Source organism: Leopardus geoffroyi, chromosome A1 (genome assembly GCF_018350155.1).
Source record: "Leopardus geoffroyi isolate Oge1 chromosome A1, O.geoffroyi_Oge1_pat1.0, whole genome shotgun sequence".
Classification (NCBI taxonomy): domain Eukaryota; kingdom Metazoa; phylum Chordata; class Mammalia; order Carnivora; family Felidae; genus Leopardus; species Leopardus geoffroyi.
Genome location: NC_059326.1, coordinates 88,952,737 through 89,024,825, shown reverse-complemented (window position 1 = coordinate 89,024,825; position 72,089 = coordinate 88,952,737). Strand labels below are relative to the sequence as shown.

The following is a 72,089-nucleotide window of genomic DNA, read 5'->3' as shown; positions in this document are numbered from 1 at the left end:
TCCATATTTGTGACCCTGTGTTGGCCCTTTCCATTCCACTTTACTTACTTTCTGTGGTCACCTTCCAAATACAATACTTGCCTAGATTCCTAGTCCCAGGTATGCCAACATAAGACAAATGGTTATGGTTAACATGTGAAGGATTATTTTCTCTTCTACTGATCTTAATAACCTAGTAGATATTAAAAGAATTGGGGCAGAAAAGTAGAAAGATGAGAAAAACTAAAAATGAAGAAAAAAATAATTTTGAAAAGACGGAGGCCTTTTTCACAGCCAAAGGAGAGAAAAGCACAGAGAGATGCATTATATTACATGAATCTGAACACTTTCTTGGGATATACAAGTGATAACAAGGTTGAGAAGGAAAGAGAAAATTGGTGAATGCTGCAAAACTCATCCTTAATAGAATGTTGTCAATTTCCCCAAAGTACATTGAAAGGCCACAGATGTCTAGTCCTACTGCAGATGAGCCTGGAATTCCTCCCCATCTTCTTTGTTTTAGATTTCACCTATGAGTCGATCCATCAGATGAACTTGATGTTAAACGAGGCAACCTCTTCTGAGCTGGAGCATCATCCACTGGAAGTAGGAATGAACATCAAATAAGCAACACAACCCTATCCTAATGTGAGACCTCAGAGCAGAGCAAGGTAGTTGAGAAGCCATTATAGCACATCAGGGAGATCCATCTTAAGCATGAGTTCTGAGCTCTTTCCTTTGATTCCTCTCTCAGCTGACATAGATGAGAATTGTGAGATAGCCATGGGAACCCCTCTAACATAGCCTTAATTGAGATAATAGGCAGTGTCATCTCATCCTCTTCTCAATGCTTCTCAAGATTTTTCAGGGAGAAATAACCACCTGGTAGATATTCCTCAATAATGCAGATTCCAGGTTCCTACTTCCAGGGATAAGTCATCACATTGCTGTGATACAACATACAAACCAACAATAGCTGGATCATGGCACAAAAATAGAACTGTGACCCACAAACTATAGCAATTTGTCCAGGAATCAACCCCCTTATCTATAATAAACAGCCTAGGAAGTCAGCCTGCCATAAGTCCAACTTGGAAGAAATCGGACTTTTAACTTTAGTAAAATCTAGGAAGATAAACGGTAATTTCTGTAACAATAGTACTCAAATTAATATTTTTGGTTAATAACTTCCAGCTTCCCTAATTCTCCACTTCCAACTTAAGACAAACCAGAGAAATCCCAACATGTCCCTAACCACCCTGCTTTTAGTTAACCTATCTCCTTCTTTCCTATGCCAACAATTCCCAGTTGGAGCAAACCTGAAGCTTCTCTTTTTTTCCACTCTAAAGTTTAACCACTCCTCGACCTTTGAGTCTCTGCCAAAATACAAGTGGAAGTGGCTGACTGCCTTGATATGAAAGCTCTGAATAAATAGCCTTTTCTTTTCTCATTTGGCTGGTCTTCATTTATGTCCACAGTGCTCAGTAAGTATTTGTTGAATGACCAATCAAATAAAATAGAACATCAACTGAGTACAAGTTTTGCAGAATAACTGACCAGGCTCCTGTCATGCATGACAAAACTCCCAGATTGTAGGTTTAGGTATTCACTCTGACCCTCAGTGATGATCATGTTCTCTTCCAGCACCCATGGTGAGGTAAGGGTGAAGACCTCTGAGAGAAGTGTGAGTGAATATGTCAGGGGATGTCCCGTAGATGCCTTCTTCCTTTGTTTAGATGCAATCTGGGGTGTTTTTCAGAGTTATGACTATGGGGAATGAACTTTTTCCTGAAGTCAATTCATTAATTTTGGCTTCTTCCTTAGTGTGGAGATTCTGTCTATTCCCTGAGGTCATTATGAGCTGGATTAGGTGTCCTGAAACATCTGATATGCAACTAGAGATATAAACCTGGGACATGAGCTCATTGTCGGTTTTATGAGAAACAGAAGAACATCTTGGATGTTTAGTTCCATAAGTTTTTATTTTGGGGCCTTGGAGTTTGGAGGAAAGTGTGTGTAAAGCCTTTCCCAAGCCACCATTTGGTCACACATTGCCCTAAGGATTAGATATTTGCATGGTTCTTGGGTATGGCACATCTCAGCTGAGATTCACAAGGTGGAGCAGAAGGTGAACTGTGGTGAACTGAATGGGGTTGGGAGGTGCTGAAGGGTGTGAGGGAAGACCTGACAGATGAGATACTAAAAGTGACCAAGAAGTGGGAGAAGTTTTTCTGACTTCAGTCTTCAGCCTAGAGACTTACACTGGACACAGATACCTCCTTGATGTCAGGTGACAAAAGTTGTTGGCATCAGAGACCAGATAGATGGTAATCTAGTTTAACTGGGCAAAATTGTGTCCTTGTTTATCCATTCTCTAGTCTCTGGACTGAGCTCCACAGTCAGCAGGCAGACCTGTTGACCCTTACCACACATGTTTCCATGCCACTCTGGTGACTGTGGCTGTGTTCCATTCATGCCTGTGCTGATCTTGGAATCTACATCCCTGAGCTGTGTTCTGGCTCCGTTTACTGGAATGTCTCTGTAACTTGCTATGTCTTATGACTTTCCTATCTACGGCCATGATCTGACTCTAGACAGCTTTCTCACACTTCCAAAATAAAGCCAGAGTTATGCACACAGATGGCCCTATTCCAGTGCATGTAAACCTATTTCCTCATCATAATCACCTGGAGGGCTTTTAAAAATCCACATATAAGGGACCTTTTTCATACTCAGTGACCCAGAGACCCAGGGGTGGTATCAAGGCATCTTTACTTAATAAATAAATTTTAAAAAAGGATATCCCCTGGAGTTCCACCACTTCTGGAGTGAGCACTGGCTGTTCCTTCCTTAGTAAATTCAGTGAGAGTGTCTTAGAATGTTCAGTGGTTCTAATTAGCTTAGTACCTAACCTAGGTTTGGCACTATGTGAAGTGACTGGTGTACAACCGGGAGATAGGCATATTCCAGTCTCTTCTCTCCTTTCCAAGGAAGAGAGTGGTGGGTATGTCCAGAGAGGCATCATGAGATTCTCATGATACATTTGACATCAATATTTAGCTCTGTTTCAGTACCTGTATTGGATAAACACAATAAGTAAACCACATAAATAAATAAGGAAACAAACAAATAAAATGAAAATCTTCATCCAACATAGAAAACATTTTTATTTTTGAACAAGCATTAAACCAGAATGTGATGCCCATTACTGAGGTAATCTGCTGAGAGAATGCAAAACGGAAGAAATATCACCCTTTTATAGACAGGCAGTAACAACCCATTACAAATATGCTTTTGAGATAAACAAGAACTGGTCTTCAAGTAAGAGGATTTGACAGTACCATTTGTGACACGTAGCTCATCTTAGATTCACCTGGTAAAGGGGGTTGCAATCTGTGTTAGTTAATTGGCTTTATCCAAAGGAAAAATAAACTTCTCACACTTTATGACAAGAGGTGGTTTTGCCACTTAGAGCATGGTGCCTGCTGAATTAGGGTCCTACTCTCCCACAGAGCCTGGGAGATAGGGGCACTACCTTCCTTGATGATTACATTTCAAAGAGATGGATCCTAGGTCCTTGAGAAAGACATTCCTGGATCAGAAAGCTGGCAAGAAGCTTACTTAATTTTTAAAAGTTTTAAATAAAAGGCAGAAACAAGGAGGTTATAATGAGAAGTTTTCTAAAGTAAATGCTCTAAGAGGGGGTAATCACTTCTTTTATTTTTTTTATAAATGTTTATTTATTTGTTTCTTTTAATGGGGAGATGGGGCATAATAAGAATCCTAAGCAGGCTCTTCAGTGTCAGCGCAGAGCCCCCAACGCGAGGCTCAATCCCACAAACAGTAGATCATGACTTGAGCCAAAATCAAGAGTTGGGAGCATAACTGACTGAGCCACCCAGGTGATCCTAATTTTTAGTTTGCATTTATCCTTACACCTGTCATCCCTTTTCTCTCCTCGTTTCTCTTTCTTGTCTCCCAATACCTCACTTCCCCTCTTAAACCTATGTCTTAAATCTACAGCTATTTACCTGTCATTTAAGCCCCTTATCTCTATCCCTTGCATTCACTGGCTCCCTTCCTCTGGGGTTCTGCTCCTTGTGTTTTGAGAGAAGTAAGGATCAAATCTTGGTAGATAAGGATCTGAGGGAAGCTGAAGAAAAAATGGATTTTCACTGCAGGAGGAAAGGGTGGGGCCATGTCAGAGGGTCAGGCTCTGTCTTTTAGGAGAAACAGGAGAAATATGGTTATTTGGAGATGCCAGATTAGTAGTTTCATTTGTTTGCTCCTTTGTTTGTTCTCAGGATCTCAGCCATAGAGCTCTGGAGCCGCACCTCCCTATCAGACTTCATCGTTTTGGGACTGTTCAGTTACTCAACATATGATTTCCTCTTTTTTTTTTTCCCTTATCCTTCTGGCCTTTGTTGCTGCCCTGGTTGGCAACATCTTTCTCCTGCTCATCCAGGCTAATAGGCACCTGCACACTCCAATGTACTTTTTCCTCACCCAACTCTCCATCATGGATCTGATCATGATGAACACAGTGGTGCCCAAGATGGCAGCTAATCTCTTGGGCCATAAGTTCATCTCTTGGGGTGGCTGTTCTACTCAGGTCTTCCTAGTGGTCATGGTAGGAGGAGCAGAGTGCTTCCTTTTGGCAATCATGGCCTATGACCGGTATGTGGCAGTCTGCCACCCCATGCAGTATCCTGTGCTTATGAACTGGCAGGTTTGCTCCCTCCTGGCCCTGGCATCCTGGATGGGTGGGGTGGCTGACAGTGTTATGGATGTGGGCATGGTCTTAAGTTTCCCCTGCTGTCACTCTCTGGAGGTGTATCAGTTCTTCTGTGAGGTCCCTGCCTTGCTGCACCTCTCATGTGCTGACATCTCGCTCTTTGAGGATCTCATCTATGCTTGCTGTGTGGTCATGCTGCTGCTGCCGCCCCTTGGTGTCATTGTGGTTTCCTATGCCCAGGTCCTTGAAGCTCTCATTAGGATTCCCTCCACTGAGGGTAAACAGAAGGCTCTGACCACTTGTTCCTCCCACCTGGCTGTGGTGGGTCTGTACTATGGAGGAGCCATGTTCAGCTACATGCAGTGGGCCTCCACTAAAACACCAGTGAGAGACCAAGCCACCTCCATCTTCTACACCATCCTCACTCCAATGCTCAACCCACTCATTTACAGTCTGAGGAACAGGGACTGTTTTAAACAGGGACTGTTTTACTTTTAAAAGTAAAAACTCTGATTTGAATTTTGGCATGACGAATCACCCATGGTCTCTTGCCCTTTAAGGAATACCTGGCTCCCTGTTTGTGGTTCGCAGGGCCTCCCAGTCTGGCCTCCAAGCCACCTCCAGTCACGTATCGTACCCCAGCCCTGCTGCAGTTTTCAGGTTTTCAAAGTATTTCTTGCTTTTGTTGCATGAACTGTGCCTTTTCCCACTCTGTGGTGCTTTCTTCTGGGGATTGAGCTAACTCCTCATCTTTCAGGCCTCTTTCCTCCCAGAGACCTTCCTTGTCCCCACCTTATCCCCTGCTCAGGCAGGGACCCCATCATACACCCACTTCACTCCACAGTTTCTCAGTTCCCAGCCCTCACGCTCCTGCTACATGTAAGTGGTCGATGCCTTTACTCCTTGCTACGCCATAAAATACAGCCCCTGGTGCAAGGCATGACACCTTCTAGGCTTTAAGCACATTGGCCATATCCACAATGGATGACTTTACCAAGCACCTGATGCCAGGTGAAGCTTCTTGTTCTCTGAAAAAGGGACCACAATGGTCCCAGTCCCAGTCCACCTGAGCTTCTGCTCTGTCTGAGGTCTGTGCAGTTCAGCACCACTCCATGTCTGCCCTGCCTGACTTTTACAGAGGTCTTTTGCTACCACGTGGGTCTCTACTGTTTCTTTCTTTCTTTTTTTTTTTTTTAATTTATATCCAAGTTAGTTAGCATATAGTGAAACAATGACTTCAGGGGCAGATTCCTTAATGCCCCTTACCAATTTAGCCCATCCCCCCCACAACCCCTCCAGTAACCCTCTGTTTGTTCTCCATATTTAAGAACCTCTTATGTTTTGTCCCCCTCCCTGTTTTTTCTATTATTTTTGCTTCCCTTCCCTTGTGTTCATCTGTTTTGTCTCTCAAAGTCTTCATATGAGTGAAATCATAAGATATTTGTCTTTCTCTGACTGACTAATTTCGCTTAGCATAATACCCTCTAGTTCCATCCATGTAGTTGCAAATGGCAAGATTTCATTCTTTTTGATTGCCGAGTAATACTCCATTGTATATGTATATACAATATGTATATGTGATATATATATATATATATATATATATATATATATGTATATATGTCACATCTTATTTATCCATTCATCCATTGATGGACATTTGGGATCTTTCAATACTTTGGCTATTGTTGATAGCACTGCTATAAACATTGGGGTGCTCTTTTGTTTTTTTTTTTTTTCTATGTGGAGTTTTATTTATTTTTTTTTTAATAATATATGAAATTTATTGTCAAATTGGTTTCCATAAAACACCCAGTGCTCATCCCAAAAGGTGCCCTCCTCAATACCCATCACCCACCCTCTCCTCCCTCCCACCCCCCATCAACCCTCAGTTTGTTCTCAGTTTTTAACAGTCTCTTATGCTTTGGCTCTCTCCCACTCTAACCTCTTTTTTTTTTTTTTTCTTTTTTCCTCCCCCTCCCCCATGGGTTCCTGTTAAGTTTCTCAGGATCCACATAAGAGTGAAACCATATGGTATCTGTCTTTCTCTGTATGGCTTATTTCACTTAGCATCACACTCTCCAGTTCCATCCACGTTGCTACAAAAGGCCATATTTCATTTTTTCTCATTGCCACGTAGTATTCCATTGTGTATATAAACCACAATTTCTTTATCCATTCATCAGTTGATGGACATTTAGGCTGTTTCCATAATTTGGCTATTGTTGAGAGTGCTGCTATGAACATTGGGGTACAAGTGCCCCTATGCATCAGTACTCCTGTATCCCTTGGGTAAATTCCTAGCAGTGCTATTGCTGGGTCATAGGGTAGGTCTATTTTTAATTTTCTGAGGAACCTCCACACTGCTTTCCAGAGCAGCTGCACCAATTTGCATTCCCACCAACAGTGCAGGAGGGTTCCCGTTTCTCCACATCCTCTCCAGCATCTAGAGTCTCCTGATTTGTTCATTTTGGCCACTCTGACTGGCGTGAGGTGATACCTGAGTGTGGTTTTGATTTGTATTTCCCTGATAAGGAGCGACGCTGAACATCTTTTCATGTGCCTGTTGGCCATCCGGATGTCTTCTTTAGAGAAGTGTCTATTCATGTTTTCTGCCCATTTCTTCACTGGGTTATTTGTTTTTCGGGTGTGGAGTTTGGTGAGCTCTTTATAGATTCTGGATACTAGCCCTTTGTCCGATATGTCATTTGCAAATATCTTTTCCCATTCCGTTGGTTGCCTTTTAGTTTTGTTGGTTGTTTCCTTTGCTGTGCAGAAGCTTTTTATCTTCATAAGGTCCCAATAATTCACTTTTGCTTTTAGTTCCCTTGCCTTTGGGGATGTGTCAAGTAAGAGATTGCTACGGCTGAGGTCAGAGAGGTCTTTTCCTGCTTTCTCCTCTAAGGTTTTGATGGTTTCCTGTCTCACATTCAGGTCCTTTATCCATTTTGAGTTTATTTTTGTGAATGGTGTGAGAAAGTGGTCTAGTTTCAACCTTCTGCATGTTGCTGTCCAGTTCTCCCAGCACCATTTGTTAAAGAGGCTGTCTTTTTTCCATTGGATGTTCTTTCCTGCTTTGTCAAAGATGAGTTGACCATACGTTTGTGGGTCTAGTTCTGGGGTTTCTATTCTATTCCATTGGTCTATGTGTCTGTTTTTGCGCCAATACCATGCTGTCTTGATGATGACAGCTTTGTAGTAGAGGCTAAAGTCTGGGATTGTGATGCCTCCTGCTTTGGTCTTCTTCTTCAAAATTCCTTTGGCTATTCGGGGCCTTTTGTGGTTCCATATGAATTTTAGGATTGCTTGTTCTAGCTTCGAGAAGAATGCTGGTGCAATTTTGATTTGGATTGCATTGAATGTGTAGATAGCTTTGGGTAGTATTGACATTTTGACAATATTTATTTTTCCAATCCATGAGCAGGGAATGTCTTTCCATTTCTTTAATTCTTCTTCAATTACCTTCATAAGCTTTCTATAGTTTTCAGCATACAGATCCTTTACATCTTTGGTTAGATTTATTCCTAGGTATTTTATGCTTCTTGGTGCAATTGTGAATGGGATCAGTTTCTTTATTTGTCTTTCTGTTGCTTCATTGTTAGTGTATAAGAATGCAACTGATTTCTGTACATTGATTTTGTATCCTGCGACTTTGCTGAATTCATGTATCAATTCTAGCAGACTTTTGGTGGAGTCTATCGGATTTTCCATGTATAATATAATGTCATCTGCAAAAAGTGAAAGCTTGACTTCATCCTTGCCAATTTTGATGCCTTTGATTTCCTTTTGTTGTCTGATTGCTGATGCTAGGACTTCCAGCACTATGTTAAACAACAGCGGTGAGAGTGGGCATCCCTGTCGTGTTCCTGATCTCAGGGAAAAAGCTCTCAGTTTTTCCCCGTTGAGGATGATGTTAGCTGTGGGCTTTTCACAAAAGGCTTTTATGGTCTTTAAGTATGTTCCTTCTATCCCGACTTTCTCAAGGGTTTTTATTAAGAAAGGGTGCTGGATTTTGTCAAAGGCCTTTTCTGCATCGATTGACAGGATCATATGGTTCTTCTCTTTTTTTTGTTAATGTGATGTATCACGTTGATTGATTTGCGAATGTTGAACCAGCCCTGCATCCCAGGAATGAATCCCACTTGATCATGGTGAATAATTCTTTTTATATGCCGTTGAATTCGATTTGCTAGTATCTTATTGAGAATTTTTGCATCCATATTCATCAGAGATATTGGCCTGTAGTTCTCTTTTTTTAACTGGGTCTCTGTGTGGTTTAGGAATCAAAGTAATACTGGCTTCATAGAATGAGTCTGGAAGTTTTCCTTCCCTTTTTATTTCTTGGAATAGCTTGAGAAGGATAGGTATTATCTCTGCTTTAAACGTCTGGTAGAACTCCCCTGGGAAGCCATCTGGTCCTGGACTCTTATTTGTTGGAAGATTTTTGATAACCGATTCAATTTCTTCGCTGGTTACGGGTCTGTTCAAGCTTTCTATTTCCTCCTGATTGAGTTTTGGAAGAGTGTGGGTGTTCAGGAATTTGTCCATTTCTTCCAGGTTGTCCAGTTTGTTGGCATATAATTTTTCATATATTCCCTGATAATTGTTTGTATCTCTGAGGGATTGGTTGTAATAATTCCATTTTCATTCATGATTTTATCTATTTGGGTCATCTCCCTTTTCTTTTGGAGAAGCCTGGCTAGAGGTTTGTCAATTTTGTTTATTTTTTCAAAAAACCAACTCTTGGTTTCCTTGATCTGCTCTACAGTTTTTTTAGACTCTATATTGTTTATTTCTGCTCTGATCTTTATTATTTCTCTTCTTCTGCTGGGTTTAGGCTGCCTTTGCTGTTCTGCTTCTATTTCCTTTAGGTGTGCTGTTAGATTTTGTATTTGGGATTTTTCTTGTTTCTTGAGATAGGCCTGGATTGCAATGTATTTTCCTCTCAGGACTGCCTTCGCTGCGTCCCAAAGCGTTTGGATTGTTGTATTTTCATTTTCGTTTGTTTCCATATATTTTTTAATTTCTTCTCTAATTGCCTGGTTGACCCACTCATTCGTTAGTAGGGTGTTCTTTAACCTCCATGCTTTTGGAGATTTTCCAGACTTTTTTCTGTGGTTGATTTCAAGCTTCATAGCATTGTGGTCTGAAAGTATGCATGGTATAATTTCAATTCTGGTAAACTTATGAAGGGCTGTTTTGTGACCCAGTATATGATCTATCTTGGAGAATGTTCCATGTGCACTCGAGAAGAAAGTATATTCTGTTGCTTTGGGATGCAGAGTTCTAAATATATCTGTCAAGTCCATCTGATCCAATGTCTCATTCAGGGCCCTTGTTTCTGTATTGATCGTGTGTCTAGATGATCTATCCATTTCTGTAAGTGGGGTGTTAAAGTCCCCTGCAATTACCACATTCTTATCAATAAGGTTGCTTATGTTTATGAGTAGTTGTTTTATATATTTGGGGGCTCCGGTATTCGGCGCATAGACATTTATGATTGTTAGCTCTTCCTGATGGATAGACCCTGTAATTATTATATAATGTCCTTCTTCATCTCTTGTTACAGCCTTTAATTTAAAGTCTAGTTTGTCTGATATAAGTATGGCTACTCCAGCTTTCTTTTGGCTTCCAGTAGCATGATAAATAGTTCTCCATCCCCTCACTCTCAATCTAAAGGTGTTCTCAGGTCTAAAATGAGTCTCTTGTAGACAGCAAATAGATGGGTCTTGTTTTTTTATCCATTCTGATACCCTATGTCTTTTGGTTGGCGCATTTAATCCATTTACATTCAGTGTTATTATAGAAAGATACGGGTTTAGAGTCATTGTGATGTCTGTATGTTTTATGCTTGTAGTGATGTCTCTGGTATTTTGTCTCACAGGGTCCCCTTTAGGATCTCTTGTAGGGCTGGTTTAGTGGTGACAAATTCCTTCAGTTTTTCTTTGTTTGGGAAGACCTTTATCTCTCCTTCTATTCTAAATGACAGACTTGCTGGATAAAGGATTCTCGGCTGCATATTCTTTCTGTCTAGCACACTGAAAATCTCGTGCCAATTCTTTCTGGCCTGCCAAGTTTCAAAAGAGAGATCAGTCACGAGTCTTATAGGTCTCCCTTTATATGTGAGGGCACGTTTACTCCTTGCTGCTTTCAGAATTTTATCTTTATCCTTGTATTTTGCCAGTTTCACTATGATATGTCGTGCAGAAGATCGATTCAAGTTCCGTCTGAAGGGAGTTCTCTGTGCCTCTTGGATTTCAATGCCTTTTTCTTTCCCCAGTTCAGGGAAGTTCTCAGCTATTATTTCTTCAAGTACCCCTTCAGCACCTTTCCCTCTCTCTTCCTCCTCTGGGATACCAATTATGCGTATATTATTTCTTTTTAGTGTATCACTTAGTTCTCTAATTTTCCCCTCATACTCCTGGATTTTTTTATCTCTCTTTCTCTCAGCTTCCTCTTTTTCCATAACTTTATCTTCTAGTTCACCTATTCTCTCCTCTGCCTCTTCAATCCGAGCTGTGGTGGTTTCCATTTTGTTTTGCATTTCATTTAAAGCGTTTTTCAGCTCCTCGTGACTGTTCCTTAGTCCCTTGATCTCTGTAGCAAGGGATTCTCTGCTGTCCTGTATACTGTTTTCGAGCCCGGCGATTAATTTTATGACTATTATTCTAAATTCACTTTCTGTTATATTATTTAAATCCTTTTTGATCAGCTCATTAGTGTTGTTATTTCCTGGAGATTCTTCTGAGGGGAATTCTTCCACTTGGTCATTTTGGATAGTCCCTGGCGTGGTGAGGACCTGCAGGGCACTTCCCCTGTGCTGTGGTGTATAAATGGAGTTGGTGGGCGGAGTCGCAGTCAGACCTGATGTCTGCCCCAGGCCTACCGCTGGGGCCACAGTCAGACTGGTGTGTGCCTTCTCTTCCCCTATCCTAGGGGCGGGATTCACTGTGGGGTGGCGTGGCCCGTCTGGGCTACTTGCACACTGCCAGGCTTGTGATGCTGGGGATCTGGCGTATTAGCTGGGGTGGGTAGGCAAGGTGCACAGGGGCAGGAGGGGCAGGCTTAGCTCGCTTCTCCTTCGATGATCCACTTCAGGAGGGGCCCTGTGACAGCGGGAGGGAGTCAGATCCGCTGCGGGAGGTTTGGCTCCGCAGAAGCACAGAGTTGGGTGTTTGCGCGGAGCGAGCAAGTTCCCTGGCAGGAACTGGTTCTCTTTGGGATTTTGGCTGGGGGATGGGCGGGGGAGATGGCGCTAGCGAGCGCCTTTGTTCCCCACCAAACTGAGCTCTGTCGTCCGGGGGCTCAGCAGCTCTCCCTCCCTTTGTCCTCCAGCCTTCCCGCTTTCCGAGCAGAGCTGTTAACTTATAACCTCCCAGACGCTAAGTCGCGCTTGCTGTCGGAACACAGTCCATCAGGCCCCTCCGCTTTTGCCCGCCAGACTCGGGGGCTCTGCTTGGCCGGCGAGCCGCCCCTCCGCTCCGGCTCCCTCCTGCCAGTCCGTGGAGTGCGCACCGCCTTGCCGCCCTTCCTACCCTCTTCCGTGGGCCTCTCGTCTGTGCTTGGCTCCGGCGACTCAGTTCTGCTGATCCTCTGGCGATTTTCTGGGTTATTTAGGCAGGTGTAGGTGGAATCTAATTGATCAGCAGGACGCGCGGTGAGCCCAGCGTCCTCCTACGCCGCCATCTTCTGGGGTGCTCTTTTGAAACAGCACACCTATATCCCTTGGATAAGTACCTGTTAGTGCAACTGTTGGGTCATAGGGTAGTTCTATCTTTAATTTTTTGAGAAACCTCCACACTGCTTTCCAGAGTGGTGGCACCAGGTTGCATTCCCACCAGCAGTGCAAAAGAGATCCTCTTTCTCTGCATCCTTGCCAACATCTGTTGTTGCCTGAGTTGTTAATTTTAGCCATTCTGACAGATGTGAGGTGATATCTCATTGAGCTTTTAATTTGTCTTTCCCTGATGATGAGTGATATTGAGCATTTTTTCATGTGTCTATTAGCCATCTGGATGTCTTCTTTGGAGAAGTGTGTTTCCATGTCTTTTGCCCATTTCTTCACTGGATTATTGGTTTTTTGGGCGTTGAGTTTGATAAGTTCTTTATAGATTTTGGATACTAACCCTTTATCTGATATGTCCTTTGCAGATATCTTCTCCCATTCTGTCGGTTGCCTTTTAGTCTTGCTAATTATTTCCTTTGCTGTGCAGAAGCTTTTCATTTTGAATAGGTCCCAATAGTTCATTTTTGCTTTTGTTGCCCTTGCCTTTGGAGACATGTTGAGTAAAAAATTTCTGTGGCTGAGGTCAAAGGGGGTTTTGCCTGCTTTCCTGTCTAGGATTTTGATGGCTTTCTGTCTTATGTTTGGGTCTGCCATCCATTTTGAGTTTATTTTTGTGTATGGTGTAAGAAAGTGGCCCAGGTTCATTCTTCTGCAGGTCGCTGTCCAGTTTTCCCAGCGCCAGTTGCTGAAGAGACTGTCTTTATTCCGCTGGAAATTCTTTCCTGCTTTGTCAAATATTAGTTGGCCATACGTTTGTGGGTCCATTTCTCGGTTCTCTGTTCTGTTCCATTGATCTGAGTGTCTGTTTTTGTACCAGCACCATACTGTCTCAATGATTACAGCTTTGTAATACATCTTGAAGTCCAGGATTGTGATGTCTCCAGCTTTGGTTTTCTATTTCAGGATTTCTTTGGGTATTTGGGGTCTTTTGTGGTTCCATAAAAATTGTAGGATTGTTTGTTCTAGCTCTGTGAAGAATGCTGGTGTTATCTTGATAGGGATTACATTGAATATGTAAATTGCTATGGGTAGTATTGAAATTTTAACAATATTTATTCTTCCAATCCAGGAGCATGGAATATTTTCCTCTTTTTTGTGTGTCTTCAATTTCTTTCAGAAGTTTAATATAGTTTTCAGTGTATTGATTTTTCACCTCTTTGGTTGGGTTTATACCTAGGTATTTTATGGTTTATGGTGCAATTGTAAATAGGATCAATTCCCTGGTTTCTCTTTCTGTTGCTTCATTATTGGTGTATAGGAATTCACCCCATTTCTGTGAACTGATTTTATATTGTTATTTTGCTGAATCCATGGATAAGTTCCAGAAGGTTTTTGGTGGAATTTTTGGGTTTTCCATATAGAGTATCATGTCGCCTGCAAAGAGTATCTTACTGATTGTCTGACTGCTAAGGCTAAGACTTCCAATACTATGTTGAATAACAGTGGTGAGAGTGGACATTCCTGTCTTGTTCCTGACCCTAGGGGGAAAGCTCTCGGTTTTCTCTCCATTGAGGATATTAGTGGCGGTTCTTTCACTTATGGCTTTTATGATCTCGAGGTATGATCCTTGTATCCCTACTTTCTTGAGGGTTTTTATCAAGAAAGTATGCGTATTTTGTCAAATGCTTTCTCTGCAGCTATTGAGAGGATCATGTCGTTCTTGTCCTTCTTTTATTGATATGATGTATCACATTGCTTGTTTTACAGATATTGAACTGGCCCTGCAACCAGATATAATTCCCACTTGGTGGTGGTGAAGAATTCTTTTAATGTACTGTTGGATCCGGTTGGCAAGTGTCTTGAGTATTTTTGCATCCATGTCCATTAGGGAATTTGGTCTGTAGTTCTCCTTTTTAGTGGGGTCTTTGGTTTTGCAATCAAGTTAATGCTGGCTTCATACAATGAGTTTGCAACTTTTCTTCCATTTCTATTTTTTTGGAACAACTTCAAAAGAATAGGTGCTAACTCTTCCTTAGATGTTTGGTAGAATGTCTCTGGAAAGCCATATGACCCTGGACTCTGGTTTTTTTGGGAGATTATTGTTTACTACTTGATTTCTTTTTTTTTAAATATGAAATTTATTGTCAAATTGGTTTCCATACAACACCCAGTGCTCAGCCCAACAGGTGCCTCCTCAATACCCATCACCCACCCAACAATTTGTTCTCAGTTCTTAAGAGTCTCTTATGTTTTGGCTCCCGCCCTCTCTAACCTTTTTTTTTCTTCCTCTCCCCCATGGCCTTCTGTTAAGTTTCTCAGGATCCACATAAGAGTGTAAACAGATCCACAGAAGAGTGAAAAGTCTGTATGACTTATTTCAATTAGCATAACAGTCTCCAGTTCCATCCACGTTGCTACAAAAGGCCATATTTCATTCTTTCTCATTGCCAAGTAGTATTCCATTGTGTATATAAACCACAATTTCTTTATCCATTCATCACTTGATGGACATTTAGACTCTTTCCATAATTTGGCTATTGTTGGAAGTGCTGCTATAAACATTGGGGTACAAGTGACCCTGTGCCTCAGCACTCCTGTATCCTGTGGGTAAATTCCTAGCAGTGCTACTGCTGGGTCATAGGGTAGGTCTATTTTTAATTTTGGAGGAACCTCCACACTGTTTTCCAGAGTGGCTGCACCAGTTTGCATTCCCACCAACAGTGCAAGAGGGTTCCTGTTTCTCCACATCCTCTCCAGCATCTATAGTCTCCTGATTTGTTCATTTTAGCCACCCTGATTGACGAGAGGTGGTATCTGAGTGTGGTTTTGATTTGTATTTCCCTGATGAGGAGCGACGTTGAGCATCTTTTCATGTGCCTGTTGTTGGCCAGCTGGATGTCTTCTTTGGAAAAGTGTCTATTCATGTTTTCTTCCCATTTCTTCACTGGATTTTTTGTTTTTCCTGTGTGGAGTTTCGTGAGTTCTTTTTTTTTTTTTAATTTTTAAAAAAAATATTTTTTCAATGTTTATTTATTTTTGGGACAGAGAGAGACAGAGCATGAACGGGGGAGGGGCAGAGAGAGAGGGAGACACAGAATCGGAAACAGGCTCCAGGCTCTGAGCCATCAGCCCAGAGCCTGACGCGGGGCTCGAACTCACGGACCGCGAGATCGTGACCTGGCTGAAGTCAGACGCCCAACCGACTGCGCCACCCAGGCGCCTCTCGTGAGTTCTTTATAGATTTTGGATACTAGCCCATTGTCCAATATGTCATTTGCAAATATCTTTTCCCATTCCGTTGGTTGCCTTTTAGTTTTGTTTATTGTTTCCTTTGCTGTGAAGAAGCTTTTTATCTTCATGAGGTCCCAATAGTTCATTTTTGCTTTTAATTCCCTTGCCTTTTGGGATGTGTCAAGTTAAGAAATTGCTGCGGTGAGGTCAGAGAGGTCTTTTCCTGTATTCTCCTCTAGGGTTTTGATGGTTTCCTGTCTCACATTCAGGTCCTTCATCCATTTTGAGTTTATTTTTGTGTATGGTGTAAGAAAGTGGTCTAGTTTCATCCTTCTGCATGTTGCTGTCCAGTTCTCCCAGCACCATTTGTTAAAGAGACTGTCTTTTTTCCATTGGATATTCTTTCCTGCTTTGTCAAAGAGTAGTTGGCCATACTTTTGTGGGTCTAGTTCTGGGGTTTCTATTCTATTCCATTGGTCTATGTGTCTGTTTTTGAGCCAATACCATTCTGTCTAGATGATTACAGCTTTGCAGTGGAGGCTAAAGTCTGGGATTGTGATGCCTCCCGCTTTGGTCTTCTTCTTCAAAATTACTCTGACTATTCGGGGTCTTTTGTGGTTCCAGATAAATTTTAGGATTGCTTGTTCTAGCTTCGAGAAGAATGCTGGTGCAATTTTGATTTGGATTGCATTGAATGTGTAGATAGCTTTGGGTGGCATTGACATTTTAACAATATTTATTCTTCCAATCCATGAGCACAGAATGTTTTTCCATTTCTTTGCATCTTCTTCAATTTCCTTCATAAGCTTTCTATAGTTTTCAGCATACAGATCTTTTACATCTTTGGTTAGGTTTATTACTAGGTATTTTATGCTTCTTGGTGCAATTGTGAATGGGATCAGTTTCTTTATTTGTCTTTCTTTTGCTTCATTATTAGTGTATAAGAATGCAACTGATTTCTGTACATTAATTTTGTATCCTGCAACTTTGCTGAATTCATGTATCAGTTCTAGCAGACTTTTGGTGGAGTCTGTTGGGTTTTCCATGTAGAGTATCATGTCATCTGCGAAAAGTGAAACTTTGGCTTCATCTTTGTCAAATTTGATGCCTTTGATTTCCTTTTGTTGTCTGATTGCTGACGTTAAAACTTCCAACACTATGTTAAAAAACAGCGGTGAGAGTGGACATCCCTGCGGTGTTCCTGATCTCAGGGGGAAAGCTCTCAGTTTTACTCTATTGATGATGATAGTAGGTGTGGGCTTTTCATAAATGGCTTTTATGATGTTTAAGTATGTTCCTTCTATCTCAACTTTCTCGAGGGCTTTTATTAAGCAAGGATGCTGTATTTTGTCAAATACTTTTTCTGCAGAGATTGACAGGATCATATGGTTCTTTTCTTTCCTTTTATTAATGTGATGTATTACATTGACTGATTTGCAAATATTGAACAAGCCCTGCAGCCAAGGAGTGAATCCCACTTGATCATGGTGAATAACTCTCTTTATATGCTGTTGAATTCAATTTGCTAGTATCTTATTGAGAATTTTTGCATCCATATTCATCAGGGATATTGGCCTGTAGTTCTCTCTTTTTTTTTTGCTGGGTCTCTGTCTGGTTTAGGAATCAAAGTAATACTGGCTTCATAGAATGAGTCTGGCTTCCTTCTCTTTGTATTTTTTGGAACAGCTTGAGAAGGACAGGTATTATCTCTGCTTTAAATATCTGGTAGAATTCCCCTGGGAAGCCATCTCGTCCTGGACTCTTTCCTTGGGAGATTTTTGATGACTGATTCAACTTCTTCACTGGTTATGGGTCTGTTCAAGTTTCTATTTATTCCTGTTTGAGTTTGGGAAGTGCATGGGTGCTTAGAAATTTGTCCATTTCTTCCAGGTCCAGTTTGTTGGCATATAATTTTTTATAGTATTCCCTGATAATGGCTTGTATTTCTGAGGGATTGGTTGTAATAATTCTATTTTCATTCGTGATTTTATCTATTTGGGTCCTCTCTCTTTTCTTTTTGAGAAGCCTGACTAGAGGTTTATCAGTTTTGTTTATTTTTTCAAAAAACTAACTCTTGGTTTCATTGATCTGCTCTACAATTTTTTTTAGATTCTATATTGTTTATTTCTGCTCTGATCTTTATTATTTCTCTTCTTCTGCTGGGTTTGGGGTGTCTTTGCTGCTCTGCTTCTATTTCCTTTAGGTGTGCTGTTAGATTTTGTATTTGGGATTTTTCTTGTTTCTTGAGATAGGCCTGGATTGCAATGTATTTTCCTCTCAGGACTGCCTTCACTGCATCCCAAAGGGTTTGGATTATTGTATTTTCATTTTCATTTGTTTCCATGTATTTTAAAATTTCTTCTCTAATTGCCTGGATGACCCATTCATTCTTTAGTAGGGTGTTCTTTAACATCCATGCTTTTGGAGGTTTGCCAGACTTTTTCCTGTGGTTGATTTCAAGTTTCATAGCATTGTGGTCTGAAAGTATGCATGGTGTGATCCCAATTATTTTATACTTATGAAGGGCTCTTTTGTGACCCAGTATGTGATCTATCTTGGAGAATGTTCCATGTGCACTCGAGAAGAAAGTATATTCTGTTGCTTTGGGATGCAGAGTTCTAAATATATCTGTCAAGTCCATCTGATCCAATGTATTATTCAGGGCCCTTGTTTCTTTATTGACCGTGTGTCTAGAAGGTCCATCCATTGTTGTAAGTGGAGTGTTAAAGTCCCCTGCATTTACCACATTCTTATCAATAAGTTTGCTTATTTTTGTGATTAATTGTTTTATATATTTGGGGGCTCCGGTATTCGGCGCATAGACATTTATAATTGTTAGCTCCTCCTGATGGATAGACTCTGTAATTATTATATAATGCCCTTCTTCATCTCTTGTTACAGCCTTTAATTTAAAGTCTAGTTTGTCTGATATAAGTATGGCTAGCTACCCCAGCTTTCTTGTGACTTCCAGTAGCATGATAGATAGTTCTCCATCCTCTCACTTTCTTTTTTTTTTTATTTAAAAAAAATTTTTTTTCAACGTTTATTTATTTTTGGGACAGAGAGAGACAGAGCATGAATGGGGGAGGGGCAGAGAGAGAGGGAGACACAGAATCGGAAACAGGCTCCAGGCTGTGAGCCATCAGCCCAGAGCCTGACGCGGGGCTCGAACTCACAGACCGCGAGATCGTGACCTGGCTGAAGTCGGACGCTTAACCGACTGCGCCACCCAGGCGCCCCTATCCTCTCACTTTCAATCTGAAGGTGTCCTCAGGTCTAAAATGAGTCTCTTGTAGACAGAAAATAGATAGGTCTTGTTTTTTTATCCATTCTGATATCCTATGTCTTTAGGTTGGAGCATTAATCCATTTACATTCAGTGTTATTATAGAAAGATATGGGTTTAGAATCATTGTGATGGCTGTAGGTTTCATGCTTGTAGCGATGTCTCTGGTACTTTGTGGTCCTTGCAACATTTCACTCACAGAGTCCCCCTTCGGATCTCTTGTAGGGCTGGTTTAGTGGTGATGAATTCTTTCAGTTTTTGTTTGGGAAGACCTTTATCTCTCCTTCTATTCTGAATGACAGGCTTGCTGGATAAAGGATTGTTGGCTGCATATTTTTTCTGTTCATCGCATTGAAGATTTCCTGTCATTCCTTTCTGGCCTGCCAACTTTCAATAGATAGGTCTGTGACTACTCTTATGGGTCTACCTCTGTAAATTAGAGCATGTTTATCCCTAGCTGCTTTCAGAATTTTCTCTTTATCCTTGTATTTTGCCAGTTTCACTATGATATGTCATGCAGAAGATCAATTCAAGTTATGTCTGAAGGGAGTTCTCTGTGCCTCTTGGATTTCAATGTCTTTTTCCTTCCCCAGATCAGGGAAGTTCTCAGCTATGGTTTGTTCTGGTACACCTTCAGCCCCTTTCTCTCTCTTCTTCTTCTTCTGGAATTCCTATGATATGATTATTGTTCCCTTTGATTGCATCACTTAGTTCTCTAATTCTCCCCTCATACTCCTGGATTTTTTTATCTCTCTTTTTCTCAGCTTCCTCTTTTTGCATAATTTTATCTTCGAATTCACCCATTCTCTCCTCTGCATCTGTGCTGTGGTTGCCTCCATTTTATTTTGCACCTCATTTGTAGCATTTTTAGCTCCTCCTATTTCTTAGTCCCTTGATCTCTGTAGCAATAGATTCTCTGCTCTCCTCTATGCTTTTTTCAAGCCCAGTGATTAATTTTATGACTATTATTCTAAATTCTTGTTCCTTTATAATGCTTAAATCGTTTTTGATCAATATGTTAGTTGTCGCTACTTCCTGGAGTTTCTTTTGAGGAGAGTTCTTCTGTTTAATCATTTTTGGGTATTCCCTTGGGTGGCTCCAAACTGCAGGGCACTTCCCCCGTGTTGTCTGGAGTAAGTTGTGTTGGTGGGCAGGGCCGCAGTCAGACCTGATGTCTGCCGCCAGCCCACTGCTGGGGCCACAGTCAGACTGGTGTGTACCTTATCTTCCCCTCTCCCAGGGGCACGGCTCACTGGAGTGGTGTGGCCCCTGTCTGGGCTATTTGCACACTGCCGGGCTTGTGGTGCTGCTTCAGTGGGATCTGGCGTATTAGCCAGGGTGGATCCGCAAGGTGCAAAGGGGCGGGAGGGTAAGGCTTAGCTCGTTTTGCCATGGGTGGTCCCCTTTGAGAGGGGCCCTGCAGCACCATGAGGGAGGCAGACCCATCAGAGGGATGGATCCAGAGAAGCACACCACTGGGTGTTTGCATAGTGCACGCACATTTGGTGACGGGAACTAGTTCACTTTGTGGTTTCAGCTGGGGGTGGGAGAGGGAAATGGTGCTGGTCAGCACCTTTGTTCCCCTGCCAAGCTGAGCTCTGTCTCCCAGGGCTCAACAACTCTCCCTCCCGGTGTCCTCTTGCCCTCCCCGCTCTCCAAAAGCAAAGCTGTTGACTTTTAACATTCCAGATATTAAGTCCAGCTGGCTGTCAGAACTCACACAGTCTGGCCCCTGCTTTTGCAAGCCAGATTTCATGGGCTCTGCCTTGCCAGGTGGGCTGCCCCTCAACTGCCCTGGCTCCCTCCCGCCAGTCCGTGTAGCGCACATGGCTTCTCTGCCTTTCCTACCCTCTTCCATGGGCCTCTTGTCTTTGCTTTGCTCTGGAGAGTCCATTCTGCTGGTCTTCTGGCATTTTTCTGAGTTATTTAGGCAGATGTGGGTGGAATCTAAGCGATCAGCAAGACGTGGTGAGCCCAGCATCCTCCTACGCCATCATCTTCCCTTCCTCCATCTATTTTTTTATTTTTTTAAATTTACATCCAATTTAGTTAGCATATAGTCAAACAATGATTTCAAGAGTAGATTCCTTAATGCTCCTTACCCATTTAGTCCATCCCCCCTCCACACTCCCTCCAGTAACCCTCAGTTTTTTCTCCATATTTATTATTCTCTTCTGTTTTGTCCCCCTCCCTGTTTTTATATTATTTTTCCATTGATGGACAAATGGATAAAGAAGAAGTGGTATATATATACAATGGAGTATTACTCGGCAATCAAAAAGAATGAAATCTTGCCATTTGCAACTACATGGATGGAACTGGAGGGTATTATGCTAAGTGAAATTAGTCAGAGAAAGACAAAAATCATATGACTTCACTCATATGAGGACTTAAGAGACAAAACAGATGAACATATGGGAAAAGGAACAAAAATAATAGGCTATGTTTTTTTGTACCTGAGGTTCCCTCCCAAGGTTGCCAGCAGAGGGACTTAATTTAACTTAAATAACCCATTTTCTTGTATTGACCTTGTTTAGCTTAATACAGTTGGTCCCTTTTCTTTCTTCTTTGACATACTGAGAGCAACTTGTCCATCAGGAAAGTGACAGTTTAAAAATGTGGTCAGTACCTGATCCTACAATGAGGTTGTGAGCTCCCAGGTTAGTAGATGTCAGATGACAGATGGGCCCCCATCTGTGTGGGGTTCACCCTTCCAAAACCAACTTCAGGCCAAAAAAAACCTCTCATCAGTGCCCCCATGCTAACCAACTCCACTCACTACTTCTGTTTCCCAGTTCTAGGTCTCTCCCAAATCTCTTGCTGACCAACTCTTCGCCAAGATCACTTTCCAGGAGAGGTTTGGAGAACATATCAGGGAGGCAAGCAGCCATGACAGATACACACAACCCCACAATGGCATGGCTTTGGGCCTTGGTCTACAAAATCATCTCCAAATTGTTGCTGGGAGAGAGGAAGACAATGAGAGTTCCTCAGCCTGATGCCAATTGTGGCAGCCAGTACACAGGGGTCTGCTGGCTGGAGGAAGAGCCTCCCAAGTCTCCTCAGTGTGTGGAGGGGCCATGAATCTTGGTGTGTGTGGGAACAAGTTCCAAGCCAGGACTTTGGAAGCAGGCACAGTCACCAGACACAATGCTGCCTGGATCCAGTGTGGAGGAGCCAGTGGAAGAGCCTGGGAAGGAAGCACATGGAATGATGGGAATGGGGTGAAGGTCAGACCCAAGGTTGTGGATACAAAACCAAAGACCCCCATGCTGGAGTAAGGTAGGGAGAATGCCAGCATTGTTAAGTTTGCAATAATCCCTTTAAATTATTTTTGAAAAAAAACCTTTTTTTTAACACTTAAGAGCCAGATGGTTACATTTGGAATACTTTCTGTAACAGTCAGATTTTAGATGTTAGAAACTAGTACTGCAGCCAGAGAGGAGGCTTAATTCTGGAAAATATATCTTTTACAATAGTTTCAATATAAAAAGCATTTTTAAAAACAAATTTTGGCTCATGTGTGAACACATAATGATAAGCTTAGGCTTTCTACCTCTGATGTGGCCATAGTCTTCAAGGGGAAGAACAAGCATTGCTATCCTCTGAAACAGCATCTACTGGATCTTATGTTGCTGTGTGTGTATGAATGAACCTGCTTTTATGCTTGTATTTTTTGTGTTGAATACTTATTTTGAATTTTCATATTTATGCTTTGATTACTCATTATAGAATTGATTTGCATTGACCATAAACTAATTTAAAACGTGTGACATAAATATGTGGCTAAAAGAGGAGCTCATTTGTTTTGTGTGGGGGCAGAGAATGGGAAAGATACTGGAAAGGGGGAGTCACCAAAGCCTTAGGAGTGGAATGTTCATGGTGAGATGCAATTCCCTATCCTCCATGGAGAGGAGGGTGGGGGTACTTGCCACTCCCCTAGACCAACCCTACAAAAATTATATATAATTTTGTGGTGTGTACCACCCAATGTTTTGCATCTTACGTGATGGGATTGTTGGTCTGCCCAGAGAAAGAGAAAACTGAAGGGCGTGGTCCTTGGAGACAGCCTGCCCAACTCCTGCTTTAACACAGCACACACACAAGGTGTGTGTTTCCTCTGTCAAAAAAAAAAATATCTGGAAAGCTATCTAAATTGAGCCACTTTGATGCACTATCCATCCCAAGAATGTAGTCTCCAAGTGAGCGGACCCAATATCACAGGAGCATTGGTATATCCTGGCATGAACAAATGGAGCAGAGGTTAGGGGTTCAGCCCAAGCTGGGGCAACTGAGGAATGGGGAGGACCCAGGGGAGGTATGGCTGCACTGTTTCCTTCATCTCTCCTTCTTGCCTCATTATTGAGAGAACAGCAAAAGCTGTCAGAGGGAGGAAGAGAAGGTCTCTAGAAGCAGAACAGCCCCCTCCCACAGCAGGCACACAACCTGTCAGATGTCAGAGTTGGATAGGAGACCAGAGTTTGCAAACTGGACACATCACTTAATAAAGTTATATGAACATTGTGGGCTCTGCCATTGAGGAACAAGAAAGAAGGGCTCTATCTACAGAGGCAATCAAAGGCAGTGATTTGAAAATTATGACAGACACGAAAACATGTCATGTCACTACCTTGTAGTGTTAAGACTATCCAAGCAGATGGTTTTGACTTACAATTATATATTTTAAAAATATTTTCTTGGGGCGCCGGGGTGGCGCAGTCGGTTAAGCGTCCGACTTCAGCCAGGTCACGATCTCGCGGTCCGTGAGTTCGAGCCCCGCGTCAGGCTCTGGGCTGATGGCTCAGAGCCTGGAGCCTGTTTCCGATTCTGTGTCTCCCTCTCTCTCTGACCCTCCCCCGTTCATGTTCTGTCTCTCTCTGTCCCAAAAATAAATAAACGTTGAAAAAAAAATTAAAAAAAAATATTTTCTTGTAGGGGCACCTGGGTGGCTCAGTCAGTTAAGCATCTGACTTCGGCTCAGGTCATGATCTCACAGTTTGTGAGTTCGAGCCCCGTGTCAGCCTCTGTGCTGACAGCTCAGAGCCTGAAGCCTGCTTTGGATTCTGTCTCCTTCTCTCTCTGCCCCTCCCCACTTGTGCTCTCTCTGTCTCTCAAAAATAAATAAATAAATAAAATTTAAAAAATGTTTTCTTGAAATTGTTTCCATTTGCATGAAGCAGATGGAAAAAAAACATTGGCTTACTTTTTTAATTATAAAAGTAATAACACACACTCCCTGTAAAATTTATGGTGCAACAGTACCCATAGCATATACAGACCATTTTTTTTATCTGTTCTCCTAGTAGCAAGTATGTGGTATTCCACCCTTGCTTTCACTGCTGCAGTGAACATCCTCTTATATATTTAGGTGCTGGTATGAATATTTATGTAGATCAGATTCTTGAAATGGAACTTTTCAGTCAGAGGATGCTCACATTTAGAAATTGGTAAACATTAGGAAAATTGACCTCAAAACTTTCCAATTTATAAGCCCACCAAAATGTGTTGAAGTGCTCAATCCATGGGGATGTGTGTTTCCCCTGAAAGATTCCCATGGTGCCAATAATAACTTTATTCCCCTCCTCTGTTAAGGTTAAGGCCCTCTCTCAGCTCTGCCCGCACTTGTGAGTTAGCCAGGCCTGGGCTGCCTCAAGCAAGGGAAGCCTCACTTCACAGTTGTATTTTTACACAGCATTGGGATACACACAGAAGTTCTGTGTTCACTATTTCCCAGTTTTGAGGAATAGCTACATGAAAAATGTAAACAGTGGACAGAACTGAATATATCATGTCCTATTTTTAGAAACTTTCAAGAGGGTCATGGTGTTTGACTGGAAGGAGACTTGGGTTTCTACTCTGAATATTCCAGCCTCTCAGGTGGCCTCCAGCATGGGCTCTATGGTTCACAAAACATGTAGCTGACTGTCTAAGATCCCTTTCAACTTTAAAGCTAGGCTTCCCCATTACTGAAAATGCACTGGTAGAGCTATAAGTTATTTAAAAATAATTTAACTTGCCTTTTGTATCAGCTGTTTGTTTTTATTATTTAATGCATAAAAACAATATTAAAGTAATGGATAATCATTGTATACAGTCAAGGAACATACTTCTAATGTTATCTTACAACATTTGTGAGTAGGACACCAAAATATTTGCACACTAATACAAATGATTATACATAAACAATTTTTTCTGAATATCATACATAGTATATTAATAAGGCTATAACTTTTAGAAAGTTTTTACTTTAATTCTGGTTAGTTAACATACAGTGTTATATTAGTTTCAAGTGTACAATATAGTGATTCAACAATTCCATACATCACCCAGTGTTTATCATGACAAAAGCACTCCCTAATTCCCATCACCTATTTAATCTATGCCCTGACTGACCTCCCCTCTGGTAACCATCAGTTTGTTCTCTACAGTTAAGAGTCTATTTCTCTTTTTAAATTATGTTTATTTAATTTTTTGGAGGGGAAAAGGCATAAAGAGAGAGGTGGGCAGAGGATCCAGAGTGGGGTCTGTGCTGACAGCAGAAAGCCAGATGCAGGACTCAAACTCATGAGCCCTGAGATCATGACCTGAGCCAAAGTCAGACACTTCTTAATAAACTGAACTACCCAGGCACCCCAGGAGTCTATTTCTTGATTTGCTTCTCTCTCTCTATGTTTTTCCCTGTTTCCCCATTATTTCTCTTAGCATTTTTTTAAGTTTTTATTTTATTTTTAAGTTTATTTTTAACTTTTTATTTAAATCCAGTTAGGTAACATACAGTGTAACATTAGTTTCAGGTGTACAACTTAGTAATTCAAAACTTACCTACAACACTCTGTACTCATCACAAGTGCCTTCTTTAATCCTTATCATTTATTTTACCCATTCCCCCCACCTCCCCTCTGGTAACCATCAGTTTGTTTTCTATAATTAAGAGTCCGTTTCTTGGTTTGTCTCTCAATCTCTTTTTTACCATTGCTCCTTTGGTTTCTTAAATTCCACATATGAGTGAAATCATATGGTATTTGTCTTTCTCTGACTTATTTCACTTAGCATAATACTCTCTAGCACATCCATGTCATTGCAAATGGCCAGATTTCATTCTTTTTTATGGATGATTAATGTTCCATTATCTATATATCATCTATCTATTTGTCTATCATCTATCTATCTATCATCATCGTCTCACTCTCTCTCTCTTCCTTATCCATTCATCACTCAATGGGCCCTGGGCTGCTTCCATATCTTAGTTATTGTAATAACGCTGCTATAAACATCAGGGTGCATGTATCCCTTTGAATTAATGTTCTTGTAATCTTTGGATAAATACCCAGCAGTGTGACTGCTGGATCATAAGGTAGTTCTATTTTTAATTTTTTGAAGACCCTCCATACTGTTTTCCAGAGTAGCAGCACCAATTTGCATTCCGACCAACAGTGCAAAAGCATTCCCACATTGTCGCTGACACCTGTTGTTTCTTGCATTGATTTTAGCCATTCTGACAGGTGTGAGGTGATATCTCACTGCAGTTTTGATTGCATTTCCCTGATGATGAGTGATGTTGAACATCTTGTCATGCTTCTTGCTAGTCATCTGGATGTCTTCTTTGGAAAAGTGTCTATTCATTTCTTCTGAACAAGGCTATAATTTTATAATAACAGGTAGCCAAGCATTTTCATAAACTCAAAAATGAACTTATTTGATTTTTTAGAGAAACAGTCACATAGATGACCAAATGCTCTATGTAGAATCACATAAAATCAGTGGTATGCTGGAGCTGGTGGCTTGAGAGCCAGTTGTGGGCATTTCTTCCCAAATCCATCACTGATGTCACATCAATGGCTTGAAATCAGCCATAGTAGTATTTACACCATGGAAATGAACAAGTGCTACAGTTTTTTCTTCCCAGAAAGCCAGTTATTTAGCACTTATATGATACCACTGCATTCATTTATCATTCTCTCTATATATTACTCTATTGCATTAGTCATCCTCTGTGTTTAGTTTCCTTCAATCTGAAATAATTCTTTAGTCTTGCCTTGTTTTTAATGACCTTGACAGTTTTTAGGAGTATCAGCCAGCTTGTCTATTTCTTCATGATTTATGAATTTGGGGGGCAGGAATACCTCAAAAGTGATGCTGTTGTTTTCTTTTCACTGTTTTGCATCAGGAAACACATGGTATAAATTTATGTCATATCTGGTGATGTTAACTCTTGTCACTCTGTTATTGTGATGTCTGCCAGTCTCCTCCTCTGTAAAATTGATAAGTGTATTGTGCTTCTAAATTAATAAATAATTGCTATTTTGTGGGAAATACTTTGAAACTTCTGTTGTAGAGTTGAATTTTCTCTTCTCCCCTATTTGGGTATTCATTTATTTATGTATATCAGTGTAGATATACATATGCTTGGATTCCTATTTTTACTTATTTGTAAGTTCCATTAATTACTGTGATCAAATTTGGCTAGTAGAGTTCCTTTAAGCTGACTTTTATGTCAAATTGACATCTCCCCTTCATTCTTTTTTTTTTTTTAACAGAAGCTCTGTGAGAGATTCTTTCTACATCTGTTAATTCTCAATTGCCTTCAGCTCAAAATAATTTTCATTCCAAAGTGGCAGATATTGGGGTGGCATATTATAATCCCCTTCAGTGTTGTTCAAAATTTTGTTTTTTGGGCTGAAGGGTAGCCAAATATGCCACCCCAAAATATGCCCCCTTTGGCATGCAGATCATTCTGAGCTGCTTTTTTTTTTATCAGTAAACTTTATTTTTTTAATATGAAATTTATTGTCAAATTGGTTTCCATACAACACCCAATTTGACAATAAATCCTCTTCATTCTTTGAGTACTTCCTTAGTTTCTAGTAGAAGATCTTTTATTTATTTATTTATTTATTTATTTATTTTTTTATATTTTTAATGTCTATTTATTTTTGAAAGAGAGAGACAGAGAGTGAGCAGGGGAAGGACAGAGAGAGAGAAGGAGACATGGAATCCTTAGCAGGCTCCAGGCTCTGAGCTGTCAGCACAGAGCCTGACTTGGGGCTCGAACTCAAGAACCACAAGATCATGACCTAAGCCAAAGTCAGATGTTCAACTGACTGAGCCACCCAGGCACCCCCTAATACAAGATCTTTTAGACCCATTCTTGTATATTTTTTAAACACCAAGCTGTTAATTCTGACACTATTTGCCTAGAGATAGTGTCATATTCCAAAAGTTAAGGACTCAGTCCTATAAGACTGCCCCTCATTTCACACACCCTTGCAAGTCCAGGTTGTTACCTGTGCTTCTGACAGCTATAAATTGGAGGTTCCCACAACCTTCAGAGGTTTAGTAATTTGCTAGAGCACCTCACAGAGCTCAGGAAAACAGTTTATTTACTAGATTACTGGTTTATTATAACCCAGGAACAGCCAAATGGAAGAGATGCAAAAAGCAAGGAATGGGGTAAAGTGTGAGGCTTCCATGCTTTCTGGGTGCACCACTCTCTCTCCCTCTTCAAGAGTTCACCAACCTGGAAGCTCTTTGAACCTGGTCCTTTTGAGTTTTATGTAGGTTTCATTACATATATTCTGTTGATTAAGTCATTGGCAATACTGGTGATTGCACTTAATCTCCAGCCTCTCTTCACTGAGTGTGGAGGTGGAGGTTGGGAGATGGGTCTAAGTTTTAACCTTTTAATCACATACTTGGTTCCTCTGATAACCAGCCCCATCCTTAGGCGGCTTTCCAAAAGACATATCATTAACATAAATAAGGTATGGTTGAAAGGTGCTTGTTATGAATACCAAAAGCCACCCTAATAGCTCTTACCATTTAGGAAATTCTAAGGGTTTCAAGAGCTCTGTGTGAGAGTCTAGGTGGAAGAGCAAATATATACTTAATCATAATATCACACCTATTTTGTGTTTTCCCCTCCTCAGCCCTGGAGTCCACCATTTCTCAAAGGAACCTTCATTCCTTTTGTGGAAAACAGTACTAAAAGCTAAATCCTGGGTGCTAGGTGTGTTATTGTTTCTAAGCTGTCAAAACTGACAGAGCTAGGAACCATATGCATGCAGACACACATCTATCTACCTACCTACATACCTACCTACCTATACCTATCACATGTGTGTGTGCTCCACATATCTGTACATATAAAAAAACACGTGAGTTCATAGAGTTACCTTTCATTTTCTTCTTTCCTTTTTCTGCATTTTTGTATTTATTTTCTGACTGAGAAACCTCTCGGCACACTTAGGAAATTTTCTTATTTGTTCAATTCCTTGTTGATCAATTCTTGTCATTATTCATTATAATGTTCAAGCTGTCTCATAACTGGCTAGTGGAGCCTCTTCATCCTAGTTCCTATGTCCCCATCAGTTTCTGAGCACATTTGAATACACAATGTTCCAGATTCACCTGTACTTTCTCTGCTCCAACCCTGGAGTCAGCCATTTCTCCAAGTTCATTTCAGTGAGAAATGCCATTTAACACTGGGATCTAAGCCCTAAGTGAACTCATTGCTTATGAAATGTCATTGCTTCTAGACATTTTAGAACCAGAAAACATATACGAAAAGTATAAAAAATATACAAGCTAACCGATTCTTCTTATCCAGTCCAGTAAGATTTCCCTCCATCTTTCCTCCATTCCAGTTTCTTTCTGGTCTTCCACAGTGCATACTGTGGCTAATGACAGCATGAATTTATTGTTATTCATTTGCTTTTTCTTACCATCCACACAAACAAGCTTTGGAATTGCCTCTTTTTCTTAAAGAAAATCGTGTGTGTGTGTGTGTGTGTGTGTGTATTTATATGTATATATGTGTATACACACACATATAAGCAAAGGTTCCTCTTTTTGTTCCCTTTCTGCTGTGCTGAGTCTTTAGCCTTTGCTGACATTTTTGTGATGCTTCCTCCGTAGAAGCGGGAGAGCAAAAAGTATCCAGGAAGCCGCCAAAGACCCAGACCCGCAGGCAAAAAATTGCCTCACTATAGGCCCAGGGTGGGATCTGTGGGCTCATAGGGCTGTAACCAGGTGTCACGGTCATCCTCTTCCAGGTCTTGTGTCCCCCTAATAGGCAATGGACAGATGGTTAGGGGATCCGGGTGTTCACCACCGTCGTGAGCTCTGGGCCTGAAATACGCACAGAGCGTGCCTGAGAAGGTGTCGGTAAAGGTGAAGATGTGGGAGCCGTCGGACACGTTGAAGAAGGACAGTTTTCCTGCCTCCCAGTCCAGGAAGATGCCCACACGCCGGGGCGGCACGCGCAGGGTGAGCGGGATGCGGTGTGGGTCCAGGACGAAGTACTCACAGTGGTTCCACAGCCCCATCACCCAGTAACCGCTGGCCGGGCTTAGGCGCACCGGCCCCAAGCGGGGAACTGCAGCCAGACACACACCCAGGAACCAGCGGCTGCGCCGTCCCACATACACTTCCCAGTAGTGTCGGCCAGCTGAGAAGCGCTCACAGCTCAGCACGCACGTCTGCTCAGAGAACCGCTGCTGGTCCTCCGCCACAGAGCCGGACACTGCTGCGCAAGAGGACACGCTCTTGCCATCCTCGGAGACCTCCAGGCTGCGGTGCGCCGAGGCCGGATCAAGGGTTACATGCACTGTGCAGAGGCACGGGTTTAAGGTTTGTGGAGGACGGTTCTGGGCCCTGCCTGTCCCCTTCCCTGACAAGTAAACCGTAGTGCTCCTGGTGGTCATTCCCACCCTAAAACCATCCCTGTTTACTGAAGCAGCTTACAAGTCACTCCTGAGCACCTGAAAGCCGCAGGAGAAATCATATTTCTTTCCTAAAGTTTCCTGAATGCCATACTAGGTGCCACGGAGAGCAGAGATAGAAAACAAGATAGATTCGTGGAGATGGAGGCAGGCTCACTTCTCCCAACTCCTGGTCAAGGTGAAGAGGCTCCTGGCTGGTCCAATTCCTGGATGCCACCACTCTGTGTGACCTTGAGATCATCATGTGAACTCTGAGCCTCAGTTTTATAGCAATGTTAGGATTTTAAAATGGAAAGGGACCTCTGAGATCATCTGGTCCAGTGCCCTGCACTTCAACACCTCACCCCTCAAAGCACACCCATTTGATAGATGAGAACCTTAAGGATCTCTTCTTTCAGATAAGAGGTTCCTACAAACAGGCCCTAGCAGCCTTCCTGCCAGATGAAAACAAATCTGGTAAAACACAGAAAATGATGTGCTTTTAAAGAAGATATGCGCATGTGTGAGTATAATGTGCATGCACAAAAATGTGTATGTGTGAGTATAATCAGATGTGTACATGCAGGCATATGTGTCATGTTGTATATGTGCAAAGGTAGGATTATGCTGTATGTGTGTGTGTGCATGCAGGCTCCATACTTGGCTCTTGGACAGACCCTTCCTCTAATCTCAGATCTCTCCACCTCCCTTGTGTTTAAAATCCAGCCAACCCAATCACAAGTTACAGTCCCTTGACTTCAGTTACCTGCATATTGTTGGGCTGCTCTCCACTCTGAAACCAAGCAGAAAGGAAAACAGGTTTAGAGATCTGAGCCAGTAACTCTAGAACGTTGAGGGAGACTCAAGATGCATGAGGAATGACACAAACCCAATGATCTCCTTCCTACAGTGACAGGTAGAGTCCAGACTGGTCTGGGTTCACCATGGCATTTCTCTGGGAATTTAGAATTGGGTAGGTGGGTGGTGTCAGTGCTGGGTTATACTAAATCTGTATGCAGTCTAACCTTGTACTGAGAAAGACAGGAGAACAAAGGATGTAGGCAAAGAGAACCAATACAGGTGGCTGAGATGCCCTGAAAGTTGCACATGAAGTTTCAATCTGACCAGCAGGCTCAGTCCAAGGGGGCCTGGTTGAACATGGCTCCTGTCCTAACATGTCCTTTAGACATTCTGTCTTGCATCCTTTCTTAATATGAACCATTCTGAGTTGATTTCTGTTTTGTTTTATCTTATTTTGCTTTACAACAGATAAATCAACAAATCACAAAATAGCAAAAGTAATAGAAGTTTTCAGAGATTCATAAATTTATAGCAGGGCCTTTCAAACCTGTTTTTACATCAGAATAACTACTAGAAATTTATTTTTTTTAAGTTTATTTATTTTGAGAGAGCAAGCTAATGGGGGAGGAGCAGAGAGAGAGGGAGAGAGAGAATCCCAAGAAGGCTTGACACTGTCAGTGCAGAGCCTGATGTGGGGCTCGAACTCCCATGATGTGGAACATCATGACCTGAGCCAAAGTCAGACGTTTGACTGGGCCACTTAGGCACTTTTGGATTTTTTAAAAAGATTTTGTAAATTTATTCTAAAATTTAAAATGTACCTAAAAATGTCCGTTCACTTTTAAAAATGTCCATTCACTCCCAGAAAAGGAGAATAACTTGTACTTTTGGGTACAAAAGCCATAGCAGTGAAAACAATGAAGTAATAGGTGGTCAAAATATAGTCCTATCTACACATGGGAACCAAATATGAACTAAGAGCAATACCCACATCAATGGGGAAATCACAGATGATGTAGTAGATGGCAACCTTCAGATGGATTAAAGACATACACATAACACATATAAAGTGAACAGAAGAAAGTGGAAGAGAGTATCTTTGTGACCTAAGTGTGAGGAAGTTTTTCTTCAGTAGAATTTCAAAAACACCTGACATAAGGTAAAAATTTGATGAAGATATATCTGCATAAGAATATTAATCCCTCACTGGTATTAAACATTGTAAATTCCTTCTTTAATCTGTCACCTGCTATCAGCTATGTCCATGGTTTCCTACTGAAAAGAAATCATTAATTTTGATAAAATCTAATTCATCAAATTTTTATCTTATGACTTGAGTTTTTGAAACTTTGTTGGTGATATGTGTATGTATGTACACATGTCTCCTTGAATCAATAAAAGAAAGATAGTAACCTCATACTAAAAATAGCCAAAGGACATGAACTTGCAATATTCAAAAAAGGAAGCCCCAAAAGTCATCTAGCATATGAAGAGATGCCCAAACTTCTTAGTGTCCAGAGGAGGACAGACTGAAAGAACAATGAGCAATCACTCATCTCCATTGACAAGCTAACTTAGAAATCTGGCTCATATGGGATGTAGCATGTGGAACCTCCATGCACTGCCAATGGCAGGATGATGATACTGCCTTTGGGGGATCCCTCTATCCCACTTAGTGACATATCCCCTCCCCCATGGACCAGCAATTCCCTTCCTGGGTACACATCCCAGAGAAATATCCACATAAAGCCAGAAGGCAACACATTTGAAGCTATTCAGTCAGCAATCTGTGTGGTGGTATGGAGTTAGAGGCAGGCTGGATGTCTGTTCCAAGAAGGTGGCTGGCTAAAATGGAGTACTCCACAGCAAGGAGACACAGACCAGATGTGGTGGCAGGGATGGGTATTAAAACACAGTGATGAGTGAAAAAAGCAAGGAACAGCCCAAGACTGTAAATGTCATTTACAGAAACTAAAATGCTTGTGCACAAAGAAGAAATTCACCTTTTGCAAGAATACATACAAAATAAAGCTACACATTAGACTGCTTTTTGTAGGGAATGGAAGAAGGTATAGGGGAAAATATTTACTTATAGGTCAACATGCCCACTCTAGACCCACAAGTCACAGTCTTTGAGGGTCGGTACCAGGATCTAGATGATTCTGATGTGCAACCATAATTTTCACCAATGGCTTACAATATGCTTACACCTCAGGACGATATAAAAGTAAATATAAGAGCAAAACTAGAATATAACTTCTATTAAGTGACATACATTAATGCATGCCATGTGCCTGTGGAATAAACCAGAATGAAGCGTGGTTGGTTAGTCAGAGTGAGTGACTGGGATGTTGAGATGTAAAGTGGACAGTGGGAGGGAGACAGATTTCACTCACCAGCCTGGCCTTCAGCCCTTCTCCAGTCTGAAGCAGTCATGGAAAAATGGAATCAGAACATCAGGTCAGTGCTGCTTCCCTGCTCACACACTGCATTTTGCACCCACCCCTGCCCTTCTCCCCTTTCTCCTGACACCCACATTGCTATCAGCATTTTCTCCCACCACCCACATTGCTATCAGCATTCCATACTGGGCATCATAGTTGGTTGGGATATGAAAAGAACATACATGGAAAATCAGATGCTAAAAGATAGACAAGAAGAAATAATCCCAAAAGGGGTTACTTACCAAGCTCTGTCTGAAGCTTCCCTGTAAGCAAAACACACAGAGAAAACATCAGTCTTTGGGTAAGGGGAACTACCTTCTCAAGGTAGTTAGACCACTGGGAAGAGGTTTCTTAGTCTTAAACCACTGCTCACCACATCTCATCTTAGTCTCTGTACCACCAATCTACGGGATTCTTATGCTTCATCCTATTCTTTGCTCTAAGGCAAAAATCTGCACAAGGCTGGGAAAGAAAAACAGGTCCTGATACTAAGGGGCTTCTTTCCAGGGCTCATGTCTGGTTTGAGAGACTACTGCTCTTTTGCCCTGAAATCAGAAACTTTTCCTAGGGAGTAGGTCCTTCATAAGTCCAGGCATTGAACACAGCCTGTGTAAGCCTCAGGGTCACTTACTAGGTACACTATTTAAAAGACTGGGATGACATCACACTCAATTATTTCCCCTGGCCAGATATTAAGACCTTGATATTTTACCACTAGAAATGCATTCCTTTGACTTCTCCACCTTATGTCTCATTTTAAAAGTAAATCATTCTAGCAAGAAGCTTGGGAAGATGGCAGAGGTGGAGGACCCTGAGTTTACCCCATCCCATATTTTCAACTAGATATCATCTACATCCAAGTTAATAAACCGTACAGCAATCTGAAGACTAGCAGAACAAACTCCACAACTAAACACAGAGACGAAGCTGCATCTGAAAGGTTAGGAAGGTCAGAAAGGTAAGGGAGGCTGTCTGTAGGAGAGAAGGAGTGCACACATGGAAAGAGCAGAGAAATGGGCCCTCACACCAGGGTGTTCACACGTGGAAAAGTCAACCATATTTTAAATATTTTATTTATTTTTAATTTTTAAAATATTTTATTTTAAATTAAAATATTTTAAATATTTTAAAACCATAATATTTGGTTTTAAAAACCAGAGGGACTGAATTCCTTGAGTCTGTAAAACCAGTGGGACTTGGAGTCTGGAGTTTTAAAAGTCAGCTGACTCAGTTCTGGGAAAGCCCAAGCGTGAGTGATAGTTGGGTCACTGCCCTTAAGGAGACAGCAGCCCACACAGAGAGGCAACATAAAAATCACAGTTTACACAACACTGGAGACAAGCAGGAGATAGAGTTGTTCATACTGATTTCAGAGCATGTTAGGGGACTTCAAAAATGAGAGAGCTGGAAGATGCCATTTTCCTTCCCCAAACCCCAGCATAAACACAGAGCCACCTATGGGAGACAGGGCTGCACAGACACTTTCTATAAAACCCACTAGCAGTATGCCATGTCCACAAGTTCTCCTGGGGACTAGCACACACCAACCAACTTACTAGCTTTGATCCTGGGCTCAGGGAAAATTTTGTTAAGCTATGTCACCTCCAGTCATGCATCCCCAACCACTGTTGAGCACAAGTACCAGCCATGCCCAGCCATCCTCACTCTCTTGCCCAGGCTTTTGCCCCTAGAAACCCCATAACATAGCCACCAGCCCCTGGAGTGTTTCAGGGCATCTGGCATAGGATTAGTGATCCAGCACAAACTTTGCTAGCATTGTCACCCAGCTCCCAAGTTCCCCAGCAGTCATGCCCCCTTAGAGTTGACCTGCCTGGGTCCTACTAACATCACAGAGAGCAAGCACAGCCCACAACAGGCAGCTAATTAGAGAAGACAACTACACTGAAAGGAAAAGTGACTCAAGACACAACAGCAGGACATAAACAACACATATTGGATACTCTCATGAACTGCCAGGTGTGGTGAAGAGGGGACAATGTACTGCAGGACACTCCAGGACCCCTTCTTCATAAAGTCACTACTTCCAAATTCAGAAGACACAGTTGAATTTCTTAAATAGAAGGAGAGATAAAGAATCTCTCAGACACACAAAAACTAAAGGACTTATGACCACTAAACAGTTCTGCAAGAAATATTAAAAATGAATCTTTGAAGATGTGGTATATATAAAATGGAATATTACTCAGGCATAAAAAGAGTGAAATCATTTGCAATGACATGGATGGAGGTGGAGGGTATACCATATGATTTCACTCCTGTGTGGAATTTAAGAAACAAAACAAAGAAGGAAAGGGAAAAAAAATAAGAGAGATAAAGGCAAACCAAGAAACAGATCTTAATTATAGAGAATAAACTGAAGGCTACCAAGGGGAAATGGATGGAGAAGGGGTTAAATAGGTGATGGGGAATAGGGAATGTACTTAATACGATGACCACCAGGTGTTGTATGGAAGTGTTGAATCTGTTGAATCACTATATTCTTCAGCTGAAACTAATATTACAACGTATGTTTACTAACTGAACCTAAACAAACACAAAAACAAAAAGACATAAGATGACAGAATGGTTAAAAAGGAAGACCCATCTAGGGGCATCTAGGTGGCTCAGTCGGTTAAGCATCTGACTTCAGCTCAGGTCATGATCTCATGGTTCATGGGTTCAAGCCCCATGTTGGGCTCTGTGCTGACATCTCAGCATCCATGTTCATTAGGGAATTTGGTCTGTAGTTCTCCTTTTTAGTGGGGTCTTTGGTTTTGCAATCAAGTTAATGCTGGCTTCATACAATGAGTTTGCAACTTTTCCTTTTATTTCTATTTTGCTATTTATGCTTTGCTGTGCAGAAGCTTTTTATTTTGATGAGTTCCCAGTAGTTCATTTTTGCTTTTGTTTCCCTTGCCTCCATAGACGTGCTGAGTGAGAAGTTGCTGCAGTCAAGATCAAAGAGGTTTTTGCCTGCTTTCTCTTCAAGGATTTTGATGGCTTCCTGTCTTACATTTAGGTCTTTCATCCATTTTGAGTTTATTTTTGTAATACACATTCTTTTCAAGTCCGCACAGGATATTCTCCAGAATAGATCACATATTAGCCCACAACACAACCCTCAACAAATTCAAGATTGAAATCATACCGTGCAACTTTTATGACCATAATGCTATGAAACTAGAAAACAACCACAAGAAAAAAATATGGAAAGACTACAAATACATGGGGGTTAAACAGCATGATACTAAACAATGAATTTCTGGTCAACCAGAAATCAAAGAAGAAATTTAAAAAGTACATGGAAACTGATGAAAATGAAACCACAATGGGCCAAAACTTCTTGGATACTACAAAACTGGTTCTAAGAGGGAAGTTGAGAGCAATACAGACCTACCTCATGAAGCAAGAAAAAGCTCAAACAGCCTAACCCTGTACCAAAGAGGTTAGAGAAAGAACAACAAACAAAACCTAAAATCAAAAGAAGGAAAGAAATAATAAAGATTAGAAAATAATTAGGTGATATAGAAACTACAAAAACCATAGAGCAGATTAATAAAACCAGAAGCTGGTTCTTTGAAAAAAATCCATAAAATTTATAGCTCTTTATCCAGACTTATCAAGAAAAAAAGAGAAAGGACTCAAATAAATAAAATCACAATTGAGAGAAGAGAAAGAACAACCAACACCACAGAAATACAGTCATAAGAGAATATAATGAAAAATTGGACAAACAACAAATTGGACAACGTAGAAGAAATGGATAAATTTCTAGAAATATATAAACTACCAAAACTGAAACTGAAGGAAATAGAAAATTTGAACAGACTAATAACCAGCAAAGAAATTGAATCAGTAATCAAAAAAACTCCCAACAAATAGAAGTCCAGAACCAGATGGCTTCACAGGAGAATTCTACCAAACATGTAAAGAAGGGTTGATTTGGCCATACTTTTGTGTGTCCAATTCTGGGTTCTCTATTCCATTCCATTGGTCTATGTGTCTCTTTTTGTGCCAATACCATACTGTCTTGATGATTACAGCTTTGTAGTACAGGCTAAAATCTGGAATTGTGATGCTTCCAGCTTTGGTTTTCTTTTTCCACATTATTTTGGCTATTCAGGGTCTTTTGTGGTTCCATACAAATTTTAGGATTGCTTGTTCTAGCTCTGAGAAGAATGCTGGTGCTATTTTGATTGGGATTGCACTGAACGTGTAGATTGCATTGGGTAGTATGGACATTTTAACAATATTTGTTTTTCCTGTTCATGAGCATGGAATGCTTTTCCTTTTCTTTGTGTCTTCTTCAATTTCTTTCATAAGTTTTCTATAGTTTCCAGGATACAGATCTTTTACATCTTTGGCTAGGTTTATTCCTAGGTATTTTATGGTTCTTGATGCATTTGTAAATGTAATTGGTTCCTTGATATCTCTTTCTTTTTTTAATGTTTATTTATTTTTGAGAAAGAGAGAGACAGAGAGCAAGCAGGGGAGGGACAGAGAGAGAGAGAGAGATACGGAATCTGAATCAGGCTCCAGACTCTGAGTCATCAGCACATGCCTGATGTGGGGATAGAGCCCACAAACCATGAGATCATGACCTGAGCTGAAGTCGAACACTTAACTGACTGGGCCACCCAGTTGCCCCCCCCCCCCCCGCTTGATATCTGTTTCTGTCACTCCATTACTGGTGTACAGAAATGCAACTGATTTCTGTACACTGATTTTACATCTTCAGACTTTGTTGAATTCATGTATCAGTTCTAGCAGTTTTTGTGTACAGTCTTTCAGGTTTTCCTGAAATGTAGAGTATCATGTAACCTGTGAAGAGTGAAAGTTTGTCTTCTTCTTTGCCAATTTTGATATTTTTTATTTCATTTTATTGCCTGATTGCTTAGTCTAAGACTTCCAACACTATGCTAAACAAAAGTTATGCCAGTGGACATCCCTGTCATGTTCCTGATCTTAGGGGAAAGCTCTCAGTTTTTCCCCATTGAGGATGATATTAGCTGTGGGCCTTTCATATATGGCTTTTATGATGTTAAGGTATGTTCCTTCTATCACAACTTTCTTGAAGGTTTTCATTAAGAAAGGATACTGTATTTTGTCAAATGCTTTTTCTGCATCTATTGATAAGATCATATGGTTCATATCCTTCTATTAATGTGATGTATCACATTGATTGATTTGCAGATATTGAACCAGCCCTGCAGCCTAGTAATGAATCTCACCTGATCATGTGCTATCAACAACAGTCAAATTATGGAAAGAGACCAAATGTCCATCAACTGATGAATGGATAATGAAGATGTGGTATATACATACATACAACGGAGTTCTACTTGGCAATAAAAAATAATGAAATCTTACCTTTTGCAACAACATAGATGGAACTGGAGGGTATTATGCTAAGTGAAATAAGTCAGTCAGAGAAAGACAGATATCATATGTTTTCACTCATATGTGGAATTTGAGAAACTTAACAGAAAACCATGGGGGAAGGGAAGGAAAAAAATAGCCACAAACTGAGACAGGGCCAAACCATAAGAGACTCTTAAATATAGAGAATAAACTGAGGGTTGATGGAAGAGGGTAGGGTGGAGGGTAAAATGGGTGATAGGTATTGAGAAAGGCGCTTGTTGGGATGAGCACTAGGTGTTGTATGTAGGTGATGAATCATGGGAATCTATTTCTGAAGCCAAGAGCACACTGTATATTCCGTATTGTGGCTAACTTGACAATAAATTATATTTTTAAAAAGGTAAAAAAAAAAAAGAAGAGTTAATACCTATTCTTTTCAAACTGTTCAAAAAAAAATAAAAGAAAACTTCCAAATTCATTCCATGAGGGCGGTATTACCTTGATGCCAAAACCAGATAAAGACACCAAGGAAAAAAAGAGAGAGAGACAGAGACAGACGGAGAACTACAGGCCAATATCTCTGATGAACATAGATGCAAAAATCCTCAACAAAATCCTAGCAAACCAAATCCAATAGTACTTTTAAAAAATCATTCACCGAAATGATGTGGGAAGATGGCGGCGTAGGAGGACTCTGGGCTCACCGCGCGTCCTGCTGATCACTTAGATTCCACCTACACCTGCCTAAATAACCCAGAAAACCGCCAGAGGATTAGCAGAACAAAGTCTCCGCAGCCAAGCGCAGACGAGAGGCCCACGGAAGAGGGTAGGAAGGGCGGCGAGGCGGTGCACGCTCCACGGACCGGCGGGAGGGAGCCGGGGTGGAGGGGCAGCTCGCCGGCCAAGCAGAGCCCCCGAGTCTGGCTGGCAAAAGCGGAGGGGCCTGACGGACTGTGTTCCGACAGCAAGCGCGACTTAGCGTCTGGGAGGTCATAAGTTAACAGCTCTGCTCAGAAAGCCGGAAGGCTGGAGGACAAAGGGAGAGAGCTGCTGAGCCCCCAGACGACAGAGCTCAGTTTGGTGGGGAACAAAGGCGCTCGCCAGCGCCATCTCCCCCGCCCATCCCCCAGCCAAAATCCCAAAGGGAACCAGTTCCTGCCAGGGAACTTGCTCACTCCTCGCAAACACCCAATTCTGTGCTTCTGCGGAGCCAAACCTCCAGCAGCGGATCTGACTCCCTCCCGCTGCCACAGGGCCCCTCCTGAAGTGGATCACCTAAGGAGAAGTGAGCTGAGCCTGCCCCTCCTGCCCCCGTGCACCTTGCCTACCCACCCCAGCTAATACGCCAGATCCCCAGCATCACAAGCCTGGCAGTGTGCAAGTAGTCCAGATGGGCCACACCACCCCACAGTGAATCCCGCCCCTAGAAGAGGGGAAGAGAAGACACACACCAGTCTGACTGTGGCCCCAGCGGTGGGCTGGGGGCAGACATCATGTCGGACTGCAGCCCCGCCCACCAACTCCAGTTATACACCACAGCACAGGGGAAGTGCCCTGCAGGTCCTCACCACTCTAGGGACTATTCAAAATGACCAAACGGAAGAATTCCCCTCAGAAGAATCTCCAGGAAATAACAACAGCTAATGAACTGATCAAAAAGGATTTAAATAATATAACAGAAAGTGAATTTAGAATAATAGTCATAAAATTAATCACTGGGCTTGAAAACAGTATAGAGGACAGCAGAGAATCTCTTGCTACAGAGATCAAGGGACTAAGGAACAGTCACGAGGAGCTGAAAAGTGCTTTAAACGAAATGCAAAACAAAATGGAAATGACGACAGCTCGGATTGAAGAGGCAGAGGAGAGAATAGGTGAACTAGAAGATAAAGTTATGGAAAAAGAGGAAGCTGAGAGAAAGAGAGATAAAAAAAAAAATCCAGGAGTATGAGGGGAAAATTAGAGAACTAAGAGATACACTAAAAAGAAATAATATACGCATAATTGGTATCCCAGAGGAGGAAGAGAGAGGGAAAGGTGCTGAAGGGGTACTTGAAGAAATAATAGCTGAGAACTTCCCTGAACTGGGGAAGGAAAAAGGCATTGAAATCCAAGAGGCACAGAGAACTCCCTTCAGACGTAACTTGAATCGATCTTCTGCATGACATATCATAGTGAAACTGGCAAAATACAAGGATAAAGAGAAAATTCTGAAAGCAGCAAGGGATAAACGTGCCCTCACATATAAAGGGAGACCTATAAGACTCGTGACTGATCTCTCTTTTGAAACTTGACAGGCCAGAAAGAATTGGCACGATATCTTCAGTGTGCTAAACAGAAAAAATATGCAGCCGAGAATCCTTTATACAGCAAGTCTGTCATTTAGAATAGAAGGAGCAATAAAGGTCTTCCCAAACAAACAAAAACTGAAGGAATTTGTCACCACTAAACCAGCCCTACAAGAGATCCTAAGGGGGACCCTGTGAGACAAAGTACCAGAGACATCACTACAAGCATGAAACATACAGACATCACAATGACTCTAAACCCATATCTTTCTATAATAACACTGAATGTAAATGGATTAAATGCGCCAACCAAAAGACATAGGGTATCAGAATGGATAAAAAAACAAGACCCATCTATTTGCTGTCTACAAGAGATTCATTTTAGACCTGAGGACACCTTTAGATTGAGAGTGAGGAGATGGAGAACTATTTATCATGCTACTGGAAGCCAAAAGAAAGCTGGAGTAGCCATACTTATATCAGACAAACTAGACTTTAAATTAAAGGCTGTAACAAGAGATGAAGAAGGGCATTATATAATCATTACAGGGTCTATCCATCAGGAAGAGCTAACAATTATAAATGTCTATGCGCCGAATACCGGAGCCCCCAAATATATAAAACAATTACTCATAAACATAAGGAACCTTATTGATAAGAATGTGGTAATTGCAGGGGACTTTAACACCCCACTTACAGAAATGGATAGATCATCTAGACACACGGTCAATAAAGAAACAAGGGCCCTGAATGAGACATTGGATCAGATGGACTTGACAGATATATTTAGAACTCTGCATCCCAAAGCAACAGAATATACTTTCTTCTCGAGTGCACATGGAACATTCTCCAAGATAGATCATATACTGGGTCACAAAACAGCCCTCCATAAGTTTACCAGAATTGAAATTATACCATGCATACTTTCAGACCACAATGCTATGAAGCTTGAAATCAACCACAGGAAAAAGTCCGGAAAACCTCCAAAAGCATGGAGGTTAAAGAACACCCTACTAACGAATGAGTGGGTCAACCAGGCAATTAGAGAAGAAATTAAAAAATATATGGAAACAAACGAAAATGAAAATACAACAATCCAAACGCTTTGGGACGCAGCGAAGGCAGTCCTGAGAGGAAAATACATTGCAATCCAGGCCTATCTCAAGAAACAAGAAAAATCCCAAATACAAAATCTAACAGCACACCTAAAGGAACTAGAAGCAGAAGAGCAAAGGCAGCCGAAACCCAGCAGAAGAAGAGAAATAATAAAGATCAGAGCAGAAATAAACAATATAGATTCTAAAAAAACTGTAGAGCAGATCAAGGAAACCAAGAGTTGGTTTTTTGAAAAAATAAACAAAATTGACAAACCTCTAGCCAGGCTTCTCCAAAAGAAAAGGGAGATGACCCAAATAGATAAAATCATGAATGAAAATGGAATTATTACAACCAATCCCTCAGAGATACAAACAATTATCAGGGAATACTATGGAAAATTATATGGCAACAAATTGGACAACCTGGAAGAAATGGACAAATTCCTGAACACCCACACTCTTCCAAAACTCAATCAGGAGGAAATAGAAAGCTTGAACAGACCCATAACCAGCGAAGAAATTGAATCGGTTATCAAAAATCCCAACAAATAAGAGTCCAGGACCAGATGGCTTCCCAGGGGAGTTCTACCAGACGTTTAAAGCAGAGATAATACCTATCCTTCTGAAGCTATTCCAAGAAATAGAAAGGGAAGGAAAACTTCCAGACTCATTCTATGAAGCCAGTATTACTTTGATTCCTAAACCAGACAGAGACCCAGTAAAAAAAGAGAACTACCAGCCAATATCCCTGATGAATATGGATGCAAAAATTCTCAATAAGATACTAGCAAATCGAATTCAATGGCATATAAAAAGAATTATTCACCATGATCAAGTGGGATTCATTCCTGGGATTCAGGGCTGGTTCAACATTCACAAATCAATCAACGTGATACATCACATTAACAAAAAAAAAGAGAAGAACCATATGGTCCTGTCAATCGATGCAGAAAAGGCCTTTGACAAAATCCAGCACCCTTTCTTAATAAAAACCCTTGAGAAAGTCGGGATAGAAGGAACATACTTAAAGATCATAAAAGCCATTTATGAAAAGCCCACAGCTAACATCATCCTCAACGGGGAAAAACTGAGAGCTTTTGGCAGAAAAACAGACACATAGACCAATGGAATAGAATAGAAACCCAGAACTATTTTTGTGCCAATACCATGCTGTCTTGATGATTACAGCTTTGTAGTAGAGGCTAAAGTCTGGGATTGTGATGCCTCCTGCTTTGGTCTTCTTCTTCAAAATTACTTGGGCTATTCGGGGCCTTTTGTGGTTCCATATGAATTTTAGGATCGCTTATTCTAGTTTCGAGAAGAATGCTGGTGCAATTTTGATTGGGATTGCATTGAGTGTGTAGATAGCTTTGGGTAGTATTGACATTTTGACAATATTTATTATTCCAATCCATGAGCATGGAATGTTTTTCCATTTCTTTATATCTTCTTCAATTACCTTCATAAGCTTTCTATAGTTTTCAGCATACAGATCCTTTACATCTTTGGTTAGATTTATTCCTAGGTATTTTATGCTTCTTGGTGCAATTATGAATGGGATCAGTTTCTTTATTTGTCTTTCTGTTGCTTCATTGTTAGTGTATAAGAATGCAACTGATTTCTGTACATTGATTTTGTATCCTGCAACTTTGCTGAATTCATGGATCAGTTCTAGCAGACTTTTGGTGGAGTCTATCGGATTTTCCATGTATAATATCATGTCATCTGCAAAAAGCGAAAGCTTGACTTCATCTTTGCCAATTTTGATGCCTTTGATTTCCTTTTGTTGTCTGATTGCTGATGCTAGAACTTCCAGCAGTATGTTAAACAACAGCGGTGAGAGTGGGCATCCCTGTCGTGTTCCTGATCTCAGGGAAAAAGCTCTCAGTTTTTCCCCGTTGAGGATGATGTTAGCTGTGGGCTTTTCATAAATGGCTTTTATGATGTTTAAGTATGTTCCTTCTATCCCGACTTTCTCAAGGGTTTTTATTAAGAAAGGTGCTGGATTTTGTCAAAGGCCTTTTCTGCATCGATGGACAGGATCATATGGTTCTTCTCTTTTTTTTTGTTAATGTGATGTATCACGTTGATTGATTTGCGAATGTTGAACCAGCCCTGCATCCCAGGAATGAATCCCACTTGATCATGGTGAATAATTCTTTTTATATGCCATTGAATTCGATTTGCTAGTATCTTATTGAGAATTTTTGCATCCATATTCATCAGGGATATTGGCCTGTAGTTCTCTTTTTTTACTGGGTCTCTGTCTGGTTTAGGAATCAAAGTAATACTGGCTTCATAGAATGAGTCTGGAAGTTTTCCTTCCCTTTCTATTTCTTGAAATAGCTTCAGAAGGATAGGTATTATCTCTGCTTTAAACGTCTGGTAGAACTCCCCTGGGAAGCCTTCTGGTCCTGGACTCTTCTTTGTTGGGAGATTTTTGATGACTGATTCAATTTCTTCGCTGGTTATGGGTCTGTTCAAGCTTTCTATTTCCTCCTGATTGAGTTTTGGAAGAGTGTGGGTGTTTAGGAATTTGTCCATTTCTTCCAGGTTGTCCAATTTGTTGCCATATAATTTTTCATAGTATTCCCTGATAATTGTTTGTATCTCTGAGGGAATGGAACAGACACATAGACCAATGGAATAGAATAGAAACCCCAGAACTAGACCCACAAACGTATGGCCAACTCATCTTTGACAAAGCAGGAAAGAACATCCAATGGAAAAAAGACAGTCTAACAAATGGTGCTGGGAGAACTGGACAGCAACATGCAGAAGGTTGAAAATAGACCACTTTCTCACACCATTCACAAAAATAAACTCAAAATGGATAAAGGACCTGAATGTGAGACAGGAAATCATCAAAACCCTAGAGGAGAAAGCAGGAAAAGACCTCTCTGACCTCAGCCGTAGCAATCTCTTACTTGACACATCCCCAAAGGCAAGGGAATTAAAAGCAAAAGTGAATTACTGGGACCTTATGAAGATAAAAAGCTTCTGCACAGCAAAGGAAACAACCAACAAAACTAAAAGGCAACCAACAGAATGGGAAAAGATATTTGCAAACGACATATTGGACAAAGGGCTAGTATCCAAAATCTATAAAGAGCTCACCAAACTCCACACCCGAAAAACAAATAACCCAGTGAAGAAATGGGCAGAACACATGAATAGACACTTCTCTAAAGAAGACATCCGGATGTCCAACAGGCACATGAAAAGATGTTCAACGTCGCTCCTTATCAGGGAAATACAAATCAAAACCACACTCAGATATCACCTCACGCCAGTCAGAGTGGCCAAAATGAACAAATCAGGAGACTATAGATGCTGGAGAGGATGTGGAGAAACGGGAACCCTCTTGCACTGTTGGTGGGAATGCAAACTGGTGTAGCCGCTCTGGAAAGCAGTGTGGAGGTTCCTCAGAAAATTAAAAATAGACCTACCCTATGACCCAGCAATAGCACTGCTAGGAATTTACCCAAGGGATACAGGAGTACTGATGCATAGGGGCACTTGTACCCCAATGTTTATAGCAGCACTCTCAACAATAGCCAAATTATGGAAAGAGCCTAAATGTCCATCAACTGATGAATGGGTAAAGAAATTGTGGTTTATATACACAATGGAGTACTACGTGGCAATGAGAAAGAACGAAATATGGCCCTTTGTAGCAACGTGGATGGAACTGGAGAGTGTGATGCTAAGTGAAATAAGCCATACAGAGAAAGACAGATACCATATGGTTTCACTCTTATGTGGATTCTGAGAAACTTAACAGAAACCCATGGGGGAGGGGAAGAAAAAAAAAGAGGTTAGAGTGGAAGAGAGCCAAAGCATAAGGGACTGTTAAAAACTGAGAACAAACTGAGGGTTGATGGGGGATGGGAAGGAGGGGAGGGTGGGTGATGGGTATTGAGGAGGGCACCTTTTGGGATGAGCACTGGGTGTTGTATATGATAACCAATTTGACAATAAATTTCATATATTAAAAAAAATAAGAAGAAAAAATAAAAAATCATTCACCTAGATCAAGTGAGATTTATTCCTGGGTTGTAAGGGCGCCATATTCACAAAGCAATCAATGTGATACATCACATCAATAAGAAAAAAAGATAAGAACCATGAGCTTTTCAATAGATTCATAAAAAGCATTTGACAAAGTACAACGTCCACGCATGACAAAAACCCTCAACAACATAGGTTTCGAGATAACATGCTTCCACATAATAAAGGCCATCTATGAAAAATCCACAGCTAATATCATCCTTAATGGGGAAAAATTGAGAACTTTTCTTCTATGGTCAGGAACAAGACAGGGATGTCCACTCTCAGCACTGTTATTTAACATAATCCTGGAAGTCCTAGCCTCAGTAATCAGACAACAAAAAGAAATAAAAGGAATCCAAACTGGTAAGGAAGTAGTAAGACTTTACTATTTGCAGATGACATGGTACACTACATAGAAAACCCAAAAGACTCCACTAAAAAACTGCTAGAACTGATAAAAGAATTCAGTAAAGTCACAGTGTAACAAATCAACACATAAAAACCTGTTGCATTTCTATACACCAATAATGAAGCACCAGAAATAAATTAAGGAATCAGTTCCATTTATAATTGTGCCAACATCAATAAGATACTTAGAGGGGCATCTGGGTGGCTCAGTCAGTTGAATGTCTGACTTCAGCTCAGGTCATGACCTCACAGTTTGTGGGTTCGAGCCCCACATCAGGCCCTGTGCTGACAGCCCAGAGCCTGGAGCCTGCTTCCGATTCTGTGTGTGTCTCTCTCTCTGCCCCTCCTCTGCTCATGCTCTGTCTCTCTCTCTCTCTCAAAAACAAATAAACATAAAAATTTTTTTAATAAGATACTTAGAAATAAACTTATCCAAAGAGATAAAAGAACTGTATTCTGAAAACTATAAAACACTGATGAAAGAAATTTAAGATGACACAAAGAAATGGATAGACATTTCATACTCATGGATTGGAAGAACAAATATTGTTAAAATGTCTATACTACCCAAAGCAATCTACACATTTGATGCAATCCATGTCAAAATATCAACAGCATTTTTCACAGATCTAGTACAAACAATACTAAATTTTGTGCGAAACCATGAAGAATAGCCAAAGATATCTTGAAAAGGAAAAGCAAAGCTAGGTGAATCACAATTCTGGACTTCATGTTATATTACGAAGCTGTAGTAATCAAAACAGTATGGTATTGGCACAAAAATAGACACACATAGATCAATAGAACAGAACAGAAAACTCACAAATGAACCTACAACTATATGGTCAGTTAATCTTCAACAAAGCAGGAAAGAATATCCAATGGGAAAAAGACAGTGTCTTCAACAAATGGTGTTGGGAAAACCAGGCAGCAACATGCAAAAGAATGAAATGGACCACTTTCTTACACGATACACAAAAGTAAATTCAAAATGATTGAAACACTTAAATGTGAGACAGGAAACTATTAAATTCCTAGGAGAACACAGGTAGTAACATTTTTGACATTGGCCACGGCAATTTCTTTCTAGATACATCTCCCAAGGCAAGGAAAACAAAAGCGAAAATAAACTATTGGGACTTCAGCAAAATAAAATCATCTTCACAATGAAGGAAACAATCAACAAAACTGATTGTTTCGTGAATCTGATAAATTACTCACACTTCCTTGCAAATTAGTATCCAAAATCTATAAAGAACTTATAAAACTCAACAACCCAAAACCAAACAAACATGAATAGACATTTTTTCCAAAGAAGACCAAGACATGGCCAACAGACACATGAAAATATTCTCAATATCACTCATCATCAGGGAAATACAAATCAAAACCACAATGAGCTATCACACCTATCAGAATGGCTAAAATCAACAACTTAGGAAACAACAGGTGTTGGCAAGGATATGGAGAAAGGGGAACCCTCTTGCACTGTTGATGGGAATGCAAACTGGTGCAGCCACTCTGGAAAACAGTATGGAAGTTTATCAGAAAGTTAAAAGTATAGACCAATTATGATCCAGCAATTGCACTGCTAGGTAGTTATCCAAAGAATACAATGAATACAATGAATACAATGCCCATTATTGCAGCATTATTTACTATAGCCATGGAAGCAGCCCAAATGTCCATCAATTGATGAATGGATAAAGAAGAAGTGGTGTGTGTGTGTGTGTGTGTGTGTGTGTGTGTGTGTAATATTATTTAGCCATAAAAAGAATGAAATCTTGTCATTTGCAAGACACAGATGAAGCTGCAGAGTATGATGCCAAGCAAAATAAGACAGAGAAAGAGAAATACTGTGTTATTTCACTCATATGTGGAATTTAAGAAACAAAACAAACAAGCAAAAGGTAAATATAAGAGAGAAAGAGATAAAGACAAATCAAGAAATAGACTGGAACAAACAGAGGGGAGGTCGGTGGGGGTGGGTTAAATAGGTGATGGAGATTAAGGAGTGCACTTGTCTGTATGAGCATTGGGTGATGCATGGATGTGTTGAATCACTATATTGTACACCTGAAACGAATATAACACTGTATGTTAACTAACTGGAATTAAAAACTTTTTAAAAAAGTAAATCCTCCTAGGGGCGCCTGGGTAGCTCAGTCAGTTGAGCATCTGACTTCAGCTCAACTCATTATCACCCAGTTCATGGGTTCAAGCCCCACATCGGGCTCTGTGCTGAGCTCTTGCTCAGAGCCTGGAGCCTGCTTCAGATTCTGTGTCTCCTTCTCTCTCTGCCCGTCCCTTGCTCATGCTCTCTGTCTCTCAAAAATAAATAAATGTAAAATTAAAAAATTAAAAAGTAAATCCTCCTAGGAAAGGCAACACTATACACTAATTTAGACCAGCGTGTTAATTACTTACTATAGTTGCCCTTCCACAGGACTAGGTGGACTACAACACAAGATTCTGGAACCTCATAATTTTGCCTGGAGTTTTATTGCAGCATGCAAGGTGGTTCCTGAGGTCTTCCCCCCACCCACCCACCCACCCAATCCCCACACCTATTGTGGCCTTCTCCTCCATCTCCCCCTTCCTTTGGATTCACTCTACCCTCCTCTGTTCAGGCACACAGCCCATGGTGCTGAGTTCCTTGGGGAGAAAAGTGAATCTGATAAATTACTCACACTTCCCTGCAAATTAAACGTGCCTCCCTTCTCAGTGTCATTTGCATTAAAAAGAGAAAGATATCCTAGGAAGATGAACGTTTAATGGTGGAATTGTAACCGAATCCTATAATTTGCAGGAGAGGGGCTGGCAGGGTTTGTCTGGGGGCGGGTCTGAAGTCAGACACACTTCACTGCTGCACGCGAGTTATTTGGGGGTGGAGAGGTGGGCGGAGCAGAAGGATGGGTTTAGAATTAGATTGTTGCGGTCCATCACTCTCCACAGGGAGCCTAAACTTCTGAACACCTTCCACCCCGCACGCATCGGGTTACCCCACTAGTCGGTAGCCTCACTGTGGGCGTGGTACCCAGAACTTACCCAGCTCTTCTGTGAGTCTCCCTAGAGAAAAAACGAAGAAAAGAGGAAAATCTCAATTGACGTACACTGAGGCTTCACTTCTCTAAAGTGCACAGTCTCGGCCCCAGTGCGTTCTGAGGAACCAGGATGGGCTACACGCGAGGGAGGAGCGGGCTCCGTGGCAGGGGAAGTGGCAGAGCAAACCTCCGCGACCGCGTTTCTCACTTCCAAGCGCCCCGGGTCTGAAGTACTCGCCTTCCTGAACCAGCAAATTCCCCCTCTCCCCACCACCTTCAGCTAGTTAAGGGTGCGGGCAAAGAGCGCGCCTCTTTCCCTGCTTACCTTTGTCCTTCTCAGCCTGCTTCTTCAACTTTTCTGAAAAGAGGAAAGAAGGGGAGTGCACGTGACGGTACACACTCGCCTGCTGTTTCCAAGGCCCACCCCAGCCACCGCACCTCTTCGGTGCCCTCTCCGCGGGCCTCCTCCTCCACTTTCCTCCCAGCAAAGCCTGAGCCTGGCGGGAGGCCCCCAGCCTGCCCCGTACCTTGGGACCTACGTTGCTTCTGAAAGAAGTATAGCGCCAACGTCAAGAGAAAAGCCAGGAGAAATGGCAGTCCCACCAGAGACCCAAGGAAAGCTCTCTTCCAGGGTGAGGTTCCGGGTAAAAATGCATCTGGAAAACACCCCACAAGGAGTTGTTTCGCTTTAGGCACCACTAAACACTAAGTGAGAAGACTATTCTGGACCCAGCGTGCCGGAAATCCTTCCAAGTTGGCAGGCGTTAAACCTTCTGGGCAGCACCATAGCAATCTGTGAAAATGGGCATCATGACAGCGGCCCGCACCAGGCTCTCCCCAGGTAGGACCCTGAGGAATAGTGGCCAGCTCGAACTTGCTTAGTGGAAAAGGGAAATTGAAAGATGTGGAAGGGAGGTAGTGATGGACCCCACCTACTCTCCCAGCTTAGAACTTCTGTGACCATGGCTCTGTCCTCCCTCTACTCTCCACAATTGTCCTATATCTGAAGAACTTGAAAATCCAAGGTGTTGGTATCCAAAGAACGGTGAGTTATTGCTCTCTACTGCTAGGGTCAACTCCACAAGTCATTTCATTTTGCCAACTTCTTATAAACACTTGCTTTTACTTCTCATCACACCTTTGGAAGAAATGTTAGCAAAATTGCTTAAGGGTTGACTACCAGTTCCCCCTTGTCCTCCCCAGGCTCACTGAGGAGGCTCTGCCCTGAAGCAAGATGTGGCCCAGGCGCACTCAGACAGGGGCTAGATGGCAAAGAGATACTTGGAAAATGGAAGGTAACTCTTTCAAAATTCTTGTGGCAATTTAATGGAATAATTTGGTGTCTGTTAAAGATAATTATTTTTCAAGTGATGATTTTAGTTCAGTGGTCTTTTTAAAAATACATTTTTCTTTTTTATTGTGGTAAATGTATAACATAAAATTTACCATCTTAACCATTTTTGAGAGTACAATTCAGTGGCATTAAGTTACTTTAACATTGTTGTGGATCATCATCATCATCCATCTCCACAACTCTTTTCAAATTCCCAAACTGAAATTCTACTCATTAAATACTAACTCCCCATTTACCAGCCACCCCAACCCAGTCTCTGGCAACTCCTATTCTACCTTCCATCTCTAAATGAATTTGATGACTCTAGTCACCTCACTGTAAGTGAATCAAACAATATTTGTCCCTTGGTGTCTGGCTTATTTCACAGCATGGAGTTTCCTCAAGAGTTAAAAATAGAACTACCTTATGATCCAGCAACTCACAATATACCCAAGGATACAAAAACAGAATTCAAAGGGATTACATGCACCCGTATGTTTATTGCAGTATTATCAACAATAGCCAAAATATGGAAGCAGCCCAAGTGTCCATTGTCTGATGAATGGATAGAGAAAACATGTATACATATACAGTGGAATATTACTCTGCTATGAAAAGGATGAAATCTTGCTATTTGCAAAGACATAGATGGAGCTAGAGAGTTTTACGCTAGGTGAAATAAATTAGTCAGAGAAAGAAAAATGCCATATGATTTCACTCATGTGTGGAAATTAAAAAACAAAACAAAGGAACAAAGGGAAAAGAAGAGAGAGAGAGGCAAACCAAGAAACAAACTCTTAACTATAGAGAACAAACTAATGGTTACCAGAGGGGAGGTTGGGTGAAGGATGGTTAAATAGGTGATGGGGATTAAGGAGTGCACTTGTCATGATAAGTACATCATCACTGGGTGATGTTTGGAATTGTTGAATCACTATGTTGTACACTTGAAACTAATATAACACTGTATGTTAACTAACTGGAATTAAAGTAAAAACTTTAAAAAGTTATAGACTTATTAATATACTATGTATGATATTCAAAAAAGTTGATTTTGTATAATCATTTGCATTAGTGTGCAATATTCATTTTTACTGCTTTTGTGTTTCCTACCTTTATACTGTCATTTTTGATCTCTTCTCTCCACACAAAGAGTCCCTTTTAATATATCTCCCAGGGCTGGTTTAGTAGGTCATTAACTCCGTAAGTTTTTGTTTGTCTGGGAAACTCTTTATCTTTCCTTCTATTCTTAATGATAGCCTTGCTAGATAGTGTATTCTTGGCTGCAGATTTTTCCCATTCAGCACTTTGAATAATCATCATTTCCTTTTGGCTTGCAATGTTTCTATTAAAAAATCTGCTAACCTTATGGGCTTTCCCTTGTAAGTTATTGACTTCTTTTGTCTTGGGGCTTTTAAGACTTTTTATCACTATATTTTGCAAATTTATTTTTTATTTCTAAAGAAGTTTTTTAATTTTTATTTATTTTTGAGAGAGAGAGAGAGACAGAGCATGAGCGGGGGAGGGGCAGAGAGAAAGAGACAGAGACAGAGACAGAGACAGAGACAGAGACAGAATCTGAAGCAGGCTTCAGGCTCTGAGCTGTCAGCACAGAGCCCAATGCGGGGTTTGAACCCATAGACTATGAGATCATGACCCGTCTTGATCAGTAATGTCCTTCAGTCTTTTCTCAAGTCCAGTGATTATCCTTATGGTTATTGCTTTAATTTATCTATCAGGTATGTTACTTATTTCTGTTTCACTTAGATCTCTTTGTGATAATTTTCTCTGTCATTTTGTCTGCCTCTCTGTGTCTGTTTCTCCATGTTAAGAAAGTTAGCTATGTTTTCTGCTTTTGAAAGTTACTTTATGAAGAATCGATCCTGGACTGCCCTGCAGTACAGTGTCCCCTGTTTACAAGGAACAGGCACTTCAGGAAAACATCCTATGTGTTTTGCTTATGCCTTACTGTTGAGTTTGAGTCAGTTTTCTTTTCAATGTAGTTGTCTTCCCTCACTCTTCTCTTGTTGTGGGCTGTGCTTGCTCTCTGTGACATTAGTGGGACCTAGGCATGCTAGCTGTGATGGACACTTGCGAGTGTGGTGGAGGTGTTAGCAATATTTGCATTGGACCACTTCTCCTATGCCAGATCCCCTGGAGCACTGTGACAGCTGGGGGCTTTCACCAGGCTGGTAGGGAAATGAGGCTGGTCACAGCACTCAATGATGGCTGAGTGTGACTGAGTATGGCTCATGATGATGGCTCGTGGTGCAGGGCTGGGCACTGCACTGCAGCTAGGCAGGGTAGGCTGTGGAGCTGTGCACCTGTCAGCTGGGTGGGATGCATGTGCAGCTTTAACAAAATTTGCCCTGAACTCTGGGTCAAGACTACAAGTGTCTGTGCAGCCTCACCTCCCACAGATGGCTCTGTGTTTATGCTGGGAGGTGGTGGAGAAAAATGTGCCTGCTAGCTCCCTCATTTTTGGAGAATTCCCCCAACACTCTCTGAAATCACTATGAACAGATCTGACCTCTGTTTACCCCAACTTTGTGTCAACTGCCTTTTTTTATGTTGCCTCTGTGTGCAGGCTGCTGTCTTTTTAAGTGACCCAGCTGTCACACTCCCAGCTCACCCAATGCCAAATCAGCTGACTTTTAAAGCTCCAGGCTCTAAATCCCACTGTTTTTACAAACTCACAGAATTCAGCCTCTCCAGTTTTTAATGACAAACATTATGGGGAATAGTCTTCCCCATGTGAAATCCCTGGTGTGAGGGCTTGTTTCTCTGCCCTCTCTATGTGGGTAACCTCCCTTTGCATTTTTGACCTTCCTAAACTTTCAGCTGCAGCTTCTTCTCTGTATTTAATTGTGGAGTTTGTTCTGCAAGTCTTCAGATCACTCTCTGGTTTGTTGACTTGGATGTGGATGATATTTAGTTGTAAATGTGGGATGGGATGAGTTCAGGGTCTTCCAACTCTGTCATTTTCCCAAATTCCTCTCTTCCTTATGGGTTTCTTAATAACATTTTCTTTTTTCTAGCTTACTTGATTGTCAGAATACAGCATATAATACATATAACATACAAAATGTATGTTAAGCTCCTATTTGTGTTATAAGTAAGGCTGCCAGTCAACAGTAGATTATTAATAGTTAAGTTTTGGGGAGTCAAAAGTGGTCAGCACTCTTAACCCACTGAATTGTTTAAGGTCGACTGTAATATAACTTTATTTATACCAATGTGAAAAATGCTCCATAGGTTAGGTTTATCCTCAAGACTTAAAACAATTGGTCATGAAAATAAAACCTTCAGTGTGTGCCTTATAATAAAATTTTGGCCATAGATAATGGCCTCACCCTTCAGCTCATTGCCTAACCATCTTCTTCCCTGACCTACCACTTTTAAATCCACATACACACCCTACCATGCCCTAGCACACTTCCCTGCTTCATTTTCTGTACAGCACCTAAAATACTTTTTTTAGTACCTAACATCCTCTAACCTTACAATATAATTCACAGGAATTTATTTGTATTTGTATTTTCTCCACAGGAATGTGAACCTGAGTGCAAGAGTTCGATATTTATTGAGGGCTCTCAATAAATATCATTTAAGGGATGAAATTAGGAACACATGGGATCTCATGATGACCTCTAATTAGTTTCTGGATTTTAGGGCATGGACTTTAGTGCATAAGTTGGTTCCCTGGGGCCTCCCCTGCATACTGTTTGGGTGAGTGGTAGCTGTTGTACTCTTAGTAGGTTCCTGATATCCAAATCACTAACTTTTCAGGTGTCAAGACCAGCCCACCCCATAGACAGCCAGGCCCCAGTACCACTGTGCCCTTTTAGATGGTCTTTGGAACAATGTACAGGGAGGACATGATGAGTAAGAAAATGAGGGTTAGTTGGCACCAACTGACCTGCTATCTGGATGGTGAACTCTTTCTTCTGTATCAGGAGAGAGTTCTGGATGGAGCAGGACACATTACTGTGGGCACCCCCTTGAACAATCACAGATGTTTCCAGATTGAACAGGCCCTGGACATCCTGGACTATGGCTTCCATCTTTGGAGGCAGGCACTGTCCTTTATGATCTTTCCACTGAGCCTGGGGCTTGGGGTACCAGCCACTGGAACTGCACTTCAGCTGAATGCCTCCCTCCTTGAAGCCCTCAAGGGAGATGTGAGGGTCTGAGCCCATCCCTGGGAAAAGCAAGAAGAGTGGGAAAGATCAGGCTCCTTCCCAGAAGTTGTACATGATGTTCATGCCACCACTCACCATCTGCAGTCAGTATAAGGAATCATGACTGTGACTGCTCCTAACACACATGTGGGCTCACAGCCCCCACCTGTGGAATGTAAATTACAGTTTATTTTTAAGTTTATTTATTTATTTATTTTGAGAGACAGAGTATCTGCATGTGCAAGTTGGGGAGGGGCAGACAGAGAGGGAGAGAATTCCAAATAGGCTTCATGTTGTCAGTGTAGAGCCCCACATGGGGCTCAAACCCACAAACCATGATATCATGACCTGAGCTGAAATCAAGAGTTGGATTATTAACCTACTTAGCCACCCAGGTGCCCATAAATGATATTTTAAATTTGTGGTGGCATGTGGGACATGGGAACAGTAGTACCCATGAAGGACATTTGGAAATATTATGGGGGGCTATTTGGCCAAGAAGAGCTGCTGGAATTTAGTCATATTATATAAGGGACAGTCCCTTGAAGTAAAGAAAAATCCCACCCCAAATTTCAATATATTGTCCTCTGTCTCTCTTGAATCCCACCAGCATTCAAGTGCCTGTGTCACATGCACTCCTTTATTTCTCCATCCTGAGGAGCTAACTTTATATTTTGAATATGCAAAACATTAATATGTTTAGCAACATGCAGAAGAATGAAACTAGACCACTTTCTTACATCATTCACAAAAATAAACTCAAAATGGAAAAAGGACCTGAATGTGACACAGGAAACCATCAAAACCCTAGAAGAGGAAGCAGGAAAAAACCTCTCTGACCTCAGCCGCCGCAACTTCTTACTCGACACATCTCCAAAGGCAAGGGAATTAAAAGCAAAAATGAACTATTGGGACCTCATGAAGATAAAAAGCTTCTGCACTGCAAAGGAAACAATCAACAAAACTAAAAGGCAACCGACAGAATGGGAAAAGATATTTGCAAATCACATATCGGAAAAAGGGTTAGTATCCAAAATCTATAAAGAACTCACAAAACCCCACACCCAAAAAACAAATAGTCCAGTGAAGAAATGGGCAGAAAACATGAATAGACACTTCTCTAAAGAGGACATCCAGGTGGCCAACAGACACATGAAAAGATGCTCAATGTCGCTCCTCATCAGGGAAATACAAATCAAAACCACACTCAGATACCACCTCACGCCAGTCAGAATGGCTAAAATGAACAAATCAGGAGACTATAGATTCTGGAGAGGATGTGGAGAAACAGGAACCCTCTTGCACCGTTGGTGGGAATGCAAACTGGTGCAGCCACTTTGGAAAATAGTGTGGAGGTTCCTCAAAAAATTAAAAACAGATCTACCCTATTAATCAGCAAAAACACTGCTAGGAATTTACCCAAGGGATACAGGAGTGCTGATGCACAGGGGCACTTGTACCCCAATGTTTATAGCAGCACTTTCAACAATAGCCAAATTATGGAAAGAGCCTAAATGTCCATCAACTGATGAATGGATAAAGAAGATGTGGTTTATATATACAATGGAATACTACTTGGCAATGAGAAAAAATGAAATATGGCCTTTTGTAGCAACATGTATGGAACTGGAGAATGTTATGCTAAGTGAAATAAGTCATACAGAGAAAGACAGACAACATATATTTTCACCGTTATGTGGATCCTGAGAAACTTAACAGAAGACCATGGGGGAGGGGAAGGGGGAAAAAAGTTGGAGAGAGAGGGAGCCAAACCATAAAAGACTCTTAAAAACTGAAAATAAACTGAGGGTTGATGGGGGGTGGGATGGAGGGGAGGATGGGTGATGGGCATTGAGGAGGGCACCTGTTGGGATGAGCACTGGGTGTTGTATGGAAACCAATGTGACAATAAATTTCGTATTAAAAAAAAATAAAAATACATTAACATATTTAAAGAACCATACTGTAAAAAATGTGTACCAGGAAAGCCCCAAACCTTTCTCCATCCTTTACATCCATTGCACCTTCCCCCCTCTCAGGTAACCAATTTCATTAGTTCCTAGTGTATCCTTCCTGTGTTCCTTTTGTGCAATGTTTATTTTTCCTCCCACAAAAGTTTAAATGCTATAGAACTCTTTTGCACCTGTTTTTTTCTCTTGCCAACAACCTAGAAGTCACTCCACATCAGTTCATAGAGCTCCTCCTCATTTTTTCAGCTGCATACTGTGGATCATTCCAATGTGTGACATAGTCAACACCTACGCTTAGATACTAAGGTAGTTTCCACTGTTGTACAATTACAAATGATGTTACAAAGATTAAATTTATATGTATGCCTTTTTCATATTGGAGTTGTAGGAGGTTTATCTTCAGGATAAACTCCTAGAGATGGGGTTGCAGTTTAAACGGTAGATGTGCAAGCTATCCTGTTAACTATTGCCAAATACCCCTGCACTGGAGTTTTGCTTTCAACTTCATCATCAGGGTACAGAGCAGAAGGCCTGCTTCCCCTGTATGGTCAAACTGTTGAATTTTTGCCAATCTCTGAGGTAAAATATTGCGCATCAGGGTAGCTTTAATTTACCTTTCTTTCATGATGAGTAAAGGTGATCATCTTTTTATATGTTTAAGGGCCATTTGTATATATTTTTTGTGAACATTTACTTTGTTCATTTGCTAATGAATCTTTCTTTTTAATAGTTTTATTTTAATTAGATATATTTTCCCTTTCTCCATGTTTCTCTGTCTACTCTTGAGCAAAGCAAATCTGTCCAAATGGACCCCTTTCTCTGTCTCTCCTACTGAGGCTTGGCTAGGTCACATACCTGCTACCTCCAGCTCCCAGACTGCTTCCCTAGAGAAGTTGCTGGAGAGGAAACGGCACCCATACAGGCCCTCATCAGCAGGAATGATGCCAAGGAGTTGCAGGTTCACACTACCATCCATGATATCATCTTTGAGGAGTTTGGTCCTGTTCTGGAACTGCACCATCTGCTGGCTGTAGAGCTCCTGCCGCCCCTGGTACAGGTGGACCACTTCAGAGGTCCGACTCCGGAACCAGCGGATCTCCATATCCTCAGCATCCAGGTATGGTGACAAGTGGCATGAGAACTCCACTTCTTCCCCTACAAGTGCCAGGATGGATTCCCCAGGGCCTACCACACTGACCTCCTCTAGGATGAGAAGCCAGAAAAACAGCCCAAATCAGTTCTCATCAAAGATAAATTTTTATCACATTCCTTTGCAGCTCAGGAATCTATAGTAAAAAACTCAAATGACAAAAGTAAGACACTTTACAGAACAATGGTCTTGGCTTCTTGAAGAAATAATTGTCACAAATATGCCAAGTTAAAATATACACAAGGGATATTACAACCAGATACAATGTGTGGTGCTGGAGTGGTAATTTGTTTGAACCAACCAGTTGCAAATGTTGTTTTGGGGACAGTTATGTAAATATAGCCAGGACATTACATGAAAAGAAATCTTTGACCAAAAAAAAAGAGGCAAGTTTCAGAACCATATGTACACTACTCTTTTATTTGATTAAAAAGTGACATGTTTGCATAAAAACATGTGCAGGAAAAAAAAGGCCTGAAATGAGATATACCAAATGGTTGATGGTGATAATTTCTGCATGATGGGAATAGATGTTTTCTTATTTTTTCCTTCTCTGATTTTCTAATTTTTTATAATGCACATGTACAGCTTCTCTAATAACAAAAGGTATTAAAATAATCTATGGGGTCTCCTTGCTTCATGGATTTTCCTATCTAAAGGCCAAATCTTGCCTTCAAGATTTTTATTTATTAGAATTTTTTTATTTGATCACCCTCGTAAATGGTGTCTCCATGTGGTTCCTTTACTCCCTGTTTTTTGAAATTTCCATGAGAGTTGCCATTCCTGTAGCAGTCCCTTTGCATATTGTTTCCTGCCACTCAGCATGCCCTCACTCTTCTTTCTGGCTTCACCTTTTCTCATACCTCTTTTTCTTCCTTTGAAGCTCAGCTAAAACCCAATCCCAAAGCTCTCCCTTCATGGATCCTTCCCATCCTTCACTTTGCTCATAGAATATAGTGGTGACTTTTTTTGTTCACCCCATTTGAGACTCCTTTCTGCCCTCTGGGTATAGCCCTAACACACTTCCTACTAGCTTCCCTTTTCAGATTCCCTCAAGTTGTCTTTTCACCCACACCTGATGCCTGGCCCTCTCCTGGGGCATGGCCTGCCTCAGTTAACACTCCATCTGTCATCTTCTTGAAAAATATATGTCCTTAAAGGGTCCACTCAAACAGTACCTTCTCTCTAGGGTTCTTCTTGGCTTTTTGGAAAAGACAGGTTTGTCTCTTACCTGTGCTCACAAATCTTTGGGTATGTTTCTCTTGCAGCCTTGTTCACATCCCTGAACAGATTTTATGTCACATCTGTCCCCCTCCCTTGACCTTCTTAAGGACCTGGGATGTGCCTCATCATTTTGGTATCCCTGGTTTCCAGCTCAGGGAATTCGAGAATTATGTTTGCATAATTAGTGTATCATCTCTGTTGGCTACTTCTTTCATGAGAGCTGTTAAGCCTGAGGTCCTTCCTGCCCTTCAAAAGCTATGGCTTATATGTGGGAGTGGAGCACTTGGCATGGCCTGATAGGGTATGGATTTCAGCTCTGGAAGCATCTGGCAGGAGGGGTGGGCAGAAGTGGAGGTGCGCATGGCCTGGCTGGCTGGGCTGCAAGTTTGACACACTACCTGAGTTCATCTCTCCAGGCCAAAGAAGAAGAAGGAGATGTGTGAATAAGAAGAGATTGTTGGACAGAGGTACTTGCTGGGAGAAGTCTGGCAAGACTGGGAAATCCACCATTTCTTCTTGGCAGTGGGGGCCACCTGGAGAGGAACAAAGAGATGCTGGAATGGATGCAGAGGAGCTGGAACACAGCCCAGCAGGCCTGAGGTCTGTTGCTGCCTCAATTATTTTTTATAATTACTTTTTATAATAGTTCTTATTAATCCCAGTGCTTGGCTTCTTTTAAACCATAGCCGGATGTGAGAGCTGTTTCTAATTTTACCAGGTATCACTGCTAGTGGTGTTCCTGGCCGTGCTTGGATTCATGGAGCTGCAAGGAGGCAAGGCCAAAGGGTCCCAGAGGAAGCAGCTTCTCAGGTTTTCATTGTTTAGAGTCAGGAATAGAGCCACACATTGTGTGTGGGCTCAGCTGGGACTGAGTGACTTTCCCCAAACAAAAGGAAATCTATAAGGACTCTCAGAGGCATTTTCATTCTCCCTGCCCTACTTCCCTTTGGCCTAGAACATCAGGTCCACAAACAGAGGAACAAACAGAGTTCTGATTGTTCAGAAGTGGGATGCATGCCTGACAGCAGCCTGCCAGCTCCAACCACAGCTGAGACACCTTCCTCCAGTCCTAAAACCTCAAGTGAAGCCTCCATGACGTCAGCTGGTGACTGTCTCTGTCCCTGAAAGATGTGTCTTCTAGGCCACATTAATGGAGTCATCCCATCTAGCCACACCCCCATTAAGGGTCCAATAGACTCAGCCCTAGCATAGGCAAGGGATGTCCTCTTTCAGTCCTGAAACTCCCATGGGACTTGTGGTAACATTTCACAGTCTGATAGCCAGTGAGTGTGGGCAGCCCATACATCTTGGGAGACATACAAGCCTTTCCACATCTCTCCTCAGTTTAGTGGTGGGACTTTAGGCATGTTCTATAGCTGGCTGAACCTTGATTTCTTTGCCTGAACAATGGAAGAAACAAATGCTGACTCAGGGGTCATTAAGCCTTCCATGGGAGGGCTAGATGCTCTTTAATAAATAAAAGCCAGCACCTCCTCTTTCTCTGCCTCCACTTTCCAAACTTCTTGTTCTCCATCTTCTTTTAGACACTGCACCCTTCTCCTTTCACTCCATCATAATACCCGCAAGGGGAAGGAAGCTTTCTTCAGCCCCCCAGTCTCCCCTTCTCCTTTTTCTGCCACCCCACCCCTTTGCTTTATTCTCCTTCTCCTGAAAACATGTTCTTGGTGTCCTGTGGCTGCAAAACACTACCCACACAGCAATAGCATCATCAGGGTGTAAAGTAAAGACTTTAAAAGCTGCTGGATCCTATAGCAGAGGAGTGGTCAGAGGAGGTATATAAGCAAGTTAATGGTGTGTGTAAGTTGGGGGGAGAGGAAAATCCCTGAACTGGAAGGACCCAACCAATGGGAATACAACAGTGAGTGGACAATGGCCTGTGAAGCCCTCCCCTCCTGGAGCTCACATGCAGGTGGGCAGGCAGAAGGGCAAGTTGGAACAGCTCCATTAATGCTTCAAAAGGGACCCTTCAGCAGGGAATGTTAGATCCCCCAGAGAGGGCTGGACTATTTTCATGGCCAGTAGCTATTGGAATCAGTAGTTATAGAATAGCCAGCATAAATGGAGGCTGTGGGCTGAGGTCCAGGCTCTTGCCAGACCAGCCTCTTCCCCTTTGGTGATGACAATAAACTGACAGCAAAGGATTCCAGAACAGGAAGATCACCCTGGCTTTGCATTTTCTCTCCCTCTCCCTGTTCCCTTCTCTTGTACTTTATGGCTCAGTGTTTCCTGGACTCTCAAGATAGAACCCCATGAAGGCAAAGCAATGAAGGTATATCAGCACCAGCTAGTACTTTGCAAAACATGAGGGGCTTATAGACTATTTATGGATCCATTTAGATGAGTCAGATTTTGAGGAATCAGTCAAGACTTGTGTCAGGTGGTAACTCGGGTTCTTCTACCACACAGAGACAGAGCATTAGGCTCATAGTTATGGGCAGATAGGCCTCAGAGGAGGAGCACATGCCCTGCTTTCCCTACCTCTTGGGGGGCAGTCAGTGTTCCAGGCCGAGGAATGATTAATGTGACCACAGTTCTCTGTTGTGATACACCCATGTGAATTCCATCACTAAGGCTACAGGGGAAGGAGGTCATACACACACACACACACACACACACACACACACACAGGCATACATGTGCACCATAATAAAAGCTAATATGAACTGAACACTTACTATCTACCAAGCACTTACCTACACAAGGAGTATTTATTATTATTATTATTATTATTATTATTATCACTAATAAGTCTGAGTCAAAGACAAGTTAACTGAAGCACAGGAAATCTAGGCAATTTGCCTTCACACACAGCTAGGAGGTGGTAGAATTGGGGGGAGACAAGCCCTCACTTGTCTGGATGCAGATTCCTCACCAGCTGTGTTGTTTGCCAGGGCTGGATGCACCCTCAGTTTTCCTGTGCCCCGGAACATGGCTCCTGTTAGGGACCACCTGACTACAGCACTCACAGCATCTCACATGCAGTGAGGAAGCAGACTGAGTCCCCAGGTGTCAGCCACAAGACCAAGCAACCAAGCATGAGCAACCAAGCAACTAATGAATAAAACCCCAAATCTCCCACTACTCATAAAACAACTCAAAACTGGAGTCTTCCTCAGACCTTGCCAAAAGCATCTTCTTGGACAGGAGGGACATGCCCTGTGATCACTTTTCTCCCAATGCACAAGGCATTAAAAAGCCTTAAATTGGAGGAAGACTGGTGATTTCCTGAAGGGACTTCAGAGGAGCTGAATGCCACTTAGTGCCCTAAAGGGTCCCACTTCTTCCCACCTGCTGCCTGAAGTTTGCCTTTTCTGAACTCACTGTCCAGCTTAAAAGCTCTAATCCTCACAGGAGTGCAAGTACCCTGTGAGGGGAGACACTTTCGGATCTCAGCTATTCACACCACAGTATAGATTGCAGACTATTTCTGGTGAGGAGGTTTTGCTGGGGACAGAGTCTGGAGACATAGGATATCGGAGGAAGATTGAGGACCCAGGAAAGAGAAAGACAGCCAGAAAGAGTCTTGGTCTGGAGCTAATCTTTGCAGGTGGGGAATATTCTCTATATTCTCCTGGATCTTCTGGGATGCCTCCTGAATACACTTGGAGGAGTAAGGGTTGCACACACTGAAGATAAAGAAATGCCACCACCCTCCACCCAGGGAGGCAGCCCATTTCTCCCCTTCCTTCTTTTCTTCTCATTTTCTCCCTGGCCTCACCCAAACCCCATTCCAGTCTCTTTCTGCATCTCCAATTCCTAAACAATACTTGATGTTCTCTTAGTTTGCATTCCCTCAGCTCTTAAGTATCTCTTTAAAGATTATTTTTTACTTTTACCACTCCCATGAGCTTGGTCTGTGTAACAGCAGTGTGTTTGTCCTTCTCCCATTCCTGCATCTCAGTCTGTACACCTTGAGGGGTAGAGTACTCTCCCACCCTCTCCCCCTCCAGTACCCACTGCAATGTTTTGCCCTCCACAAGCTGTCAATTAATGCTCACTGGCTTACTCTGGTTTGATTTCAATTGAACCACAAGATTTCCACCCCTTGTCTCCAAGGTAGATGAACTGCCCCAAGAAAGGACCTTAGGGAGGCTGGAGGGGGGAATGGAGACCATCAGAATCCTACCTCCTCAGGTGGACCTGCCTGAATGAATATCTCCTCTTAGCCACACTTGAAACAACCCATCCTGCAGCCAGGTTCAGCCTATAAGATGGTGCCAACTCATCTTGTCCTCTCTTCAAAGCCATCATTTTCTTCTTTCCATTTCTGGAAGGTGGGGGTTTAGATAGGTGTTGAGAATGAGCCACATACCTGGCAGGAAGCAGCAAGGGGTCTGAAATGGCAGATGATTCCTGGTGATCTTAGCTCCCTGCAAAAGACATGACTGTAGTAAAATGTCTTGGTCTCAGATACTAAGGTCCCCTGGACATGAGCTGGTAGCTAAGTTCAGGGGACCAACTCATCTGTGACAGAATTACCCACCCACCCACCTTCTACCTTAATACACATGCTGCTTGCTCTTCTCTTTGCTATATAAAAAGATAGAACAAAACGAGGAAGTCTCTGTCACATCCTGTCTCTGTGAGAAAAATCATGAATTGAATTTCCATAGACAATATCCCCCTAAGGTCTTAGAAGGAGGGGAAAGGTAGCTGGGAGCTTTGCAGAGACCGTGAATTGCAGAGACTCAGAGCAGGGAGAAAATACTCCAGTTGGTTGCCTGAGATTTTTGGGGCCCCATGGAGAGAATATGGCCATCCTCAGCTAGCCCCTCTCTGCTCAATGGCACAAAGATGCAGAGACTGGACTGGACTATGCACTAATGGCTGGTGCCCAGCTCTTAACCAGCTATACCCTTCTCTGCATGGCAAGGGCAGTAAAGAAGATAGACTTGGAGAAGTTGCCATAAGTAAAACCTGTAAAAGCTATTCACATACAACTTGGAACTAGATTTCCAAGGATTTCTGGAACTGGGATTTCTCTGGGCACTGAACTGGGATTTCTCCAATGGAGTGGAGCTCAACAAAGAAGAAGCAAGCATACCTCACCCTACCCCATTACCATAGGCCACAGTGCAGCCACCTGGATGTACGCCTCCCTGATATCTTTCCTAAGGGGCAGGTCAGAGCTGGGACATAGGGTACCTCCAGTACAGGCAGGATGCTCTCAAGGACTCCCAGAAATGCCTGATGTTTGGGGAGGGGCCTGTGCAGGAGCCAGGGCTTTGAGTAAGTGGAAGTGAGAACAGTGGAAGTGAGCTGAAGGTGACATTCCATGTGCAGGCAGGCTGCTGCATGCATCATAGGCTCATGCATACATAAAAATGACCTAGGATGGCAAAGGGGCTGTGCAGCAAGCTCAAATGGTGGAGAAATAGAGGAGAGCTCAGGAATAGATTAAACATAAAATGAACATTAAACAAGATCAGGAGCAGGAGCAAAATAATGATGAAGACAAGGGGAAGGGGACAGACATTCTGAGTGGAAAGAGGTGGTTAGCATGTGTGGGTAGGAAAAGGCTATGGGCTTGCTCTGACAGTTTATGAAACTCAGTAGTAGAAGGGAAGGCTGACCAAAAAATATGAAGCAAAGTAATATGATTTAGCTCATATGTGGAATTTAAAAACAAAACAAACAAGCAAAGGGAAAAAGTGAGAGAGAGAGAATCAAAGCAAGAAAGAGATTCTTAACTGTAGAGAACAATCTGATGGTTACCAGAGGAGAGGTGCACCTAAGGGGCGCCTGGGTGGCTCAGTCAGTTGAGCCTCCGACTTTGGCTCGGGTCATGATCTCGCTGTCCATGTGAGCTCGGCCCCGGATCGGGCTCTGTACTGACAGCTCGGAGCCTGGAGCCTGTTTCAGATTCTCTGTCTCCCTCTCTCTCTGCCCCTCCCCCACTCACACTCTGTCTCTGAAAAATGAATAAACCTTTAAAAAAAGTGCACTTGTGATGATGAGCAGCTGGTATTGCATGGAAACGTTGAAATGCTATATTGTGCAACTGAAACTAGTGTAACACTGTATGTTAACAAACTGGAACTAAAATAAAAACTTAAAGTAAAAAAAAAAATAGATGGGATCAAGTTGCAAAGGATCTTTCCTGTCACATGGTGAAACGGAACATTGGTGAAATGGAACATTGTTCTACGGACAGCCAAGAGCTATTTTGAAGTTGAAAGGACATGAATTGATTCAGGCTAGAGAAGAAGAATGGTAACCACACTGACAGGCTATTTGGCAACATTTATCTTGACCTTTTTATTGTCCTTCCCCTGGGGTCCTCCACAGTGCCTGGGGAAAAAAGGAACTGTCACAGCAGAAATGCCAAGGCCACAGGCAGAGTCCACTTGTGTGACTCTGGATACAGCCCTGCTGAGATGTGGAAGGCAGACACCACCTGCTACTCCCTGCACATCAGGGTGCATCTCCAGCAAGGACAGGGCCCCGTGCCCCATCCACCGGCTGCATATGGGTACCTCCATTTGAAGTCCTCAGGAAGCACATAAAGACCTGTATCCAAAAAAAGAATGACCTCTGTACTCCCGGAGGCTGTAAGTGGGGAGGGAAGAACTTCCACCTGCCCTTAGACAGTGAAGAACCCACCTCCTTAGAGCTTCTCCGTCAGTTCATTTAAACCAGTTCTCTTTGGTGTACCCTGGCCCTCACCAGGGGGTTGTCTAAGGGAACTTGGGGGTGGGCCAGAGAATCCCCTCCACAGCACAAAGGCCACTCTCCAACACCACATTGGGGCACTGGAGGAGATGCAACCAAAAGTCTTGCTGAATTCACAATGAGATGAATGAATCCTCCTCTTCCCAGGAAAGACAGCAAAAGAAATGACAGTAAGAGGGGCTTATGATGAATTTGTGAGCACAGAGGCAGGCTTGGGAAGGATGGGGAGTCATGTCTTCTCCTTAGTTTGAAAAAAATCTGTTTTCCCTCATCTTCAGAGTCCATGCAGAAATGTGTGTCACCTCTATCTCCACCTCTCAGACTTCTCTCCTTTTATTTTTGGCCCCTAATCTTCACCAGTCAGCACCTGCTGCCATCATGCTTTTTCACATGGCATTCTACCCACCTCTTCTCTCTGCCAATCCATGCTCTTTCCCCAAGACCCTGCTCATAACTCCTTCTTCCAGTATCTTCATGGGTGAACTCTACCTCTCTTTGTGTACAAATATCTTCCTTCTCACTCTTCAAGTTGCCCCTCATAGTTTGAACTTGTATAAATGTCTCATAGGGACACATTTGTGTATGTCTTTATGTGGCTCTATTTTCATCTATAATTTTGGCCCCTGGAGTTTAGGGACCAAGTCTCCTTGGCCTTTGCCATGTTCTCATACACCAGCAAATTACTCCTTACAAAGGAAGCTAGTCAGTTGTGTGGATTGACATATGAAAGAAGAGACAATTATTAACCAAGATGGATTTTGCTCTGTACTATTCAGGGGCAGAAAGAATGGATTTGCTAATTTCTCATTGCTTTCTCCCTCCACCCCGATCAACCCAAAGCATGGCCCCCTGAGCTTTCCACATTACATAACTTCCTTTGTTGTTTTCCAAAAGCTCAGACTGAAAGTCCTGTGCCTGTCAGCCAGCATGAACCTGATGAGGGAAACAAAGGCAACAAAAATGTAGCTTGAATTAAATCTCCTTACAGCTTGCAGCCCACTAATAGACAACTGAAACATGCAGAGTGTGACCTTGCTCAAGCAACTCATGGCTGCCTTACCTCCTTAATGTTTTTGTTTTATCAAAGACTAAAAGTAATTTTATCTTAACAGTAGCTAGCCTCTCAAGGTCCTGAAAATCTTGTGTTCAAATTCCTAAGTGACTTAACACTATCCCTAACCCCCACTAACTTAAAAGTATACAATCAGTCACTCCTCACAACCCCAGTGCAGTTCTTTCTGCCCACAGATCCTGTCCTTGTGCTCTAATAAAATCACCTTTCTTGTACCAAAGACTTTCAAGAATTTTTTCTTAGCCTTTTGCTCAAGAACTCCATCATACTCACCACTGTACATTTGTCATACAGATGGTAAAGCACACACACACACACACACACACACACACACACACAGAGTGAGAGAGTGGGATAAGTACACTGTCTGCTCTCTGAGTTGCAGGCACACATCCTTAGCTGGGTCCTGGGAGGAGGGAGGGGTTTGGAGCAGCAAGGGCTTCACACACTGCCCAACAAGCCTGAAGTCTACAAGGTCAATTGACATTTCTGGGATAACTTGAAGAGTGTTGCCTTAAGGCATCAGCATTGGGCACTCCCACCTCAGAAGACTTTCTTTGCAGTAGAGTTAACCAGCATCCTCTCATAATATGCAGAACTATGTAGAATGAGAATTGGTTGTAAAGAAGCCACCAGCTGAATGCAGGCCCTTTGAGAACAGCATTCACATGAATCCTTTCCACTTGGAGGAAGGAAGTGGATGAACTCTGGTTACTATACTTTGATTATGCTTTTTCAGAGAGTTGGTCCAAACTTAGAGTTGGACAGAGACTGAATTATATAAGGAGGTTGTAATGAAAAAAAAAAAAAAAAAAAGATCTGATCTTAAAGATGGTGCTCCACATTCATGGACATCAAACCTGTGATTCTTTCTGCAGTACAGAGAGAGCTCTATTATGTCGTCTACACCAATGCTGAAGAATTCTTGTATTCCTAGAATAAATTCTACTCAGTCCTGGTGTAGTACTTTTACAATATTCTTCTCTGTATACTAATATTTAATATCAGCTTTTCTTCTATATTCATTAGTGAGGTAGGTATGTAATTTCCCTACATTTAATTCTCTCCCCACTGCCACCCCCAGTATTATTCTCATCAATTTGGAGTAAAGATTATGTGGCTGGGGCACCTGGCTCAGTTGGTGGACCATGTGATTCTTGATCCCAGGTTGTGAGTTCAAGCCTCACCTTGTGTTTCTTAAAAATAAAATTATATAAAAAAAAAAGATTGCACAGCAATCTTAGAACAAATAATGAAACTTTCCATCTTCTTTGCCAAGAATTTTTTTTTTATGCACCACAGAACTGTTGGTTTTCTAGCATTAACTCAAGGAACCATCTGGCCAAGAGCTTTGGGGACAATTGATGTGTAACTATTGTAAAAATATATTCAGTATCTGAATAGACCAGAATTGACAAATAAATCAATTTTGGTCATTTATATTTTCCTGGAAAATTATTCACCTTACCTGTATTTTCATATTATTGGTTTAAGTCCTCTGCAGAGCTCATCCTTGCTTGCAGTGGTGGAGTGTTTGGACCTTTAACTAAGTCTGATTTGATCGGTTTGTTGAAGTCAACTTGGAAAAAAATGGGTGGAGAATGATCTCAAAAAAGGAGAAAAGGAAAAGGAACATTAAAAAAAAAAAGAGAATAAAAAAATATAAGGCTTATTCCAAAGAAAAAGAAAGAAAAAACTAAGAAGAAGAAAGAAGAAAAGAAAAAAAAAAAAGGAAAAAGAACAGAATAAAGTGTGATCAAAAGAGAGAGAGAGGGAGAGAGAGAAAAGGAAATGGAAAAACAAAAAGAAAGAAACATGATCCTGATTCCAAAAGAAAAAAAGAAGGTGGAAAAATAGGAAAAAAAAAAAAGAGTTGTCTGGTTTTTGCGCATGGGTGTGGGAGGCGGGTGCTGGCTGTGCTAGTTTGGAGATGAGGCCAGCTACGTTGCTCAGAGTCAGTCTTGCCCCAGTAAATAAGCAGCTGCCAGGCTAGGAGGGGCAGGTAAGTGAGTCCTGACTCCAGTGGGGGCTGTTTTGCTCTCCGAGGTCCCACCATGTTGGTGTTGGGGGGAAAATGCCACCATCCCAATCTTTCACTCCTAGACCAAGATTTTCAAACCTGCTGTTCAGGCAGCCCTCACAGAATAGTGAGGGCAGTCAGCTCACTCTGCCCCACAACTATCCTGTATTTTATCTTTGGCACATGGCTGAGATTCAAAACCTAAATTCTTAAAGGACCCAGCATGGCATGGATCTTCTCCCCTTGTTCAACATAGAGTCTCTCCACCTTGCTGATGAAAGGCCTTTGCCTGGCATCTGCAGGGTCTTTTGTCCTTGTGGAGTCAAGAAACCCTCTTCCAAAAGTACTCCACAAAGGCGACTGTTCTCTCCCATTGCACCTCAGAGATGTCTACACCTCATTATGCACTCTGGGGCCAGCCCCCTCCTCCCCAGAAGTGCACACCACAGCTCCACTCCTGAGAAAGTCACACACTTCCAAAACCTCAGAGTTTGAGCTCCAAAAGCTGTTTGAAAAAAAGAACTGGAACACTCAGTACTTCTCTCTCCCCAGTCCATGGTCCAGAGAGGTTTTTCCTCTTGTGCTAACTCAATGCCACACTCTCTCAACCCCTCTCTCTTTCTAGCCCTTCTATCTCTACAGAAACGGTTCCCTCCCCCTTTGTGACGTGGCCATTTTTCTCTCTCCCAATTCACTTCCACATACCTCACACCTACCAAGCTGTCTCCCTTCCACTGTGGAGATCATTCTACCAGTCCTTAGATCAATATCCTAGGTGTTCCAAGTAATCAGACCACAGTAATCAGACCAGTTCAATAGAACTGTGTTTGAGGGATGAAGAAAGCCCAGAGTCCCCCTACTTTAGCGTCTTCAGCCTTCTCCTGTATATTCTATATATATTGTGTATATAACCCCTTATCAGAATATAATTTGCAAATGCCTTCTCCCATTTGGTAGGTTGTCTTCTTGTTTTGTTGATGGTTTTCTTTGTTTAGCATGAGCTTTTTATTTTGGTGTATTTTCAATAGTTTGTTTTGCTTTTGTTTCATTGCCTGAGGAGACATATCTAGAAAAGTGTTGTTGCAGTCAGTGTCCAAGAGAGTACTGCCTATTTCTTTTAGAAGTTTTATGGTTTCAGTTATCAAATTTAGCTATTTAATTTTTTTTTCAGTTACCACAAAGGTACTTTTTTTTCTACCCAAGTTTAGGCATTTCATCCATTTTGAATTTATTTTTGTGTATGTGGTTTTAGAAAGTGGTCCAGTTTCATGCTTTTGCATGTAGCTCTAGTTTTGTCCCCCCAAATTTACTGAAAGTACTATGTTTTTTCATTGTATATTGTTGCCTCCTCCTTTTATATAAATTAAATGATAATATAAATGTGGAATTTTTCTGTGTTCCACCGATGTGTCTATTTTTTTGCGAGTAGTATACTGTTCAGATTTCTATAGCTTGCTAGTGTACTTTGAAATCTTGAATTGTAATGCCTCCATCTTTTTTTCTTCTTTTTCAAGATTGCTTTGGTTATTGGAGATCTTTTGTGATTCCATATGAATTTTAGGATTTTTTTTAGTTCAGTGAAAAATGTTATTGGTGTTTTGATAGGGATTGCACTGAATCTGTAGGTTGCTTTGGGTAGTGTGTACATTTTAACAATCTTTGTTCTTCCAATACATGAGCATGAAATATATTTTTATTTGTTTGTGTCATCTTCAATTTCTTTTATCAATACCACATAGTTTTCAGAGTATAGGTCATTCACGTTCTTGGTTAAATACATTCCTAAATTCTCTTTCTGCTACTTCATTATTAGTGTAGTGATATTCAATGGATTGCTGTACATTAATTTTATATCATAGAACTTTATTAATTTTTCAATTCTAATATTTTTAGTGGATTCTTTAGAGTTTTCTATACATAGTGTTGTGCCTTCTGCAAATAATGATGGTTTTACTTCTTCCTTAGCAATATGGATTAATTTTATTCTTTTTCTTGTCTGATTGTTCTCACTAGGACTTCCAGTACTATTTTCAACAAAAGTGATGAGTGTGGACATCCTTATTTGGATCCTAATCTTAGAGGAAAAACTTACCTTTTTTCACCATTGAGTGTGGTGTTAGCATGGGCTTGTCATATATGCCCTTTATTATATCAAGGTATGTTTCCTCTAAACACACTTTGTTGAGAGTTTTTATTATAAACAAAGGCTTTATATTGTCAAATACCTTATCTACATCTATTGGGATGATCATATAATTTTTATTTTTCCTCTTGTTAATGTTATATATCACACTG

At 41.6% G+C, this 72,089-nt stretch overlaps 2 protein-coding genes across 6 annotated transcripts; one reads left to right on the top strand and one right to left on the bottom strand.

Annotated features, from left to right (window-relative positions):
- The first annotated feature begins 4,498 nt into the window (after positions 1-4,498).
- LOC123578212 (olfactory receptor 2M4-like) lies at positions 4,499-5,212 on the top strand. Its single transcript, XM_045440974.1, has one exon. It carries the CDS (start codon positions 4,499-4,501, stop codon positions 5,210-5,212), a length of 714 nt encoding a protein of 237 aa, XP_045296930.1.
- A 23,107-nt stretch (positions 5,213-28,319) lies between these two features.
- Positions 28,320-64,515, bottom strand: BTNL9 (butyrophilin like 9). Of its 5 annotated transcripts, XM_045484064.1 has the most exons (11): positions 64,343-64,515; positions 60,408-60,542; positions 58,491-58,838; positions 55,404-55,685; positions 50,679-50,807; positions 50,477-50,509; positions 50,156-50,176; positions 34,143-34,163; positions 33,853-33,879; positions 31,422-31,448; positions 28,320-30,561 (listed from the first exon to the last, which is right to left on the bottom strand). In XM_045484064.1, exons 2-11 carry the CDS (start codon positions 60,517-60,519, stop codon positions 29,939-29,941), a joined length of 1,623 nt encoding a protein of 540 aa, XP_045340020.1. In that variant the 5' UTR covers positions 60,520-60,542; positions 64,343-64,515; the 3' UTR covers positions 28,320-29,938. The 5 variants fall into 5 exon arrangements, with proteins under 5 accessions (XP_045340020.1, XP_045340029.1, XP_045340048.1 ...); XM_045484073.1 differs by lacking the exon at positions 50,477-50,509; XM_045484092.1 differs by lacking the exon at positions 60,408-60,542.
- Between the last annotated feature and the right edge of the window lie 7,574 nt (positions 64,516-72,089).

What these genes read in the sequence shown, in the direction of transcription:
- LOC123578212 (XM_045440974.1), top strand. Translation starts at nt 4,499, where the DNA reads ATGGATCTGATCATGATGAACACAGTGGTGCCCAAGATGGCAGCTAAT.
- BTNL9 (XM_045484064.1), bottom strand. Translation starts at nt 60,519, where the DNA reads ATGGTGGATTTCCCAGTCTTGCCAGACTTCTCCCAGCAAGTACCTCTG. An exon ending in GTTCACCATCCAGATAGCAG is followed by an intron (nt 50,808 to 55,403) that starts GTCAGTTGGTGC and finishes GGTGTTTTCCAG; the next exon opens with ATGCATTTTTACCCGGAACC. An exon ending in GAAGCAACGTAGGTCCCAAG is followed by an intron (nt 50,510 to 50,678) that starts GTACGGGGCAGG and finishes TCCTCTTTTCAG; the next exon opens with AAAAGTTGAAGAAGCAGGCT.